Here is a 72,089-nt window from a genome sequence, read left to right on the forward strand (position 1 = left end):
ATATTGGTTGGTAAATGAGCTTAAGCTTTTAGTTTGATTGGTTCTTTACAAAAAGAATCTGAAAATTACTGATTGATGGTAAAAAATAACTCCAGTGCTTTCAAAGGAAGGAAGGGATTCTCATGTGTTCAGAAGAACTTCAATCTGGGCAGCAGCAGAGGAATGATACTTGGGGACCTCTTCAGGCTGTACAAGGAGCTCAAATTCTGCAGACACAATGGATGGTAATGGTTGAAGTACTGCAGAAGCAGAAACTGCTTGTTTGAGTAGGGAGACATGAAAACCGGATGAACCTGCCTATAATGGGTAGTCACTGTCTTATCAACACTAATAATGATGTTAGCTTCCGTAAATCTAATTTCATCATCAATAAGTAAGAGCGTGCATGGAGCGGTTTGATTTTTAAACCGAATTGGTTTTTCTTTTTAAAAAACTAGTTTTGATTTTTTTCAAACTAGTTTGGAACCGGTTTCAAAACCGGTTTATGGTTAATAACTAGTTTTGATTTAAAACTGGTTTTAAATCAAAACCGGTTTTCAAGTTAAAACTGATTTTGAATCAAATTAAATCCATATATGATTTTTTTTTTCCTTCTCAGGTCCAAATCTAATTACTGAGATACTTTTCTGCATATTGAAAGCTTTCCACAATGGCATAAACTCTGAATCACTGATGTGAAAATAGATAATCTAGGACTCATAGACGTGCACTCCATTTCACAATACAGCTCAAGAACTTCCGGAACCTCATCCTTTTTGGCATAACTGCATCATATGAGAGTATGTAACAGCTATGATTATCAGTGATTAACCCATAACACTTATTTTGAAAGAAGAAATAAAAGAAAAAGAACCATAACAAAATGAAAGAATACCAACCACTGTTTATATGCTTACCATCTTCAAAACCTGCATCAGCTTGTTCTTTTGGGTTGATTTTCATCTTAAGAGTTCTGAGAAGATGGTGATGGAGATTTTTCCCTTTTTACATCGAACGATGAACAATCGCCAAGAATTTTCAAAGAATAATTACTCACATCAATACCTTTTCACCTTTTTCATCTGAAAGGGTATTTTATTTTCAGTAGCTATTTCCTTGAACTACAGAGATCAATCTTTTTGCAGAGTTCTCCGGGCTGAACAGAAGTGATTAAAAGTGGAGCTTAATAATCCACCAATTCGATGCACTGTGCCCTAGCGATGTGGATGAATATTTGAAATTCAAAGCAAAAATAAAAACGGTTTAATATGGAATAAAATGGATATCCAAATTACTTTTATGGATCAGTAAAGACCTGTTTTAGAAAATGAAATTCAGTTTAACATAAAATCGGTTTTTAAAAAAAATTATTTTTTAAGTACAGATCAATTTGGTTATGGATCAATTTGAATCTTTTGGATATTTTAAACACCCCTAATAAGAATATGCTAGTTTTCATTCACATACTACTCTGAAAATCAGAGTCAGCATTATAGCATTTTAATTTCTCTCATCAATTGTAACTAGTGTAGACACATCCAAGTCTGACTATAAGCATTTGAAGAAACCTGCTATAAAACCTTTGAGCTACAATCTTTGTCGCTACTGTACTATGTTGTCGCTAAAAAAACGAACAAACACAAATGGATCTTATAACAGTATTGGAAACTTTTAGAACAAGTAGCTTAAAAGTAATTAAAATCATTAGTTAGAAATAAATATTTATATGCTTAACATAAACAAAGATATAAGTTGATTACAAAATAATTGGGGAACATTTAGACTGCTCTTTCACGCAGTAAGCGAGTTTTTCTTTTTTGTTTATGAGGGCCTGTTTGTTTTGTTCTCCCCGTAGTTTCTTATAAAATATAAAGCATTGACAACTTCAAGCAAAATTAGTTGCATGAAAAAAAGGTACAAGTTAAAGAAATTAGTCCGGATTCGGTAGGCAGTTTCACAACTTTAAAAGCATCACTATTAAGGAAATGATTTCCCTTCATCTCCATTTACCTACGTACTGGGAAAATTTAGGCTAAGTGCCTCAGTGAGAAGTATAGCCTCTTTTTCATTCTGACCTGTCTTCCAGACCTTTAATTCTAAGGGATAAGCGGCAGTTTCATTCCAACGTTTGAGTACAGACATTGAAAAGGGCCCTCTTCTTTCTCCAGAAGGACCCAAACAATGCCAAATAGACATATCAGGATTCTCCACTACCTTTCTTCCTGCTGAAATCTCTGCAGTATTTGCATCCTGTTCATCACTGTCACTTAATTCAATTACATCTGCAGTTGAAATGCTAATTCCATGTTCTCCCACAGGAATAGCTGAGATACTTGTATCCTGTTTATCATTGACACTCCCCCCATTAGCATCAGCAACTGAAATACTTTGCTTTTCCTTGTTTGTTTGTTCAGCATTCCGGGTAGCGTTCAGATTTCTGCCATCTATACCAGAACCAGATTCAGTATAACTCAATAGTTACATTGCATAAAACACTTGGTACAAACATGAACTAAATTAGTGGCACATAAACTGTTCCTAGCTTAAGAAACTTTCAGAAGCAAGCGAAAGTCACTTTAGAATTCAGAACCTTAAAGAGAATATATTGAATTAATATCGGAACGAAATAATACAAATATGACAAAATACACATTAAATTCTAATTGACATGGATTTGGTTCTTTAAAACACAAAATTACTCAAATTTGTAGAGGGTTTTGATGAAAAGACAAATCACAGCATGAGCAAGATTGTAAAGTTAATTCAGAAAACAAAGGCAATATCGAGAACCCAATACATAGAGAAAATTTTAAAACAAAGAACAAAAGTAAAGTTATAAGGACACTATATACATAAAACGAGGGAGTCAGACAGGAAAGGCTGACAAACCTGCAACATTTGTTCTATTATCCAGAAAACGAGTAAAACAACTGTGTTTGGAAAAACGTCCAACAGAGTTACAAGTGTCTCCAATGGCTAATTCTGGCAAGCCATTTTGCTCAAGCTTATCTTTTCTTGGGGAACCCTCCGGTGACATATTGTTATCAACTATTTCAGGAATTACTTTTGGAATGTCACTTAATAAACGTGATTGTTCCGATGGAGTCTCGAGCTTCATTTTTCGGTCCATGTACTCAGAAAGTGTATTGAAATATGGTTAAGGCCCAAATTTGCTATTCACAGCTATTATAAAACACCATGCAGAGAAGAATACAAAACAATATATCAAAAATAAAAACGATATTAACAGCTTTCAGTTTATAGTTTACAACCCCTCTTTCCTACTTGGTAGTGATTAAGAGCTTGGCATGCTTGATCAAGCATTAAATTGGTAATAATTCATAACACTTTGGCCTTTAGCTTATAATCCCAGGTAACAATCTATAATCTACATCATGAAAGGATATTCTTTCCTCCATCCCTTTACATTGGCCTGATCGATGCGAATTTGTAACAATGTTAACTCCCTTGGGATCCACTTCCACATAAAGCAGAAGAGAAAGACAAATATCAGTAAAAAAAAATGATAATTCTGAGGTACTTTTATGGTCTAAAAGAATCAGGAGCGTTCAATGATTTTTACAAGCCATTAGCAAAATGAAGCATAAGATATAAAGGATTAAAGTGCTAATTTAAGGGAAGATTTTAAAATTTTCAGTTTGACTAATAGGGGTTTAGCGCCTGCTCGTATGTGCTTAATTGAGTTTCATAATTATAAGTTCTAATTTCTATGCATGTATCACAAGTTTTTACCATTCAATTATGTTAAATAGTAAGTGGACATTTGCCCATGTTGAGTCCTATCTTAATAATAGCAAAAAGGATTTAGACAACATATAGTGTTTGTTTAGCATGTCTTATTTTTAACTTTTCTATTCCTTAGAAGCTGAAGTTTAGCCAAACATAATTTTATAAAAGCTCTTATAATAAAAAGAGTTTTTCATTTTATAATGAAGGGAAAAAAAAGAAGCTAAAAGCTCCCAGGAAGAGATTTTATTTAAGATGTATGCCAGCTTTTTGGAATCCTCATATGTGTTTCTCAATTTTTCCTTTATTCTAAACTTGTGTTTATAAATTTTATTCTTTACCCTAATGATTAACTCTAAAGACATTCATCTCCCCCCTTCAAAACCCTAAGAACAACTTTATACAATCATCAAAGAGCTTTTAGCTTTATTTTTAAGCTCTTCTTTCAACTTTAATTTAAAAGTAGCTTTTAGTTTTTTAAAAAAATGTGTCAAAGAGACTCATAATATCCATATGATACATACATGCTTTATTATATCTTCATGCAGACTTCTGGCTTTCTGTTCAAGTTCAAGCTGTGAAACACAAAAAGGTAGTTGTCATCTGTTCGCATTATTCTACTAATCCAATAAATTAAATTATTCTATAAATCAAATTCTTACTCATATAAAACATAATGCTCACACCACAAGAGAAAGCCCATACAATCAGTGTGGTCTAAAATGGCTGAAAAAATAAATGATTAAAGGCCCGGGCCCAAAAGTAGAACTGAGCACACATAGGTATATAGCAAGTAAATCTAAAGCATGCTTCTGTTTCTCGAGAAGCTATAGGTATTAAAGCCCCTACCCTGTGATCTACATCATATCCCACATAAACCCTCTCCTCCCCACTGCCCTCGGGTCCACTTGCCCCTTCCCTATGTCACTGACATATATTAGCTTCAACCACAGGACATTAAACATCAATGAATGCTAGATTGGGCGTGAAGTGAAAGGACCGGCCCTTAAACCATGCAGGAGATATAGCTTTCATTGCTTTCTACAATCGGCAAAATTAGACTTTGACTTCAGTGCTCAAGACTCAAACATGTTTTGGCTCCTAACTTTAGGTTTAAGTTTACCAAAAGAAATAATGAGTACGATATTATCTTTGTGGATAGTCAAGGATTATCTAGCAAGTGAAACTTGAGTCTAAGCCTAGAGTTTGAAGAAACACATATTTGATCACATCACTGAACATAAAACTTTTTACTGTACACACTAAATCATTCATACACAAAACTTACTACAGTAGGCTGTTTGAGCACACCATTTCTCATTCTCTTATGCAGATCTTGACATTCTTCCTGCAGATAATGCAAGATATAACCATGAATCCACATAAAATATGCCAACAAGATCCTGAAAGCTAGGCATAATTTCATAAAGAATATGGACATGCAGACCATATATTAGAGATTACAACAATAAACTCTGACGAGTATAAATGATGATCACCTCAAAAACCCATTTAATCAACATTCAACACCTTACAGAAAAATGGTTTAGAAACGTGAATTATCCAATTTTCTTTAGAAACTGTTACTTATTCTGCTCCAATGTCTCTAGAAATAGGGGGAAATTGAAGCAGAAAATCCTTTTACAAAAGCATTGTCAGAAGTATTGAAAATAGATTAATAAGAAGTCTTACATCGTTATACTAATCTTATGTAATTATTATAGTCGCTTTATATAATAGTGCCTCCATTATGCTATTGTAAGACACGGATTTAAACATTTGCCTCTCTTTTCCTTGTTATAAACATGGTATCAAAGCAGTACCACCCACCATGACATGTCCCATTGCTTTTCCACTGTCAAGTTCCGTAAAATTCGGAACTCTTCATTGATTATTTTTTCCATCATTCTCCTATTTATATTCTCCTTATAAATCGAGTGACTTGTAACGAATGGCGGTGAGGTGAATATAGTATAGACAAGCTGGACGTAGCCTACATTGAATGAACCAGGGTAAATTATTGTGTCAATTCTCTCTCTCTCTCTCTTTCTCATTTCGTTTGCGATTTGTGTGTGATTGTAGATTTCCAACATTTGGTATCAAGAGCTTTGATTTTGCGACCGGGGTTCCTGTGGTAGATTGGGGTTTCGCGATTTGGGATTTTTTCTCTGTATAGAGAAAACTGTGAAATTGATCTAGAGAGGATGTCGACTGGCCAATCACGAATCGAGGTTGAAAAGTTCAAAGGAAAAGGGTTCGAGTTAAGGAAATTGAAGGCGGAGGCTTTGCTCGTTGACAAGGGACATGTGGTATGTGATCGAAGATGATAATCAATCGGTACCAACGAAAACTGTCGATGACGGAACGTCGGAGGGAGGCAAGTTGAAGGAGTTAAAGGCGTGGACCAGAGAGGATCAAAGGCGTGAATCCTGATCTGGTTATGCCTGGGAGATAACGTTCTGGTGAACGTAACTTCTGAGAAGACCGTGAAGGATCTCTGGACAAAGCTGGGAAGCCTCTATCAAAGCAAGTCACTCGTAAACAAGTTGTTCTTGCGAAGGAAGCTGTATAATTTGCGGATGAACGAAAGTGATTCTTTCTCTGCTCATTTAAATGAATTTAACATTGTTTAAGCACAACTTTCTTATATAGATATAAATCTGGACGAGGAAGATAAAGCTTGCACCTTGCTGTGTTTACTGTCAAACTCTTGGGAGCATATCACTGTTTCAATCGGTACTAGCATCAATAAAATGTCATGCGAGATGGTTGTTGCTGCCCAATCGTCTGAGGAGATGAGAAGGGTAGGTTCTGAAGGTACCAATAATGAGGCTCTGATCGTTAGAGGGAGGAGTGGCGACAGATCGAAGTCTGGTCAGAGAGGAAGATCGAGGGACGATCAAAGTCCCGTGATAAATCTGAAATAAGGTGCTGGAGGTGCAAACAGGTTGGACACTTGAGGAGGAATTGCAGAAATAAAAGCATAGGTCCTCATGAGAAGCGGGATAATCCACCACCTTCTGGTTCTGGTACCAAGAAGGATGATGGAGATAGCGTAAGGGACCTGTACATGGCGTTTGACAGTCATAGCGACTGCAAAGACTGGTCATTGACACTGTGGAGCATTATTCCATATGACACCTCATAGGGGGTGGTTCTGCACCTATGAATCATATTCTGGTGGTACAGTTAGAATGGGAAACGACACTACTCATGCTATTGTGGGGCGTTGAAAGGTAAAGCTGAAGATGAATGACAGAACAATTAAGAATCTGCCGGACGTAATGCATATTCTGAGGCTTACCAGAAATATGATCTCTGTTGGTAAGTATGGCAGATGCAGGTATTAATTTCAGCAGTGACAAGTATTCTTGCAAGCTAACTCGGGGAGCTTTGGTGATTGCAAGAGGACACTGCTATGTTATGGCATAGGAGGCTGGGGAATATTGGAGGAAAAGGTCTGGAGACTCTAACATCAAAGAAGATGGTGGATGGAATTCTGAGCTGCTCTATGGGGTTTGAATTATGCGAGCATTGCCTGCAAGGGAAGCAAAATCGGGTATCTTTTGATTCCATAGGAGGAAGAGTTAAGGGGATTCTGAACCTGATGCACAGCGATGTGTTTGGCCCTACACCTGTAGCATCACAAGGAAAATCAAGGTATTATGTTTCTTTTACTGATGATTTTTCAAGATATCGTGGTTATATTTCTTGTGTAGCAAGGATGAAGTGTTCGATAAATTCCGCGAGTTCAAGACTTTGGTGGAAAATCAGTTTGATCGAAGAATCAAGGTGTTGAGAACTGACCATGGAAGAGAGTTCTGTTCAACAAAATTTGATCAATTTTGTGCAATCAATGGGATTGCAAGGCAGAAGACTACTCCCTACTCACCTCAACAGAATGGTGTGGCAGAGAGATTGAATCGGTCTCTCATGGAGAAAGCATGGAGTATGCTGCGCGGTGCAAGCTTGACAGCTGAGTTTTGGGCGTAAGCAGTGGCTACTGCTTGTTATCTGAAGAACAGATCTCCTACATCGACCTTGAAAGAGAAGACTCCGTACGAAGCACTGTTTGGGCGTAAGCACGGAGTATGCTGTGCGGAGAAAGCACAGACTCCTACATCGACCTTAATCGGTCTCTCATGGAGAAAGCACGGAGTATGTTGCGCGGTGCAAGCTTGACAGCTGAGTTTTGGGCGTAAGCAGTGGCTACTGCTTGTTATCTGAAGAACAGATCTCCTACATCGACCTTGAAAGAGAAGACTTCGTACGAAGCACTGTTTGGAAAGAGGCCAGGCATATCTCATGTCAGTGTTTGGCAATGAAACATATGTACATGTACCCAAGGAGAGAAGAAGCAAGCTTGACAATAAACCTGAGAAGTGTGTCTTTATTGGGTACAAGTTGTGGAATCCTGATACTCGAGGTGTAACTTGCAGTAGAGACGTGTTCAGGGAATCTAGGCCGAATGAGATTTTTCCAAAATCTCCTGAAGAGCCACAGACTGTGAAGTTAGATGTAGGTTTGAAAGAGGATGCAGTAAACTCAAATGTTGGAGTGGAAAGTTCAAATTCTAAAGCTACTGAACATAATGAGGTTGAAGATGAAGATTCTGAAACTGAGGCTGAAGTTAAAGCACCAATGATGAGAAGGTCCACAAGGTAAAGAAGACCATCTGAAAGGTATACACTTGAAAACTATATTCTCTGTGCTAGTCATAATAGTTGTGCCCTGAATATTACAGGTGATGATCCAATCACTGTAAGACAAGCTAGGAACACGGAGGATGCCAAACAAGGGAGGAAGCAATGAAAGATGAGATGAAGTCTCTGATGAAAAATCAAACTTGGAGTTTGGAGAAACTACCTGCAGACCGAAAGGCGATTGGTTGCAAGTGGGTGTTCAAGAAAAAGGTTGGTGCCAATTGGGAGATTGAGCGCTACAAGGCTCAATTGGTTGCAAAGGGATATTCACAGACAAAAGAGGTTGATTATTGTGAGGTGTTTTCACCTGTTGCAAATTAAATTCAATAAGGCTAGTTTTGTCTGTAGCAGCTGCATATGACCTAGAGGTGGAGCAGCTGGATGTGAAGACAGCTTTCCTTCATGGTGATTTGGAGGAGGTTATTTACATGAAGTGTTGGATATATAAAACCATTAATGTAGCCTCACCCATCAGCTTAAGCTTTTGGGTTGAATTGGTTCTTTACATGAAGCAACCAAAGGGGTTCATAGTAAAGAGGCAAAGAAGAGTTAGTTTGCAAGCTGAATAAATCTTTGTATGGCCTAAAGCAGTCCCCCAGGATGTGGTACATAAAGTTAGACACTTATGTGTTGAAGCTTGGGTTTGACCGTTGTGATGCTGATCATTGTGTTTATGTGAAAAGGTTAGAAGGTGACTTTGTTATTCTAACTTTATATGTTGACGACATGTTACTCGTTGGAAACAGTTTGAAGATGATCAACACTCTTATGCTAGTGCAGTCGGGAGTCTAATGTATGCCATGATTTGTACTCGGCCTGATATTGCTCAAGCAGTGAGAGTATTGAGCAGGTATATGTCCAAGCCAGGAAATGAGCATTAGACGGCAGTGAAGCGTGCGTTCCATTATCTTCGTGGTACGTCTGACCTTGGGTTATGCTATAAGGCGTGAAGGGCTCAAGGGAACAGACATTATTAGAGCTGAGATACTTTGTGGATGCTGATTAGGGAGGTGACATTGATAGTAGAAGGTCTACAAGTAGATATGTTGTTTCCTCATTCGGCAGAGCTATCAGTTGGATGAGTATGAGGCAGAGCACTGTTGCTTTATCTACTCCAGAGGCTGAGTACATAGCTTTGACACATGTTGTTGAGGAAGCTTTTTGGTTGTGGAGATTGTGCAAAAAGCTTGGCTTTGCACAAGGAGATATGATCGTTGGGTGTGACAGTCAGAGCGCCATTTTCTTCGCTAAGAACCCATGTTTCCATGCGAAGACCAAGCATATCAGCATACAGTACCATTTCATCAGAGAGAAGATTGAAGACAAGGTTGTATGGCTGGAGAAGGTTGACAAAAAGGTCAACAATGTTGATTTTTTGACCAGGGCAGTAACTTCAGAGAAGTTTGAGGTGTATAGCTGCATTGGGGTTGCAGAAACATGTGAAGCATTCACCAAGTGGGAGAATGTTGGATATAGCTCATACTTCGCATGCTGATGAGGGTCCTTGTTGTCGGGGTCAGCAGAAAGGCAATTGGGATCCCGCGCCCAGGTGAGCAGGCGGAGGTCCGGGGTAGCCGCCCTGGCGAGTGTCCGGGGGGCAGCGCCCCCGGGCCCGTAGAGCCTAGGTACTGTTGTGGGCCTCTATTTTATTGTATTTTTTTTTCTTAGTAGTTTGGACTTGGGCCCATGAATAGCTACTGTTAGGGTTTTATAATGCTATTTATAATTCTCCTTGTAAACCGAGTGACTTGTAACGAGTGGCGGTGAGGTGAATATAGTACAGACAAGCTGGACGTAACCTAGATTGAATGAATCAGGGTAAATCACTACTGTGTCAATTCTCTTTCTCTTTCTCTTTTCGTTTGCGAAGTGTGCGATTGTCGATTTCCAACATTACCAATATGCCTCACACTTTTCCGACGAGCTTTCTTGACCAAACCACCACAGACTAATATGCCTTGAACCCTTCTACCTAAATCTAGTGTTTTCGAGTCATGGGTCCACCGTTTCAAACTTTCCATAGCGAGCCCAACATATTTTCCCGTAATCGGATAATTTCTCTGGGGAGATTTTGGGGCAATGACTGACAAATCTGAATTGCAACAGAGAGACGAGTCCATCCATCAAATACCCAAGTCCAAAAGCCTTTGAATGCGCTCTCCTGAAGACTTTTTCCTTCCCTACACTATTATCCACGCACACTTTTTTCTTGTTTCATATGACCCATGGCCGATTCAGGTTCTTTTGTCCCTCTAAAGGATAATCTGATGCCTGAGGCACCCATTTTCAGAAATTATGTCAATGCTTATATACGGAGAAAGTTAGTTGTCGACTCTTCTTTCATCAAATATGGCTCTTCGTGTCATTGTTTATCTTTTTTGCAATGCTAACATAGCATTGTGGGGAGAAATTTGAAAGTTGCATTCTAGCCCTATCCGTCTTCGTCCCAGTTGTTGCCTAACCTTGTTGGACTTTATCATATATGTGCTTTGGTTGGGTCTCCTATGTTTTCATGTGATTGAAGCTTCCAAATTTTGTCCTTAATGAACTTGGAGAAGTTTTAGTTCTTGTTGTGTATACTTGTTTGCCAGGACATTTCTGCTAATGGCGATCCCAACAAAAGTCTCTTCTTCCTTGGTTATGCCAAATTTTTTAACCAGCTCTTCAGGTTGATGGTCATTCCAGCCACCTTGTTGAGTATGGAACAAGAAAAAAGTGTGCGTGGATAATAGTTGCTATGGAACAAGAATAACATAATGGACACTTTCCATTTTTCATCTCTCTAACGTATTCAATATCCCTGAGTTGACTATGCAACCATGTTTTGTGAAGCCGAAATATATTAGTTGGTTAATTTTTCATTTGTAAGGATTCATTTTTAACAAGTTTAAAGCTATAGTAAGCTTTAACTTGACAGGGAGTATAAGAAGTATTGAAAATAGGTTAATAAAAAGTCTCACATCGATATATTAGTCTCATGTAATTATTATAGTCGCTCTATAATAGAGTGTCCATTATGCTATTTTAACACATGGATTTAAACATTTGTCTCTTTCCCTGATATTCATCAAGCATTAATACCTCAGAAAAGTCATCATCTGAAATTTTGCAGATGGGTACATCTTTAGGTACATTGGAAAGCTGAAGCAGAATTTCTTTGTTGATTTCATCATTCTTCGAAGATCTGTTTATTCCTGTGATTGATGAAGAAACAGAATGTCAATGTATGCATGTCAGTAAAGTATCATAGCCAGTAAAAGAACATCACTCATGTTAACTTTCTACAGCAATGTACTATGCCACTAAAGGACAAACATTCTAATCCAAGCTTTTGATTTTATACTTCTTTTTTCTTTTTTTGATATGTGCTTAGCATACAATGCATGACTCTGTTTTATGTAATATTTTTTTCTTCCAATTGAAGCAAATTACAGTCAAAATTACATGCATAATCCACTAATTCTTTTAAAAATCCTTTAATCATATATAATCCTGAAGCTCAAGATAAAGTTGTTGTGTGCTTAATCAGATTGATGTCTTAAATCACACTAGTCTGAAAACATTAATATTACTCAATTAGATGAGAAAGTGGTAGTTTGCTTCATTAGTCAAAAATTCAAAGGCAGTTAGTATATATAATTGCACCATTTGACATAATATAGCATGGATGAGTAGTATACTTTCACCCCAGCAAAATCAACTACTATACTTCCACAAAAAATATTGTATGGTTGACTATTTATGACTGGTAACTTCCTGCCATCACAAAGACTTACCTATTACTTGTGAGAGCAGGTAGGAATTCTTCTGTAAATAGTCATACGGGTCAGATTTGATTCTTACAAAACTTCCCAACACTTTGTCATCAAAAGTTTCTGGTTGCTTCAAAAGCTCCTCCACTAAACTCCTCTTTAAGTAGACAAGCTTGAGGTTTGAACTAACTATGGCAGCAAAATAGCTTTGACGCTCTTTAGAAACTAGGTTCTGACGAGACATGGTATTTGAGATCAGGTTTCTCTGCCTTGAAAATTTGAATGGCTCATTATCATCCCTATCTTCTGAACTACTAGTGGTATCATCCATTTTCTCAACGTTATCGGCAAAATGTGGTGCTAGAAGGTTTGTTATGTTGTTTCTATTCACTGATTTCCTCCCTAGTAAAGACCTTAGTTGTGGATCACAAAGTACCTTTCTTTTTTTCTTGGGGTCAAAAAGTTTGTTCTCTCTACAGTACTCAATAATGATTGAAGCCACATCATGTTCGGAAAATTCTCTGCTAGTGTCTCTACCAATGTGTTTAAGAAATCCTATGAGACTTCTTGAACCCCAGCCAATAAACTCCTTTTTCTTATCTTTCCCCTTTCCTTTTATTGATTTTAGCTTTGCCATGCACTTCTTCTTTTTCCTCATTGATTTAACTTTTGTTGTGTCATTCAGGTCATCATAATCAGAAATTATAAAGTTACTTTCATCTTCAGATTCTTCAGTATCATCTTCCCCTTCACCAATTTCATCTAGATCCAAGTCACACTTGTTTTTACCATTCTTAAAGAAGCTATGAGCGGAATGTACATGTTCAGAATTCAGCCCTTCTTTTTGTTTGATAACTTCATAATATTCTGAAAATAAGCCTTCATATGTCTCTGGATCTTTGAAATCTATCTTTCCCTGTTAATAAAAAAGCATGTAAGAATAAAGAGATATAAAGAAAAAGAAAATTGTGCTATAAGGCACAGATAAAGAGATAAACTTTCACTACTCAATTCCAAGTTACCAACCAAGAAATAATTAAACATTTTTTAAACTCAATGAGAAAAACGTTCTCAGCTATGGACCACCATAGACGCTTTCATGTTTGTCTCCTAAAACCCTATAATTTCAACATAGTTTATGCTGTAAAATTCTACAACTAGGCTTACGCTGAAATTTTATTCAATCATGTGAAGCTTTCCATTCATCAGAATCCACCAAGCATCCAACATTAAAAAAAAGTATTTTTGCACTCATTATGATTTCTTAGTTAAAATTCAATTGAAGTCCGACTCTTTAAGAAAAATAACAGAGATAAACCTGTTAGAGAATGTTTTTCCAGGTTTCTCTTTCAAAAATAAATAGAATAAGTTTAAAAACATTAAAACAAAAATACTAACACAGAACAAGAGCCTCTGTGATATTATTATTATTGCTCTTGCATAACAATCCTGCATTGTTTTAATTGTGAATTCTTCCCACTAACATTGGTAATTCATGTAAAAAATTTCAATTTGCAAATATATATAAATAAGTAATCATATAGCAGTAAGACTGAGTATATGCACTGTAAGTTTGCTACGGCTAGAAGAGAAGATCAAAATTTCGTGCATATGCTAGGGCAAGAACTACCAAAGAAGAATGCTTTAAGATATCTGGGGTCAATATTGCAAAAGGGGAGAAAGATTGATGAGTATGCAAAAGGGGAGCAAGTTAGATGAAATGGAACAGTGGACCAAGATTTTTGTGTGATCAAAAAATCCCTCTAAATGTAAAAGGATAAATTTATAGAACAACAGTAAAGCCTGTAATGTTATTCGGTTTCAATGTTGGCCACCACATACGCAACATGAGCATAAAATAATAGTGAAATAAGAATGTTAAGATGGATGTGTGGCACCAGTGGTTCAAAAGATGACATAACATAGATTGAGATCGTTTGGGTGTCTTCTTCAAAGACCACTAGATGCTCCCGTAAGAACAAATGTTTGTAGCAGAGAACACGACACACAGAGGTAAAGTTCAGTCGAAAATTACTTTGGAGAAGGTATAAAACAAGACTTAAAGGAGTGAAAATTAGATTGACGTACAATTTGTCTTGAGACGAGAGGAAAATTAATTTAAGTTTTATTTTTTTTTATTTCATTTGTCTCTCTTATTTATTTATTTTTCTTCAATCTTTTCTTGCTTTTTATTTGAACACATTGACCATCAGCCCCAACTAATTTGGAGTAAAGATTATGTTGATGTAAGACACTAGGATTGGTCTAATGATGAAGGATTTTGGTAGTTTGCATGAGGTCATAGGTTTTTATCTCAGTATCATAATTGTAAAAAAAAAAAAGGTGATGTTGATGTTTTAAAATTTAGGATTCCAAATACTTTAACAGGTTTTTTTTCTCTTTCTCTTGCTGCATATAACACATAGAACGAAAATAATCTTACCCCATCAGAATCAACATCAGCATTTTCTTCAATTAGAAATGCAAGTTTTGAGCAGTGACTGCAAAGTCCTTTGTTCCCCTTCACAGACGCAAATTCAGCATCATAAAAGCATTTCCCACAAACAGCATTTGGGCAGCAAATGCACTTAAACTTTGAGGCTTTACGGCAAAGAGAGCAAAAATGTAAAGCTGCAAAAAGCATTTATTCAAAAGTCATTCAGTACCAAATGGATAAAAATACATTTAGGCATAATGTCTTAAACACGGACAGATGAAAGAAACAAGAAAAGAAAAATACATTTAATCATGACATCGACTTTCAGCATATGATCACTTTGCCAAGAAATTTTTGTCTTTACCATCTATGAAATCTCTTACAGATGAAGTCAGATAAAACACCAACTTTTTAAGTATTTTTGAGAAAATCAGGATATGCAGGTTCAGATTATAAAGAGAAACTGGGGCATCTGCCATCTGCGCATATTTCCCAGAAATGTATAAGATGGGCAATCACATCTCATGGAGGTATTAATTGCTTAAATATATACCATGCTAAAAAAGGAAATGTATTTTAATGCCTTACAATAATGGTAGAGAGATAGGTTGAAGCAACTTACCACAAGTCCAATGACTGCCATTCTTCAAAAAGGAATCATCTTCTCCCACACAAGCAGGATGATAGGCTTTAAGGCAATCCCTTTAAATAAAATGAGTTAATTAACTATAAAAAAGAAAGTCACTTCCAGGACAAATTATATCCTTGTAAAATGATCCAAATCCAGATCCATCATTAATTTGACAAGCATAACTGTGATAAGGATGGCCTAGCCTGATTACAACAAACTCGTGCAAATTTCTAAGTAAACCACATTCTACCAACAAAAAACAAATAACACCTAAAGTACCACCAAATTATTTGTTAAACCCAAAGTTTTCGAATTTTTTTTTTTTTTTGGCAAGGCCAAGCACATACTGTAAAATAGGAAACAAGAATGAAATGACTGCTACATAAATGCTGCAAACAAGCACAGGGAAAAATTTATCCATATACCTCACCTTTCTTTAAAAAAAAATGCTCTGACATAAATAATATTAGTGAACAGTCTGAATATTCTTTAGTAAATAAAAATACCAAAGCTCATATATTTAAACTTTAAAATATATTAAGAAATTGCATGTTCTCTTTTATTATAGATTAGCCTGTGACTACCAAGGAAGTAAGAAACTCAATTCAGCATATCAAGTCACTTCACATAAATCTCAACCGTGTCATGGGAACAAGTAGCTCCTTCTAGCCTCCGAAGCTGACTCCACTTGAATTTATATATGATATAATAAAATTGTAAGCTGGGGTATCATCCCAACAAATTGCTCATGCAACAGCAAGCAACATTATAGACGCTTGAAAACAAGTTTACAGGGCTAATAACTGGGATAAGCAATGGTGCATGGATACTACTCTAAACAGTTTCCGAACTTGCCATACCCTACTGGATATGTATCTGGTACCGGTACTTATTGGATACAGTCATACAATGGGTATGCACCCAATACTCTCTTATCACTCAAGTACAAGCCAGTCCATACCAAGTTTGATAACTAAGGGATTTGGTTTGCTACTAAATGAAACAAACTGCTACTTCACTTCATTCAAAACTTCTTCCTTCCTTAAATATTTTTACTTACTTAAGTTAGAACATTATGAAAATTATACTTATCTTATGATTTAGTTACTTCATTGTTTATGTTTTTATATTGGGACAGGACATCATACCTATCTTTTTTCATGCCTACTCTATCTATTTTTATCCGCACCGTTACATCACAATCTCAACCAACACTGGGAGGAAAGAGGAAAGAGGAAAGGTGAAGGCCAGTTGAGATTGTGATCTAACTGTGTATAGAAGTAGGTCCAGTAGGCATAATATCGTATCCCTTTTATATTTATATATAATATATCCTACTATACTTATACCCTTGTTATACTGTACCTATACCTGTACCAGTATAAGTACTCGTACATGTATCCATGCAACTTAGGGGATAAGTTGGTTGAAAATTATATCAGATATCCCCCATATTTCTTAGCCAACTTAAAAGTTCTAAACTATTTAAGCACAGAAATGACCTGTGCTAATGTTAGTGAACCTTATTGATTTAAAACCATGTGCAGAGAAAAATGAGCTAAACTCCAATTAATAATTCTCATTTTATAAAAATTAAAATAGCATGCAGTTGTGTTTCTGAGCATACCTGAAATCACACACCCTCAGTAACCCTCCATCCTTACAGTGGAAACACCAATCCTCAGCAATCTCCTCCTTCTTTCTTTTGTTCTTTCTCACCATCTCGCTTTACAAAAATAAAAAATGAAAACCACAGCTTAATGTAGTTGAAGAAAACCAAAATCAGGGAAAATATCAACGACCCATTTGCCAGAAGAAGAAAAAAAAATGCATTACACTAAAACCTTAAAAGAAAACAAAATAGAATGAAATGAAATGGATAGGTCGGACAATGCATTACGGTAAAACCTTTAAATAAAATTAAAACTGTGAGAGTAGGATTTAAGTGAAGAACAATGAGCAGGTCAGTGAAAGTTTCAAGAAACCTGCAAATGTATGCTCAGTGACGGCAAATTTAGTTCAAGTTCTTTTGGGCAGTAGAAACGGCAAAGAATAGCGAACCACCGTTAGTGAAAAAGTGCTGCACTATTAATAATAAGGGGAAAAGTCAGCAATGCCTGGTTTGCGTCGGAATCACACTTTGCAGGTGTATTGGATTGGGAGGATTTTAATGAATTATTTTGGGAAAAAAAAAATTATTGGTATTTAATTAAGATTTTAATGAACTAAAAAAAAAAGTTACGTGCTATTCAATTAGGATTTTAAGAAGATTATTTTAGAATTTGTCTAGATTCATCAGTATTCAATCAAAATTTAAAACAATGAAAAAATAATCTTGTGGTATTCAAAAATCTAATGATTTTAATGAATTTTCTATTGGCGTGGATTTCGCGAGATTTTTTAGTAAGAAATATAAATAGGATGTCCTCTCACAATCTCATCCTAATCCATAGGATTTCTTGAGATTTATCTGCAGTGTTTCCTTCTTCATTTGGCAAGTTGATCCGCTCAAAATCAGGTTCCGTCATGGAAGCTTCGTCAAAATTCAAAAATAGCATATTTTTGAGCGATTTTCGTCACAAAACAACTCAAAAACATCAACGAGATTTTAATATAATCTAACTCAAAGAAGCATACTTTTGAGCCATTTTTTAGATTTTTTTGAAAGTTTAAAAAGTGTTTTGTCAAGCTATGGGTCGCAGTTTTTCTTAGCACAAAAATGTGTGAATTTTGTATTAAAAATAAAATAAAACAGTGGAAAAATAATAGGGGAACTAAAACCCTCAAACCAATTTCAATTTACATCAATGAAACAATATCAATTTAAAAAAAGATTTAAACTTTTATAAAATGAACCTTATATTTCGTAACAATACATTCATGAATAAAATTCCTTCACTATAGAAAATGATTTCAAACAATTTATATATCAATAGATAACTTAAAACTTATTTTTCAAAAGCTCTAAAGCAATTTAAGCTTTCAATATATCGATTAAAAAAATTTGAAATTTTTTTTTAAACTTTCTTGTATTAAAACCAAAAAATTAAATATTCAATGAAAATATGCATATGATATATGGTTAGAAAACTTTCATCACGTAGAACAAAAATCCCAAGATTTTTAAGATCAATTGCAAAAAATTCCAAACAAAATCTTATCAAGAACTTTATGTTCTATACGCAAATTCATAATTATTTTAATAATTAAAAAAATTGGGTCTTATAATCATATATGCATAGCTTTATACCAAATGAAAAAGATAATTTTCAACCCATTGGTCAGACCCAAGAGTAGTAACGAGAAAATGCTAATGCATGGAGGACTAGTATAACTTTAGATATGTAAAAAGATGTTGCTTAGTAATTTTGAATGTTTGTTAAAAACTATATTGTGTTTTACTAATTGAGAAAATTATATTAGGTTTTACTTTTTTTATTAATTTTATTGCATTTATTTGTTTTTTTATTGACTCTTGTAATTTTGAATGTTTCTTAAAAATTCATATGATTTTTTAAAATCGTATAAATTCATATTGTCCTTTCAAATTTTATAAATTATATTAAAATCATTTAAAATCCAATCTTATGAAATCTTGATTATAAAGAAAATATTTTAAAAAAGTCTTTAAAGCCCCTCCAATTCTAAATAGTCTTTTAAAATATATAAGATTTTTATCTCAAAAAAGTCTTTTAAAATTCTAATCCAATACATTCCCTTTATATTCTTGTAGTTTTTTTTGTTTATCATACATGTAGTTTGTAAAAAGTAAAAAATCACAGAGGCATATATACTAAAAAGTATACTCTTTTGCAAATTATAAGGGCATATGTGATGAAAAATCACAGAGATATAAGTGATTATGGAATAAATCACAGGAACGTTGGTGAACTTTTTCCTAATAATAATTACATGTTGTATTACATTATACAATTTTTTTTTTGTTTTTCATTTTTGGTAAACAACAACTTTTTTCTAATCACTTAAAAAAAGGTGTGGAACTACTCTAATTTTCTTCTTCTTTTTCTATGCATCGCGATCCACAATATTTATGTGTCTATGATATAATACGAGAAGTGTCATAAAACAATATATTCATAAAATCCATAATTTAAGGGAAAAAGTATTTATACAATTGTGGCAAAAATATTTGTCTGTCACATACAAAAAACTCTCGGGATACAATATCAAATTCTATAAAAAAAAAATTTAAAAAAATAGTGGATTCTGTTTTTGTCTCTGTGGCAGACATTACTTTTTTGCAGCTGCTACAAAAAAGTAATGCCCTATTTTAAAATTAAGAAAAATATTTTTTATTTTAAATAAAATAACTTTGTGTCATTTTAGATGAAATCACATCATTTTAGTGCATAATTGATATTTTTTATTCTCTATCCTCTATTTTCTCTTTCTTCCTAATTTTTTTTGGAGTAGAGAAGGTAAAAAATACCAAATATACACAAAACCACTTCGTTTTATTTAAAAAAGTACAAAGTTATGTCATTTAAAATGACAAATATTTTTCTCTTTAAAATTAAAGGAAAATTTTAGAATACCAAAAAAAAAAGGAAAATTTTACTTTCTAGCAAAAAAAAAGTAAAAATTTCAATTTAAATAATAAAGTAGATAATTAATGTCGTTTTTAAATATTTTATGCAACTAGTTGTGCTTAGGGGTATTCGTGGTCTGGATTGAATCAGTTTTGAAAGAAAAAATCATATGATCCAATCCTTTCGGTTTAATCATGTAATCATCCATTCGGTTTGGAATTTTTTTCAAATTCAATCCTTTCCAATTTTATTTGGTTTGGATTGTATCGGTTTTTGATTTTTTGAAAAGCCTAAGATTTATATGTTAATTATTGTGAAAATAACATATTTTTTGTATGTATCAGCTTTGTAAAGTTTGTATAATGATTATTGTGCAATCTAGAAGCATTGTTCAACAAAAAATGGAATTACCATCTTTTACCTCCAACAAAAAATTTATAATATGGTTGTCTGAGATATGAAGTAACCCAAATTGTCATCCTATAGAGGAGCTGTTATATAACAACAACCCATGTAATAAAAATATATTATGTACCTTATAAAAAAAAAGCATAACATAGATCAAGCACAATCCACTTTCTCCAACATGATGTGTTAATGGGTCTTGGATTTAAAATTTTGCTATATGATTTTTGGGTTGTGATTGGGGAAAAGCCCAAGTAGGTAGATGGTAAGGTTGGGGAATCATTGAATCGATTTGGATTGGACCGGTTTTCACCAACAAATCCAAAAACCGATCCAATCCAATAGATTTTGCGATTTTTTTTTTCTGTTTTTGATTTTCGATTAATTCAGTTTTTGATTTTTCGGTTCGATTATCGTGGTTTGAATCGGTCGATGAACACCCCTAGTTGTGCTCAAACCTGTGTAGGCAACTGGTTGCATAATAGATGCTTGCGCAATTGCCATGTGGCAAACTCTTATGAGTTGCACTTCAATTGAGGCGCAACTAGTTGCGCACCAGTTTAGTTACAACTCATTAAACCTTGCCATGTGGCACTAAGGTGAGCGAATAAATCTTTGGTACTACTGTTGTACTTAGATTAAGTGCATTTCATCAATGAGAGCATTACACATCAGAGGAGAGAGAAAAAATTTGACAGAAAAAAATAAAATTAACTGATATGTAATATTTTTATTGGTGGGATCCACTGAATCTTTAGTACAACAGTAGTACCAAAGATTTAACCTGAACTGATTTTTTTGCTTAACTAAACAGGTTCAAACCGGTTTCGGTTTCAAGAATTAAACAATTTTGTTTTATCTGAACTGATTTATTTTTCTCAGACCTATTCATGATTCAGAACCAATTTATGATTTATAGTTGGTTCTGAATCAATTCATGTATACTTTTTTTTTGGTAGATGAATCAATTCATGTATACTAATCATAATGGTCATGATAAAACCAACCAGGATTCAAAATAGTCGCAACTCTCAATAATTTTCCTTATTTTAATAAAAAATAATCAAATAAACTAAGATTCACGACGCCCTTAAATAGGTAACAAAAAAATTAATGAAAATTCTGAAACTATTTGTACAAAAATAAAAAGATAAAAAAATTGAAAAAAATTAAAAACTCAATGAAAACGACTCCGAAAGCCCAAATTAAGAATACCAAAAAAAAAATGCAGGTGCTTATTGCATACAATGAACCTTGATCAGAAGATCAATTCTAAAGGTCTAGTCAAATTAGAGTCCATTATGAAATGGTCATCCCGTGTCATTACCTATTCGGTCTCTAGCTCTCAATAGTAAATTGTATATGGGTTTTATAAGAGTTATGTTGTAGGAATAATGATTGTGTAATGTTATAGAGATTCGTTTTGCGTGCTGTAATTTCTTTATTTTTTCTTTTTTCTTCAAAAAATATGAATCCCACAAAAAATTGTGTGTGTATGAAAATTTGTTGTGTCATGTTAAATGATAAATACAAATCCATTGTATATTACATGCATGGCAAATCATCTGAGTTGCACTCAAACTTTGCTTAAATAGTTGAACCTCAGTTGATGCGCAACTCATGAAAGCTTGTCACGTAGTGCAGTTGCCCACACAACTGATGTTCAACCAATTGCGCATAGGTTTGGCAGCAACTAATTGCATTAGTTTTGTAAAAAATTTGAAAAAGACGTTAATTCTGTAATTTGTTATTTAAATTACAATTTTTAATTTTTTTTACCTGTTATGATTTGTTTTTTGTTTTGTTTTGTTTACTATTTGTATCACTTAATTTGCTTCAGCACTAAAAATATTCTTATTGTATAAAATATACAAAATATTTTAATAGATAAAATATTAAGTTATTAATAAAATATAAAAGATATCCCTAATTAAAAATAAAACTCTAAAAATAAAAAGGTGATTCATGTTTTTTATCGTTTAAATTTTGAAAGAAGAAGATGAATCATTTGTCACAACCTCTTTCATTCTGCTAGAAGAAAAAAAATTAGAGAAACACAAATATGCATATAGTAAATTAGAATGTATTTATTATATAAATATATAGAGGCCGGTTGATGATTTTGTCCTTGTTTTAAATTACTTTAAAATTTTATTTATTTCTTAAACTATATATCAATCTGTACTATTTGATTAAAGTTGACCGACACTTACTCAAATAAATTGGTTAGTTACTCCAATAAGTGATTTAATTGAATACATGATCTCTTTTCTAGAATAAATGGGGCACTTACCAAGGCTCATTTACTCGGTAAATGTTCGGTAGAGATTACGTTTTAAAACTCTTATTTATTCCAGCAAGGGATTATATCCTTCGGTCAAACTTTTTTCGCTCTTCCAGGTGCTAAAAATCATTTCACAACCATCAAAAAGTCCAAATTGATTGTGAAGCTTGATTTCCATCCCTAGTCTTTTTTTTTTATGTCACTTTTTGCATATTTTTGGGTGGGTACATGTGTGAAATTGGAACAGTGACCATTGTGCCACTGTTCTCACACAAATTTACCTAAATGCCACGCTCCTGAACTAATTTTCCAAACTGTCACGCAGGCAAGGTCGCTTGCAGCCGTAGCGAACTATGCATGATGATGTGTCAGGAAGCTGGTGGTGTTAGAGTTCGCTTCTGACACAGGCGACCTCTGTTTTTAACTAAGTTCGCCTACCACGTAGGCGACCTTCGTTTTTTTTTTTTTTTTTTTTTAAATTTGATACTTGTTATCCACTAAAAATGTGACACGTCAGCAAACCGAGTTCGCCTGTGTCAGAAGCGAACTTGTCCCCGTGGTAGATTGAGAAATAACATTGTTCGCATAGCATTTAGGTAAAAAAGTTGGTGAACAGTGACATCTTGGTCAGTTATCCTGTGAAATTTCCCTATTCCATTTGATTTTGACTCAAATTTGGTTTGGCTTTTTATCTTTCTATGATGATTGCAGACATCTAGTGACTAATTGAAGAGTACTATTCTTCCTCATGGCTGATATACATTCACATAAGCGACCAGACCGTGGAGAGAGACGTACTTATTAGAATCAATTTGATTGCCCCACTGGTTTATCCTCTAAATCAGTTGATCCCGGCAATACAGACATATCATACATTTATTTATTTTAGAACAATTAGTCCAAGACAAGTCAATTCGTCTCTAATTATCTTTCCCCGGTTATAAAAAAGAAATTACGTAGGACGTAAATGAACAGGACTAAATCATATAAATCTTGTAGCAAGTCTGGCTACAAGTATTGAAAAAACCTGTTTAAAGCTTTTGACCTACACTGTTTGTGTGTGTCGTCCTAATGTCCTATCTAGTCACTATAAAATGAAAACAATGCAAATGGATCTTATAACAATACTGAAACCTTTTTTTATATGTAACTTAAAGTTAATAAATAATTAATTCGAAATATCTATATTTATGTTTGATATAAACAGTGATATAAGTTGACAACAAAAAATGATTGAAGAACATTCAATTAAAGTTAGATTGTTCTTTCAATTAAAGTTGACAACAAAACAAGATCACTCATGAACTGCCAATAGATGAAGTACTTTTTTAAACATGCAGCACTCCACACTGGCACTTAGAATAAAACTCAAGTATTTAACTCCATTACTTAAATCAAGGAAATGATTTCCCTTCATCTCCATTTACCTACGTACTGGGAAAATTTCGGCTAAGTGCCTCAGTGAGAAGTATAGCCTCTTTTTCACTCTGACCTGTCTTCCAGACCTTGAATTCTAAGGGATAAGAGGCAGTTTCATTCCAACGTTTGAGTACAGACATTGAAAAGGGCCCTCTTATTTCTCCATAAGGACCCAAAAGGTGCCAAATAGACATCTCAGTATTCTCCACTACCTTTATTCCTTCTGAAATGTCTGCAATATTTGCATCCTGTTCATCACTGTCACTTAATTCAATAACATCTGCAGCTGAAATGCTAACTTCACGTTGTATCACTGGAATAGCTGAGATACTTGTATTCTGTTTGTCATTGACACTCGCCTCATTAGGATCAGTAACTGAAATGCTTTGCTTTTCCTTGATTGTCTGTACAGCATTCCTGGTAGCATTCAGATTTCTGCCATCTACATCAGAACCAGAATCAGTGTTCCTTGGTTGAGGCGGGCCACAATTTGCTGGATTGAAGGTCGGAGAATCCGAGTTAAATTCTTCAAAGAGTGTAGGCTTGGGATTATCATGTCTGGCTTTTGAAGTAGATTGAAGAAGATTTCTCTCAAAAGTGCCTTCATCTTGGGAAGCAGCATAGACAAACACTTGTTCAACAGAGGCAGGAATGGCAGTACCATCTTGGTTTTCCTTTACCGTAATTTTTGGACCTACGCCAGGAAAATTAACATAACGGATATTGTGAGTTACATTTCATAAACCCTCGGTACAAACATTGACTAAATTAGTGGTACATAAATTGTTCCTGGCTTAAGAAACTTTCATAAACAAAATAGAAGCAAGCAAAAGTAACTTTGACGGTGAAAGGGATACCCATCTAAAGGTAGCCTAACCTTGAAGAGAATATATTGGATTAAATAGTCTTGAGTAAAACATGAGTTTGGTCGTTAACACGCAAAATTATTGGAATTTGTAGAGGATCTCGATGAAAAGATGAGCAAGAATGTAATGTTAATTCAGAACGCACAGACAAAATCAAGAACACTACATACAGAGAAAGTTTTAAACAAAAGATAAAAGCAGAAGTTATAAGGACACAATAGATATAAAAAGAGGGAGTCAGACAGGAAAGGCTTACAAACCTGGAACATTTGTTCTACTATCCATAAAAAGAGAAAAATCACTGTGTTTAAAAACCTTCAACAGATGTACAAGTTTCTCCAATGGCTAATTCTGGCAAGCCATTTTGCTCAAGCTTACCTTTTCTTGTGGAACCCTCTGGTGACATATTGGAATCAACCATTTCAGGAATTACTTTTGGGATGTCACTTAATAAACGTGCTTGTTCCAATGGAGTCTCAAGCTTCATTTTGCAGTTCATGTACTCATAAAGTGTATGGAAATATGGTTAAGGCACAAATTGCCTGTTCACAGCTATTATAAACACCTTGAAGAGAAGAATACAAAACAAGATATAAAAAATCAAAACAATAATAACAGCTTTCAGTTCATAGTCTACAACTCCTCTTTCCTACTTGGAAGTGATTAAGTGATTGATATCCTTATCAAGCATTTTATTGGTAAAAATATATAACACTTTGACCTTTAGCTACTAATCTCAGGTAACAATTTAAGATCTATATCTTTGAAAGGATATTCTCTCCTCCGTCCATTTAGATTGGCCTGATTGATACGAATTTGTAACAATGCCAACTCCCTCGGTATCCACTTTCACAAATATCAGTAAAAAAATATGACAGGTCTGAGGTACTTTAATAGTCTAAAAGAATCAGAGTGTTCAATAATGTTAACAAGCCATTAGCAAATTGAAGTATCAGACATAACAAATTGAAGTATCAGACATAAAGGATAACAGTGGAAATTTAAGGGCAGATGTCAAAAGTTTCAGTTTGACTAATAGGTTTAGTGCCTGTTGGCATGTGCTTAAGCGAGTTTCAAAATTATAAGATTCTAAATTCTATGCATGTATCATAAATTTTGACCATTCAATTAAGGAAAATAGTAAGTGAACTTTTGTATTTGTTGAGTTCTATCTTTATAATAGCAAAAAGGATTTAGACAACACATAATATTATTATGATACATACATGCTTCATTATATCTTCATGCAAACTTCTGGCTTTCTGCTCAAGCTCCAGCTGTGAAACACAAAGAGGTGGTTGTCATCTGTTTACATTATTCTACTAATCCAATTAATTAAATTATTCAACAAATCAAACTCTTACTCATAAGAAAAACAACGCTCACATTACAAGAGAAAGCCCATACAATCAGTGTGGTCTAAAATGGCTGAAAATATATATGTTTGAAGGTCTGGACCAAAAAGTAGAACTGAAACACACACAGATATATGCCCATAAATCTATAGCAGGAGGAAGCTATTGGTATTAACGCCTCTTCCCTATGATTTACATCATATTCCATGTGACCCCTTTCCTCCCCACCACCCCCAGGTCCACTTGCCCCTTCCCTATGTCACTGACATATATTAGCTTTAATCACAAGACATTAAACATTGAGTACTAGATTGGGTGTGAAGCGAAACAACGGGCCCAAAAACCAAGCGGGAGATAGCTTCCATTGCTTTCTACAATGGGAGAAATTCGACTCTGACTTCAGAGCTCAAGAGTCAAAACATGTTTTGGCTTCTAAGTTTAGATTTAAGTTTAAAAGAAATAATGGATAGGAGATTATCTAGCTTGTGGATAGGCAGGGATTATCTAGCAAGTGAATAACATGAGTCTAAAGCTAGATTGTGAAGAAATTGATTTAATAGTATTAACTACATATTTTAATAAACTGTAGCTTCTCAAACTTGGTTCTACAGATATCTGATTTACAGCAAAGAAGCTTCATAGATGCAATACTACTACTATTCACCTTTTTATTTTTTATTTTTTATCTTTTTATCTTTTTGCTGACATTTTCCCGTTAAGCTAGCTTAATTTTGCACTACATAACAATAATTTTCTATTATGAAACTCAGAAAAGATTCACAAGGCCCTTACTCATAATTGGATCAGATCACTGAACATAAAGCTTTTTATGGTAACCACTAAATCAATCGTACACAAAAAAACTTACTACAGTAGGCTGTTTGAGCAGACCATTTCTCATCCTCTGATGCAGATCCTGACATTCTTCCTACAGATAATGCCAAATATAATTATAATTAAATCTGAATATTATTGTATATTCAAGTGTGTATAACTGTACAAGAAGGCTCTCTATTTATAGAGACTAAAAGACCTAATGGGAAGACCTAATGGGCCAAGCCCACAATCTAGACTATTCTAATAATAATAGATTAATATTATTTCTAACACTCCCCCTCAAACTGGTGTGTATATATCAAAAGCTCCCAGCTTGTTACAAATATGATCTATTCGGGAACCTCTAAGAGTTTTAGTGAATACATCCGCAAGTTGATCATTGGAATTGACAAATGCTGTCTCGATCTCCCCTGACTGGATCTTTTCTCTAACAAAATGACAGTCAATTTCTATATGCTTGGTCCTCTCATGAAAGACTGGGTTAGAGGATATATGCAAAGCGGCTTGATTGTCACAAATGAGCTTCATAGGCCGTTGTTCACAGAGATGGAGATCCTTAAGCAATTGTCTCAGCCAGATGAGCTTACAGGTTGCATTTGCCATTGCCCGATATTCTGCCTCCGCACTGGATCTGGCGACCACAGTTTGCTTCTTACTCTTCCAAGAGATCAAATTTCCTCCGAAGAGAACACAATACCCTGAGGTAGATCGTCTATCTGAAGGAGAACCTGCCCAGTCAGCATCTGAATAACTAGAGATCTCTGAACTCCCTTTATTTGTGTATAATAAACCTCTTCCTGGCGCCTTTTTAATATATCGGAGAATTCTAATAACTGCATCCCAATGGGAGTCACAGGGAGAATCAAGAAATTGACTTGCAACACTCACTGCGAAGGAGATATCTAGCCTTGTCACAGTAAGATAATTCAATTTTCCAACTAGTCGGCGGTAGCGACTAGGATCTGGCAGTGGCTCCCCCTGTCCTGGTAATAACTTAACATTGGGGTCCATAGGTGTATCAATGGGTTTACAGCCTAACATGCCAGTCTCATCTAGGATATCCAGTGCATACTTCCACTGACAGATGGAAATGCCCCGCCTAGACTGTGCAACTTCGATCCCCAAGAAATATCGAAGTCTGCCAAGATCTTTGGTCTGGAATTGATTGAATAAATGCTCTTTCAACTGATCAATCCCGGTCTGATCGCTGCCTGTAATGATAATGTCATCAACATAGACCAGGAGATAAACGCACTGGCCAGAAGAGCTATGCCGGTAAAAGACAGAATGATCGACTTTGCTTCTGATTAAGCCAAAGGATTCAACAACTGAACTAAAGCGGCTAAACCAGGCCCGAGGAGATTGCTTCAGGCCATATAAAGATTTCCGAAGTTTACATGCCATTCCAGAACTCTCCCCCTGAGCAACAAAACCTGGTGGTTGCTCCATATAAACTTCCTCCTGCAAGTCACCATGTAGAAAAGCATTCTTAATATCAAGTTAGAGAAGGGGCCAGTGATGAATGGCGGCAAGGGCAAGAAACAGGCGAACAGAAGACATCTTAGCAACAGGAGAAAAGGTATCCCCATAATCAAGACCAAAGATCTGTGTGTATCCCTTGGCCACTAAGCGAGCTTTAAGGCGATCAACAGTGCCATCAGGACCAACTTTAACTGTGAACACCCATCGACAACCAACAATAGACTTCCCGGGAGGAGCACGAACAAGACCCCAAGTGCCATTGGAGTGAAGTGCCTGCATTTCATCAAGCATCGCCTGGCGCCACCCTGGATGAGATAGTGCTTCACCTGTGGTTTTAGGGATGGAAACAGAAGAGAGACTAGAAACAAAAGTAAAATGTTGTGAAGAAAGTCTGTCATAACTCAAGAAAGAATAAAGGGGATGAGGATTTCGAGTGGATCGAATACCTTTCCGAAGGGCAATGGGAGGAGTCTATGATGGAGGATCCGGAGGAGAAGAGCCGACGGAAAAGGGCGATGAGTCATCAAGAGGCAATTTGGTATCAGAGCTCTCGATCCGAGGGCTCTGCTTCCGCATATATATCTTTTCCTTTCTTATTTACTGCCGTGCATCATACTGGCAAACCCTTTTACCGCCGTGCATCATACCGGCAACCTTTTTCAACCCTCCGAACATTGTTAGACCCTTTTTCGATCTCAGATCGTCATCCTCCTTCATTATTTGACCGGAAAACACTGTTCACATCGCCAGAAACACTGTTCTGTCACTGTTCATCACTGTTCCGGCCACTTTTCCGGCGAGAAACCACGCGATCACGCCGGCGACCGTTTCTGTCCAAGACTCGTCCCAAACGGCCGCAGCACGCGCCTCCACGCACCACCATAGCCGTCTGCGCGTAGGCCTCATACGCCACCTCTCTCCGGCGCGTGTGCACTGTTCCGGCCATCTTTTCCGGCCAAACCAAGGCAGACAGGCTCGCCTCTGCCTCCTCCTTCCAGATCCAGTGCCCGTTCGTTGTGGGTCTCTTTCGTTCGGGGGTTTCCAGTGCAAAAGTTGCTACTTTGTTCCTTTTTAGCGTGACTTTTACCGTTTTTTGGTCGTCTGATCGCTGTTTCTGAAGGAAGGAACCAGTAAACATCCTTCCGGCATCATTTCAAGTGTTATTCCATCTATCACAACTCTGAAATTGACCGGATCTGCTACTTACAAGACCTGGTCTACCTCCGTTAAGATCTGGTTTACTGGTCAAGGCCATGACAAACATCTCACCACTAAGAAGACTGATATTTCCAAAGATCAGACGTCTGAATCGGAGAAAGTTGATGCTCAGCTCCTCAGTATTCTTTGTCAATCCATTGATTCATCTCTTCTCAATATTTTCATTCCCTTTGAGACCTGCTATGATGTGTGGACGGAAGCCAAAAACCTCTACACCAATGATATTCAGCAACTTTATTCCATTGTCTCCCAGATGATGTGTAACAGCCCCAAACCCTGTAGCATGATATTGTCCGCTTTGCCCTGCGCACAAGCACCGTCGAGCTCACGATTTTGTTTCTTGGGACACCCCACAAAAGGCCTCACACTAGAAGAGGTATCCACATTCTTATAAGGCATGCTTCGTTCCCCTCTCCAACCGATGTGCGACATTACATCCTCCCCCACTGGGAATACAACGTCCCCGCTGTACACACCGGTCCAGGGCCAGGCTCTGATACCAAATGTAACAGCCCCAAACCCTGTAGCATGATATTGTCCGCTTTGCCCCGCGCACAAGCACCGTCGAGCTCACGGTTTTGTTTCTTGGGACACCCCACAAAAGGCCTCACACTAGAAGAGGTATCCACACCCTTATAAGGCATGCTTCGTTCCCCTCTCCAACCGATGTGCGATATTACATGATGGATTTACGCAAATCATTCGAAGCTCGTATAGAAGTTTATGTTGGTAAGATTCGTTCTTTGATGCAGGAATTTTTGGCTATGTTACCTCATGCTGCGGATGCTACAGTGTACAGGACACAAGTGGAGCGTCTCTTTACGGTTATGAATCTCTCTGGTCTCCCTGACGGATTAGAAAGTGTTCGTGAGAACATTCTAACCAGTACTGAGATTCCCAGCATATCCCAGACCTTTCAGCGCCTTCGGAATCTTCAAGATAAGATGGCCCCCGCACACGTGCCAGCTACTGACTCTACTGCCCTCTTGTCTGATTCTGCTGCTTTAATCTCTCGTGGTAATTGGAACAATGGTGGACGCGGTCGTGGTCGTGGCCGCGGACAAGGCGGTCGCGGGCCCATGACATCATATGGCCCAGGCGGGCGCGGACAGACAACGTACTATGGACAGGGTGGCCGAGGACAAAGGCCTCGGTGTAATTATTGCCAAAATCTGGGCCACAATGAAGAACGTTGCTAAAGAAAGTACCCTCACTTGAAGCCACCACATATGAACTTTGCTCAAACAGATGTTGTGCCGCCCTCTACCGGATCAGTGACTATTTCCGCTGCAGACTATGAGGCCCTTCTCCAGAAGAGTTCTTCTCAGCCACCTGCTCCAGATACTGGTAATCATGTTGCTTGTTTTTTCTCAATCGTTTCTTGGACCCTGGATAATAGACTCAGGTGCTACTGATCATCTTTGTGGTAATAAGGATCTCTTTACTTCCCTTACCTTTTCTAATAATCTTCCCTCTGTTACTCTTGTTGATGGCACCAAGGCTCCTGCTCGTGGCATTGGGCAAGCCAAACCAACTCCCTTCTTGACTTTAACCTCTGTTTATTACATCCCTGGCATTCCTTTTAATTTAATTTCTGTTAGTCAATTGACCCTGTAAAGAACCTTGTGATACACCACCCCAAAAGCTAGCTCAAAGGGTGGGAGTGCCCAAGGCCTTATAAAGGCCACATTGGTTGCACATACAACCAATGTGGGACTATATATCTCAACACGCCCCCTCACACAAGAGCCTATTGGGCTTGAAGAGTGGACAATGCAACAGGCCCACCTACCTGAGCTAAGAAACGCCACAAGAGAAAGTGGGGGGCGGCGAGGCTCTGATACCATGTAAAGAACCAATTCAACCCAAAAGCTTAAGCTATTGGGTGAGGCCACATTAATGGTTTTATATATCTCAACACGCCCCCTCACACGAAAGCCCATTGGGCTTGAAGGGTGAACAATGCAACAGGCCCAACCTACCTGTGCTAAGAAACTCCACAAGAGAAAGTGGGGGACGGCGAGGCTTTGATACCATGTTAAGAACCTTGAGGTCACCACCCCAAAAGCTAGCTCAAAGGGTGGGAGTGCCCAAGGCCTTATAAAGGCCACATTGGTTGCACATACAACCAATGTGGGACTATATATCTCAACACGCCCCCTCACACGAGAGCCCATTGGGCTTGAAGAGTGGACAATGCAATAGGCCCAGCTTACCTGTGCTAAGAAACTCCACAAGAGAAAGTGGGGGGCGGCGAGGCTCTGATACCATGTAAAGAACTTTGTGATAGACTCATTCTCTTTCTTGCTCTGATACCAAATTAAATCTGAATATTATTGTATATTCAAGTGTGTATAACTGTACAAGAACGCTCTCTATTTATAGAGACTAAAAGACCTAATGGGAAGACCTAATGGGCCAAGCCCACAATCTAGACTATTCTAATAATAATAGATTAATATTATTTCTAACAATTATGAATCCATAGAAAATATACATTAACAACTAGGATCAGTGTAGACTCTGCAGCTGGATCCTGAAAGCTAGGCATAATTTCCTTAAAGAATAAAATGGATACACAGACCATATATTAGAGATAAGTATAAACTCTGACAAGTATAAACCATGGTCACCTCAAAAACCCATATAATCAACTTTCAACAACTTACAGAAAAGATGATGTAGAAACATGAATTTTTCAATTTTACTTAGAAACCGTTACTTATTTGGCTCCAGTGTCTCTAGAAATGTGGAAAAATTGCAGCCGAAAATCCTGTTACAACACTATGAATACCTCAGAAAAGTCATCTTCTGAAATTTTGCAGATAGGTACATCTTTCGGCACATTAGAAAGCTGAAGCAGAATTTCTTTGTTGATTTCATCAATCTTTGAAGATCTGTTTATTCCTGTGATTGATGCGGATACAGAATGCCAATGCATGCATATCAGAAATGTTAGCTAGTAAAAGAACATCACTCCTGTTGACCTTCAACAGCAATGTACTATGCCACTAAAGAACAAACATTCTACTCAAAGCTTTTGATTTTATACTTCATTTTTCTTTTTCAGATATGTGCCTTGCATACAATGTATGACTTATTTTTGTATAATATTCTTTTTCTTCCAACTGACGTTAAGTACTGCCAAAATTACATGCATGATCCACTAATTCTTTTAAAAATTCTTTAATGGTATAAAATCCTGAAGCCCAAGATAAAATTACCATGTGCTTAGCCAAATTGAGGTCTTAAATCACACAAATATGAAAGCATTGATATTTTTCAAAGGAAGAAAAGTGGTTTGAGGGCAAGCCTGGAACAATGGTAGTATTGCTCCAACGGATCAAAATTTTAAAAGCAGTTAGTATATATAATTAAACCATTTGACACAATATGCATTCTTTACAATATCTTCAAAATTTTATTTTATTACAAATTATTTGTTTTAAATTTAATAGCTACTGTTCTTTAATAACTACCTCAATGCTGATGAGGTAAAACAAGGATATCATGTTACTAAAAGATGCAACAGACTTAGTACAGAATAAGACTTAAATGCTTGCATAGAACCTATGACAGCATTTTAGAAATAAGATCATCAAACAATGACACTATCAGTACTTGGTAGTGTACTTGAATATCTTTTGTTGAAGTCATAGAGGTTTAGGTAGGGAAGGAGGAAATGAGAGGAAAGAGATACAAATAAAATTATATTGATAATGATGTGAAGGATATTTTACAAAAGACAAGCACTAACCCCTATTTATACTAATACTAGACTTCTGACCTTAATTAATTAAAAAATTAAATCATGAAATCTAAGGAAATATAAACCAGTGGCAGTATACAGCCTGACAGTATCTGGGATTAGAGATAGGGCCATACTACATTTAGAACTGGGGACAGGGCCACTGAATGCAAGACCAGAGACAGAGGCTAGACTGCATATAGGACCGGGGGCAGATGCCAAACTGTATCGATTACTGGAGGCGGTGTGAATGAAGCCTGTGGCAATAGAGGATGAAACTGATCTAATCTACGAAAAGACAGGCTAAAACGAAGCCAATCTAGAGAGAGACATTGAAAAGACAGCAACAACGAAAGAAAAATGATGGACCCCCAATTCGGGTATATTCACGCAGGAGAAGGAGAAATGGAGTCAGGAAAGCCCAACTTCAACCTAATCAGCCCAAGAGCAATGGAGAGATAAATCAGCAAGGGCCCAAAGGGGAAGTTAATCATCAACAGGCCCATGGAAAGAGTAACCCGCAATTGGAAGACCACGTGGAGAGTGTTAGAATGAACAACAAAGGAAAGGAGGCAAGGAAAAAAGAAAAAGAGGAGTTTGTTAGACGGATGGACACGTGGATGGCTCTGAATGGCGAGGAGAGTGTGGGTGGAATGCAAGAAAATAATCAGTTATAAAGGAGTGGGAAGGAACGTGAAAGGCATCAGAAAACGTATTATCAAAGGAGAAAGGTGTAGCTCGATAAGGTGGTGGATTGCCTTGTTGACGGGGTTTTTCATTATTGTTAGCATTTCAATAGTGTCAGTAGTATGGGAGTCGTAACTTGTATGTCTGTAATGCATTCTGCAGTAGTTGGTTGCTGCATATGGAGTCTGTATTAGGAAGAAGAAGTAATGTGTCTTGAGTTGATTTCCTTGTTAGCATTGAGTCTGTAATGGAGTATTTCCGATTATGCATTTCAATTAACAGAAGTAATTTCATGTTATTTCGCTGTGATTCTTTACTGTTGTCTTGTGGGGTGCCATCAAAACACAAGAGCAAGAGACTAAAAACTCAATACGGAAAAAGTCACAAGGGACAGATTGGGAGCAAATAAAAGCACAAATATGGGTTTAGGGGTTATCGAGTCCATGAGCTCAACACAAAGGAAAAGGAAGGGAGAAATTATTCTCAAGGTGGATACATGGCTCTAATACCATGTTGAAATTATAGGAATTTGGTAGGGTAGAAGGAATAGAATGGAAAGAGAAACTCAGACTAATAAAATTATATTGATATTGGTGTGAAGGATATGTTACAAAAAAACAAACTCAAATCCCTGTTTATACTGTAAAGAACCAATTCAACCCAAAAGCTTTGGATAAGGGCCTTTCTAATGATTTATATTATACTCTAACACGCCCCCTCACACGAAATTTCACTGGGCTTGAAGGGTAGACAATGCACAGGTCCACCTACTTTTGCTAAGAAAATTCCACAAGAGAAAGTGGGGGCAGTGAAGATCGAACTCGGGACACGAGGCTCTGATATCATGTAAACAAACAATTCAACCCAAAAGCTTAAGCTATTGTATGAGGACTTTTTTAATGATTTATATTATACTCTAACATATATACTAATACTAGATTCCTGAGCCTAAATGAATAAGGAAACAAAACATTAAATCTAAGGAAATTCGAAAACCAATCCTAAAAGATCATCCAAGATACTCTAAGATATTGTATGATAGAATAGTGATATTATGAGATAATAGCTCTTACACAGCAAAATCAGCTAATATACTTACGTAAAAAAAAATTGTATGGTTGACTTTTTATGACTGGTAACTTCTAGCCATCACAAAGACTTACCTATTACTTGTGAGAGCAGGTAGGAATTCTTCTGTAAATAGTCATACGGGTCAGATTTTATTCTTACAAAACTTCCCAACACTTTGTCATCAAAAGTTTCTGGTTGCTTCAAAAGCTCCTCCACTAAACTCCTCTTTAAGTAGACAAGCTTGATGTTTGAACTAACTATGGCTGCAAAACAGTTTTGACACTCTTCAGAAAATAGGTTCTGATGAGATGTTGTATTTGAGATCAGGTTTCTCTGCCTTGAAAATTTGAATGGCTCATTATCATCCCTATATTCCGAACTACTATTGATATCATCCATTTTCTCAAAATTCTCGGCAAAATGTGGTGCCAGAAATTTTTGCATGTTGTTTCTATTCACTGATTTCCTCCCTAGTAAAGACCTTAGTAGTGGATCACAAAGTATCTTTCTTTTTTTCTTGGGGTCAAAAAGTTTGTTTTCTTTGCAGTACTCAATAATGATTGAAGCAACATCAAGTTCAGAAAATTCTGTGCTAGTGTCTCTACCAACATGTTTAAGAAATTCTATGAGACTTCTTGAACCCCATCCAATAAACTCCTTTTTCTTATCTTTCACCTTTCCTTTCAGTGATTTTAGCTTTGCCATGCACTTCTTCTTTTTCCTCATTGATTTAACTTCTGTTGTGTCATTCAGGTCATCATAATCAGAAATTATAAAGTTACTTTCATCTTCAGATTCTTCAGGATCATCTTCCCTTTCATCTAGATCCAAGTCACACTTGTTTTTACCATTCTTAAAGAAGCTATGAGCGCAATATACATGTTCAAAATTCAGCCCTTCTTTTCGTTTGATAACTTCATAATATTCTGAAAATAAGCCTTCATATGTATCTCGATCTTTGAAATCAATCTTTACCTGTTAATAAAAAAACATGTAAGAATAAAGATGTATAAAGAAAAAGAAAATTGTTCTACGGGGCACAAATAAAGAGGTAAACTTTCCCTACTCAATTCCATGTTTCCAACCAAGAAATAATAAATTAAAAAAAAAAAAAATTAAGCTCAATGAGAAAAATATTGCATTTGCTTATAGTTTATGTCGAAAAATTATACAACTCGACTTACACTGAAACTTTATTCAGTCATGTGAAGCTATCCATTCATCAGAATCCATTAAGCATTCAAAATTTAAAAACTATATTTTTGCAATCATTATGATTTCTTAGTTAAAATAGAATAGAAGTCTAACTCTTTTCTACAAAATGTAAGATTTTAAAAATGTAAGATTTTATTTGCTAAATCTCATTTCATATAAGTGAGAGGAATGCAAAATTTATAGTGCCAATTTCGTACGGTCAGTGTTTCGAAAAACAATTTTGACCTTTAAGAAAAATAATAGATACAAATCTGTTTGAGAATGTGTTTCCAGGTTTCTCTTTCAAAAAATAAATAGAATAAGTTTAAAAAACATTTAAACAGAAACACTTTTAAGATGTTTCCAAAACAGGTAAAAACACAGAAAGAGCGTCTCTGTGTTATTATTATTGCCCTAACATAACAATCCTGCATAGTTTTAATTGGCAATTCTTCCCACTAACGTTGGTAATTATGTCAAAAAAATTGAATTTGTCAATATACATAAATATTCCCTTTTATTGATTTATTTATATTTTCTCTATTTATTTTTCTTTTCTTTCCTTTTATTTTATTTTATTTTCTCTCTTATCTATCTTTATTTTCACTATATTTTTATTCTTTTTTTATATTTATATTTTTAAATTTAAATTTAATTTCTAATTTTAAAATTTTAATTAATTTATTTATTTTTCCCCTTCTTTTGCTTTGCTTCTATCTTTTCATTTGGGTTCATTGACAACCGCCCCAACTACATCAACATCAACATCAACAACACCTTTATCCCAAATTAATTGGGCAACCGCCCCAACTAATTTGGAATAAAAGTGTTGTTGATGTTGTAAATATACATAAATAGTAAACATATAGCAATTAGTTATTTTGTTTTTAAATTTAGGATTCCAAATACTGTTTCTCTTGCTGCATGTAACACATGATTGAAAAGAATCTTACCCCATCAGAATCAACATCAGCATTTTCTTCAATTAGAAATGCAAGTTTTGAGCAGTGTCTGCAAAGACCTTTGTTCCCCTTGACAAAAACAACTTCAGCATCATAATAGCAACTCCCACAAACAGCAGTTGGGCAGCAAAAGCACTTAAACTTTGGGGCTTTACGGCAAAGGAAGCAAAAATGTAAAGCTGCAAAAGAACTTATTCAAAATTCATTCAATATCAAATGGATTAAAAGACATTCAGGCATAACCTCTTAAACACGAACAGACATAGGAAACTGAAAAAAGCAAAAGAAAAAAAATACACTTAAACATGACAACCAACACACGTTCTAAATTTTCTACAAGGCTGCCAATTTCAGCATGGAGTTATACCACTTTGCCAAGAAAATATAAATTGGCCACATAAAATCTCTTAGAGCTGAAGAGAAATAAAACACCAACTTTTTAAGTATTTTTGAGATAATTAAGATATGCAGGCTAAAGATTATGAAGAGTGTTTGAGACAGAAACTTAGGCATCTATGCATATTTCCCAAAAAAATATAAGATGGGAATCACATGTCATGGTGGTATTAGCTGCATAAATATATAGCATGCCAAGAAAAGAAAAAGAAATGTATTTGAATGCCTTGCAATAATGGTAGAGAGATAGGTTGAAGCAGCTTACGACAAATCCAACGACTGCCATTCTCCAAAAGGGAATCATCTTCTCTCACACATGAAGGATGATACGCTTTAAGGCAATCCCTGTGAGCAACATGAGTTAATTAACTACCAAAAAGAAAGTCACTTCCAGGACTAATTATATCTTTGTAGAATGATCCAAATCCAGATCCATCATTACTTTGACAAGCATACACCGTGATACCGAATGGCCAAAATTCTACCAACAAAAAATATATAAAACCTAAAGTACCACTAACTTCTTTGTTAAAGCTACCTCACAATTTTCCATTGAATTTGTAAGGCCAAACACATACTATAAATTAGGAAACAAGTATGGAATGACTGCTACATTTGTAAAAGCTGCAAACAAGCACAGGTCAAAATTTATGCACATACCTCACCTTTTTCAAAAAGAAATATATGTTCAGACTTAAAATATGTATATATATATATATATATATATATATATATATATATAAGTAAAAAGTCAGAATGTTATCTAGTAAATAAAAATACCAAAGCTTATATATTTGAGGATTTTGAGCCTAAAAATATATTAAGAAAGTGCATGTTTTCTTTTAATATAGATTAGCCTGTGACTAACAAGGAAGAAAGAAACTCAGTTTAGCATATCAAAATTTTATTTTAGGAATTCACTTCACATTAATCTCAACTGCATCATGGGAGCAAGCACCTCCTTCTGGCCCTTGAAGCTGACTCCACTTGAATTTATATATGATATAATAAACATGAAACCTGGGGCATCATCCCCACAAATTTCTAATGGAAGAGCAAAAAACAAAGTGGAAACTTGAAAGCAAGTTTACAGGGCAAATAACTAGGACAAGCTATGATACATGGATACTAACCCTAAACAGATACCAAACTTGCCATACCCTACCAGACATGTATCCAGTACCGGTACTTATTGGATACATGGGTATGAACCCAATACTCACTTATCGCTCAAGTACAAGCCAGTCCATACCAAGTTTAATAACTAAGTAGTTCGATTTGCTACCAAATGAAACAAACTGCTACTTCACTCCATTCAAAACTTCTGCCTTCTTTAAATATTTTTGCTTACTTACATTAGAACATTATGAAAATTATAATTATCTTATGATTTAATTACTTTATTGTTTATGCTTTTATATTTCTATATAATATATCGGTATCCTGCTGTACATTTACCCTAGTTGTAGGGTATCCTGTACCTGTACCGGTATAGGTACCCGTACCTGTATCCATGCAACTTGGGGATAAGTTGGTTGATAATGATATCAGATGACCCATATATTTTTAGCCAACTTAATGTTCCCTATTCTTTAAGCACGGAAATGACCATTGCTGTTGGTGAACCTTTGCGATTGAAACCATGCACAGAGGAAATGTGCTCAATTACGATTATTAATTCTCATTTTATAAAATTAAAATAGCATGTACTTATGTTTCAGAACATACCTGAAATCGCATAACCTCATCAACCCTCCATCCTTGCACACACAACACCAATCCTCAGCAATCTCTTCCTTCCTTCTTCTTTTTTTCTTTCTCACCATCTTGCTTTAGAAAAAATAATTAACCACACCTTTACAGAGCCTCCTACAGTCCAACCCTACTCTGTTGAAGGTTCTCTTAAACAACTCTGCCCAATGTAGTTGAAGAAAACCAAAATCAGGAAAAATATCAAGGACCTATTTGCCAGAACAAAAATGCATTACACTAAAACCTTAAAAAAAATAAATGAAATGGATAGCTGGGAAAATGCACTACACTAAGACCTTAAAAAATAAAATAAAATTAAAACTAGGAGAGGAGAATTTAACAGAAGAACAATCACCAGGTCAGTTGAAGTTTCAATCTTTAAGAGACCTGTAAATGTATATAGATGCCCTTAATAATGGGCATAGGTTATCAAAATGACAAGAGAGCACAACATAGGATACCCTTTGAGAGGAGAAGATTTTGTTTGGTGTGTTACCAAACGCAGAAGGGAGATGGGAAATTGAGTTCAAGTTCTTTGGGCACCAGAAAAGGCAAGGGAATTGGTGGAGGGAATAAATATCTTTTTCACTTTTATATTTTTAGAAAAAAGACCACCCGCTATTAATTTTCAATTTAAGAGGTAATATTTTCCTATTAAGGTCTATCTATATTATAGGGGCATCCTTTCCCTATATTGTAAACCCTATTGGTATAGTCCTAATAATTATAGTTGATGTACAACCTACGATTATAGTTTATAATAAAAAATTAATGAAGGTTTACACAGAAGATTTAAATTCAAGGCTACACTGAGTGTTGTATCCTTGAGCTACTAACCTTGCCTTGTTTCTCACAACTTTTCCACCTTCAATTAGTTTGCTTTAAACACCTCATCTTGTATCAATCACATACAGATTGATTCTTAGGTGCAGGGACAAGGGTCCAAACTAGGTGCTTATCAAACTGACTCAACTCTTCTTGGATATGCATCTTCTTCAAGTGCTTCCTCAATTTATTTTAGTACTACTTAAGAAATGAGAGTTGGCATGTTATAGTCTTTTCAAAAGGACGATATGGTTCTAACCTCAGCTGAAGATGAGAAAAATGTAGTCTCCAGTCCTTCAGTAGTTGAGAAGGATGATGAGAAGAATCTTAAGAAGGCTCACTCTTCTCACTTTTTAAGTTGGTCTTCTGTCTTTGTCAACCTCAAAAGCGAGGCAAGATGATTCCAAGGCTACACTAAGTGTAACCTGGAGATCATCTTGTCTCACTTTTGAGGTAGATTGAAGCAGCTTTCTTTGAGAAGTTTCTTCATCTTCGGAAGCAGTATAGACAAACCGTTGTTCAAAAAAAGGCAGGAAAGGATGTACCATCTTGGTTTTCCTTTGCAGTTGCTTTTGGACCTAAGCCCTGAAAATTAACACAACGGATGTTGTGAGTTACATTTCATAAACACTTGGTACAAACAATAACTAAATTAAAAAAAAAAAAAACCACTCTCCATTAAATTCGACTAATGAGTGTGGGGTGAAGGTAACGTAGTCTTACCCTTGCATAATTGTAAAGAGATTGTTTCCTAGATTTTAACTCATGACTTTTTAATCATGAAAAAAACAGTTTTACTACTGCTCTGGTTCGTCGTCTTTAAACAATAACTAAATTAGTGGCACATAAATTGTTCCTGGATTAAGAAACTTTCAGAAACAAAATAGAAGCAACCAAAAGTCACTTTGAAGAGAAAATATTGGATTAAATACAGCAAAGAAATAAAAAAAAATGTGACAAAACACACATTAAATTATAATTAATCTAAGTGACCCTAGTTTGAGTAAAACATGGATTTCGTTGTTTGAAACAGAAAATTACTCGAATTTGTAGAGTATCATGATGAAATGACAAATCACAGCATGAACAAAAATAGAAAGTCAATACAGAAGAGAGAGGCAACATCAAGTACCCTTTATACAGATAAAATTGAAAACCAAAAAAAAAAAAAAAAAAGGTGGAAATTATAAGGACACAATAGATTAAAAAAAACAGAGAGTGTAATAAGAGTGGAATGGGTGGCAAACCTGCAACGCGTGCTGTATTAATCAGGAAACCACTAATGTGTTTGAAAAAAGGTCCAAGAGAGTAACAGCGGTGTCTCGAATGGCTAATTGTGGCAACAAGCCAGTGTGGTCAAGTTTATCTTTTCTTGGGGAACCCTTCGGTGACATATTTTGTTAGGTGAGTGTTACCGAATGCAGAAGAGTAAGAAATATTTGAGTTCAGATTTTCAGGGCACTAAATATAGCAAGGGAATTGATGGAGGGAATAAATATTATTTTCAATTTTTACTTTTACTTTTTACTTTTTTTCTTTTTTCTTTTTTCTTTTTTTCTTTTTTTCTTTTTTAGAAAAAAGGAACCACCCAGTGTTAAAGGGATGATTTTCCTTTTAAGGTCATATATTTAAACCCGATTGATAAACTGCCAATAATTTGAGGGTCGGCTTTGTTGTACATGAATAATATGATAACACAGTTGGGTAAAAGTAGAAAACGATATGGATTTGATACATGTGTACTAGATGAACAATATGATAGGATGATATTATTTTATTGGGTGTTTGAGATAAATCATGATATAATATAAGATAAAAATACTTTTTATATATATATGGAGGGCAAAAGCCCAAAATCAAAAATTACATGGACAATTTGATATCAACGTTCGGTCTTCAGCGAGTAAAACACCAAGACTGAAGGGAATATTATGAAAAACATGTAATCCTAAAGAAGATTGAAGTCCATATTTAGCTATTCAATGTGCACTAACATTTTTAAAAACGATAGAACTTCATTTCATTTTTAATTTTTTTTACTTATTTACACATTGGTTCTTATTTTAAATTATTAAAAAAAATTAAAAATAAAATTTTTAAATAAAATATATAAATAACTTATAAAACATTTTAAAATAAAAATATATATCGTTACCAAATAAATTTTTAAAAATTAAGTTTTAAATTATTTATCAATATTGGAAGCCAATGACTAATGATAATATAGTAATGAGTTGTGGTGACGATATCAGATATGACTGGTGATAAATGTGGTGGCTGATTGAAGGCAATGCTGGTAGTGGCGATAATGGTTGGTGATTGGGGCAACGAAAGCCCTAAATAGTGGCTAGTTGGTGGTGGTGGCACCACCAGCGATGACCAATGACAATTATGATGGCTGATTGTATGGTGGTGGTGGTGGTAGCCAATGACACAATAATGGTGGTGGTTAGTGCAGTGGTAGCCAGTGAGAGTGGTGGTGGTGACCGGTTGCAATGGTGGAGTTGATAGATAATGGTGGTGGTTGGTGTCTTATAGTTGGGGTGGGGGTGGCTAATAGTTCATAGTGATATCTAGTGCCTAGGTGATGGCTAATGGTGGTGGTAGTGGGTAGTGGAGGTGGTCGATGGCCAACAGCGACGGTTGACCAGTGACAAGGGATGACTATCAACTATCTAGCAAAGTTCAAATGAGAAGAGTATAAGGCTACATTTGGATGAGAATGATCTCTCATTTGCAACCCTATCATATATATTCCTAACATAAGTCCACTCTTATGATAACTTATCATGTCGCGGACAAGATAAAATAGAGGAACATAATAAGTATATCATATCATATTGGTTTGCCAAATAATTGATAAGAGTTGGATATGATGATTTATACTATCATGTCCTCTCTTTTGTGACCACCAAATATATGCAAGGGTATAAATTTAATGGACTAGACTAGACTTTGGCCTAAATTAGCTAACATACTTATGTAAAATATTTTAAATCCCACATGCCCAATTAGCATGATGTAAGCTAAATTATAAGTCTGATTTCACCTATATTTAAAATCAAAATGTTTGGCTTAAGTCTATTAGTTTATCTAAGTCTACCAGGCATTCAACATCTATCAAGAATTATAAAATATAATAAAATTATTTTACTATTTAAAATTATTTAAATAATAATTTATTTAAAATAAACAATATAATATAAATCGACATGTATGCGTATAGGTCAGATCTTGTGAAAGTAGGCATATAACCTATTCTCTAAATAGGCTTTTTTAGGTCTAAACAATATTTACTCTACTAAATATACTAAGGCCGGATCAAGCCCGACACAGGTCAAGTCGTAAACCTTTGATTATTATCTAACTTATTTACATCCCTAGTGGGCACATCTCATTGAACCTTATCCTTATGCTAGTCGTGTGTATGGTTTGATTCTCTCATTTTTCTCTTGGGTAGATAATATGTAATCATACCATGAATCTTCGTTGAAGTTAGTGACCTTCCCTGGCCTTGCAAGATACGTGCCTTCCCCTTATTGAGATTTGAGATAGGTGGTTGTCCTTAACTTTGCAAGAAGGTAATGAATTTTATTTTTGAGAGTCACAAGTTTTTTTTGGATAACAAAGGAAAATTACAAAGCAACAAACTACACAGCAGCAGTCCTGGGCAACGTAGAGCCCCTACAATCCTCTAAACAAAGATCCCTACAGCCTTCCGGAGGAGAGCTGAACCAGTGAATATCCCAGTCAGTATCAACCCTGAGTTTAGCCATCCAATCAGCCACTCGGTTGCCTTCTCTGTATGTATGTAAAATATTTACCTGCCAATGACGGTTAAGAAGTTCCTTAATTCTATTCACAAGAGAATAACAGGGATGGGTATTAATACACCCTTCCACAATCAACTGATTAGCCACCAAAGAGTCTCCATCCAAGATAATACATTTGTACTGCTGATGCCAAGCCCACTCCAGACCAATAACACAGCCCCACAATTCCGCCATAAGCACAGTACCATGACCCAGATTTTTGTTGAAACCCTGCATCCAATTCCCATAGGTATCTCTCATAACTCCACCACAAGCCAAATTCGAACCATTATTTCTACAAGGTCCGTCAATATTAATTTTGGTCCAACCCTCCATGGGAGCCTTCCAGTGAATCCAAACCTCCTCCATAGGATCCACAGTTAAACCAGAGGAAATCAGAATTTCATTAGAACTTTCAATATTTAAAATGCTAATAGAAACCTGATTGAAGAATTCCTGGGGACTAAGCCCTTTGCCTTCAAAAATGAGATTGTTTCTGTCTTTCCAACACTGCCAACAGATCACTCCAAATCTCAGCTGCCATCTTTTATTGTACTCCCTAAAATTGAGGTTCCAATTCAGCCAATTGTCTACATCATTTCTGTAGAAATTTACCTGCCTTCTACTATCAATCCAGTGGTTCCAAACTTCCCTCGTCCATCTACACTTCCTGAAGATATGATCTCTATCTTCAATACGATCATGACATCTAGGACATCTGGCATTATCAGACATGTGCCTTCTATTTCTCTCAGCATTGGTGAGGAGTTTGTTACTAAAAAGGAGCCATAGGAAGAGTTTAATCCTCTGGGTACCCTCCCATCTCCACACTAAGTTCCAATCTTTAGACTGAGGATCATTATGAGGGGGAATCAAGGAGGCATAAGCTGAACTAACAGAGAACAAACCCGATGGAGAATGTCTCCAAATAACTTTGTCATTACCACCATCTTCAGTGGGGGGAGGGATACCTGCTATAACATGCAAAATCTCTTCAAACAAGTATTGACCCAATATGCTCCAGTTCCAATTTCCCTCAACTGAGATGCAATCTGTAACCTTCCAATTTATAGCCTCTTCAAGAATTTCTAACACAGCCTTATCAATTAGCTTGCCAACCCTTGGGTCCTTACAGAACTCTGTGCTCCTACCATCGCCAAGAAGGATTAAGGATCCAGCTTGGACATGCTCCCACACCTGTTGGATACCTCTCCAAGTATTAGAAACATTTTTGGCAGCAGAGATGTTAGGAATCATGTCATCCCCAACCTTATACTTAGATTTAAGTACTTTCACCCAAAGATTATCAGCATTGTTAAGAATATCAAAGCCTAACTTCATAGAAATAGCTTTGTTAATCAGAACTTGGTCTCTAAGACCCAGACCCCCATTCATCTTAGGTTTGCAGACTTTAGACCAACTAACAAAGTGAGTTTTCTTCTGGTGTTGGCATGAGCCCCAAATAAAGCTTCTAGTAAGCTTCTCCACTTCCCTGCAAACTCCAACAGGAACGATAGCAGATTGCATTGTGTAGGCAGGTAAGGCTTCAAGGACAGCTTTGGCTAGAGTAGTTCTACCAGCCAAAGAGAAAGAGTTTAGATTCCAAGAGGAAAGTCTCTTCTACATTCTATCTATAACATGACCAAAAGAGCTTTTGGAAACTCTTCTATGGTGTAGTGGAACTCCCAAGTACTTACCCAGATCAGCTGTGACAGTGAATCCCAAGCAGTCACTAATTTCTTTAGCTTTGCCAAAGCTGACATTCTTAGAGAAAAAGACTCTAGTTTTCTCATTACCCACCTTCTGACTCGAAGCATCAGAGAAGATTTTCAAGACTTGATTGATCATATAAGCTTGCTCCATACTAGCCTCAGCACACAGAATTATGTCATTTGCAAAAAATAAATGAGATAAAGGGGGAGCCTTCTTATTTAACAAAACTGGCTTCCAAGCTTTCACATCCACTGTCATTTGAATGAGATGAGCCAGTCTCTCCATACAAAGAACAAACAGATAGGGGGAGATGGGATCCCCCTGTCTAATTCATCTTTCAGGTATAATCTCTTTAGTAGCAACCCCATTCCATAAAAGCTTGAAAGAGGCTGTAGATATGCAACTGGAAATAAGGCTGCATAGGGAATTAGGGAAGCCAATGTCTCTGATTTTTTCCCTCACAAAAATCCAGCTCAACCTATCATAGGCTTTTTGCAAGTTAACTTTAATCATCATCCAACCCTTCCTAACTTTTCTTCTCCTCATTGAGTGGAGGACTTCCTGAGCTATTATTATATTGTCAGTACTCTGTCTACCCTTAATAAAACTACTCTGATTAGGAGAAACCAACCGAGGCAGCAGCTCCCTCAATCTTTCTGAAACAATTTTGGTAATGACTTTGTAAATTACATTACAAAGGCTAATAGGACGAAAGTCCTTCATACTCTCAGGGCATTCCTTCTTGGGGACCAGACAAATGTGATTTTTATTTATTTCCCTCACTTTAGTAGGGTCAAGGAAGGCTTCCTGAACCAACTTGCAAACTGATTCCTCAATAGTAATCCATTGACTTTGAAAGAAGATTGCATGCAAACCATTAGGACCATCGGCTTTAAACTTCCCCGTTTTGAAAATTGTCCTCCTAATCTTCTCCTTGCTAGGTCTTTGAGCCAGCATAGACATCTCATAGTTAGACAGACTAGGGAAAGCACCTTGGATTGGAAAGAAACCATCATCCAAATCCTCAGCTCTAAACAGATTCTGGTAATAATCAACAGCCATAACCACCAACTCTTCAGGATCAGCTATCCAGCACCCATTGGCATCTTTTAGAGTAATGATTCTATTGTGTCTTCTTCTAGCCACTGTAGAAGAATGGAAAATTTTTGTGTTCTCTTCTCCAAACTTTAGCCAGTGACATCGAGCTCTTTGATACTAGGACAATTCTTATTTAATAAGAATGGACTGAAGATCTCTCCAAAGATCCTCCTGGAGCAGCTCCATGTTATGGTCATATCTCCCATGTATATAGCTATCAAGCCCTCTCAATCTGGCATAGATCTTATTTTTCTGCTGAATACTCTTCTTAAAAACATGCTGATGTCAGTCTGTAACCTCTACTTCAAATTTATTTCTGGCCTAGACCCAATCGAAATTATTTTGCCAACTGTTCTTAACCAGGTCCCCAAAACCTTGAACAGTAAGCCAAGCTGCCAAGAATTTGAAAGTTCTGGAATGCTCACCTGGTCTAGGAGTAGCACTATGGGCTAGCAGTAAAGGCCTATGATCCGAATTAAAGAAGGGAAGATGGGAGATGAAACAATCAGGCCAAGATAGGTTCCAGGAATCATTCGAGCAAGCCCTGTCAATCCTTTCATGGAGTTTCCCTCTCTTCCAAGTGAACTCAGGGCCATTGTAACCCATGTCACTAACCTTGCAATTCAATAAACCCTGTTGCATATCTGACATACTTTCCCAACAAACCTCACCACCTCCAATCTTCTCAGATGTATGAAGAATAGGGTTGAAGTCCCCCATCAGGATCCAGAGATCAAGAATGGATTGGCTAAGAAGATCCAACTCCGACCAAAGAACTTTCCTCTCCATCCTCCGAGGACTACCATAGACAAAAGTAATGAGCTCAACCTTTGAAGGATTCAGGTGATGTACCTTAGTGTGCACAAATTGGTGATGGACTAAGAGAACCTCCAGTTTAATCAAATTGGAATCCCAAAGGATCCATATACCCCCTGAGTAACCTATAGACTCCTGTTTGAAGTAATTAGGATACCCAAATTGCTTGATAATGTCATCACCCTTAGGACCAGTTATTCTAGTCTCTAACAGGACCAAAATGTCAATTCTAAATCTGAACTTTAAATCTCTGATAAGGGTAGCAAAACCTTTTTTGCCTACCCCTCTACAATTCCATACACAAATAGACATAAAAACAACTATAATAAAAAGGACCAGGGTAAAAATCCCAGCAAGAACTTACTCAAAGTTGAGTTGGATTAGTGCCCCCTGAGTGAGGACTAGAACTGCTGACACCTTGTTATTCTGGATCTGAGGAGAAACATTAGAAGGGTCACAATCCATTACTCATTTCCCTCTTTTACCCTCCTGGTTAGGCACCCCATCATATTTCTCTCTAGGATCAAAGTTAGGTTTCCCTTTCTCTCTCAGTTTGCTAGCTGCTTTGTAGGGACCCTCCAAAACAGTATTTGGGGACTTGTTTTCAACACCTCCTTTCTTTTTCAAAGGACTAGTGGGACCCCTTCTTTTCTCCTTTCCTTCCTTATTAGGTACTCTTCTGGTCTTGCTCTCAACCACCTTAGATTTCCTCAAGTTCCCAAGATTTCTGGGATTAGACCTATCCCCCAATGGGCTTTGATTTTTACTATTCACCTTAGGTGGGTCCCCTATCTCCATAGCTTCTGGTTCCTGGCCCTGGTTGCTAACCTGCTCAGCCTCTAAACAACTGACAATATTCTCAGCACCAGTTGCAACCTTTTTAACCTCAGTTAGAGCCACCTTATTCACACCTGATGTGCCTTCTCCCACATCCTCATTCTTTACCCTCGTTGGAACAGCCTTTAGCTTCCTACCTTTGGATTGTCGTTGCATTACCATCCAGTCACCAAAAGCCTCCGTCTGCTTCACTTTTACTTTGGTGTGTTCCTGATTATGGTGCCTTGTATTATCAAGACACTGTCATGCCTGAGCCTTTTGTTCCTCCTTAAGAGCAATATCAGAACAAAGGTCTTTTTTGTGTCCATAAACTCCACATTTGAAGCAAATTAAGTGAAGGCCTTCGTATCCCACCTGTAAGTTTTGTCTCCGATTTTAAATTTCGATAGAAAACTCTTTCTTAGGTCCACTTCCACACATATATGGGAAAAACGAGCTCTCTCAGTGATGACTTCCAAACCATAATCACTCTTACGCAGAGAGTTCCTATCCACCTTTAAAGTTCTCCCAAAAAAGTTACCAATCTTCCAGAGGTGGTGGGCTGTGTAAAGCTCAATGGGTAGCCCAGGAATTCTTGTCCACACCGCCAACTTCTTGAATTGATCATCATATGGATCGAAAAATGGCCTCCATCTCTGAACCACAACATAGTGGTCATTCACGATCCAAGGTCCTTCCTCTAGAACATGACGGTAATCATTGTCATCTAAAAACCTCAGCAACAGATATCCATTGTCTAGATCTATTAACTCAAAAGATCTAGTCAGGTTCCATAGCCTCTGGAGTCTAGCCATCAGGAATCTAGTAGCAATCCATCTTCCTAGCAGCTTGATAATCAGAGCCTTTCGCCATGGTTTGCAGTCTTCTTTGTGCTGGGCCTTCGATATGTGATAGGCCGGACAGAGAGGTTCATCCGAAGGATCTTGAGGGCACTCATCCATGAGGTCATCCTCTTCTTCCTCTCGCTTTTGTCTAGACAACCAGTCTTTCTCTTCACTATCCGAGAATCCTCCTCCATTCAGCTTCAGTAGTTTATCTCTGTAAGACACCATCCTACTTCGTGAGCTACTGTTAGCTCCCCCAACTTCCTTCTCAGCATGCATGGTGTGAATAAGGGTTAGATCATCCCCCCCTCACCTTTCTCCATCATCGGATCATCCGTAACCAGAGCCTCCAACAACTCTCCCTTCGGTTTCTTGCCACTTCGAAGGTCTACCTCTTCCTCTAATGGTAGTCTCTCTACTCCCCTTCCCTACATCGACCTCTTGGGAAGCTTGATTCAACATCACTTCATCCTCCATAAGTATCAATCCCTCAGAATTAAAAGAAAATCAGAGAAAATTTCCAGAACGAGTACCAGAACCCTAGCAAAGAAGAAAAATTGCGTGCGTAGATCTACGCGCCTAACCCATCCCGTTTTGGTAGCACATTGAGAGTCATAAGTTATGAAACGGGTGGAAAGACTTAAATCCTAAATTGAAATAATCGATTACATTAGGAATTCAAATGCCATGACAGTGGGTTTCTTAAAAAAAATAAAATCTTTTTTATTTAAAAAAGTACTTATAATTTTAAAACATTTTAGTAAAGACATTTTTAGTATCACCTTCCAATAACACTTTTTTCATTTCCACGGGGGAGGCTTCCATTGGCAGCTAGAAGTTCACCATCGCATCTCCATTGCCCTTAACTTCAACGGATCTTCCAGCAAGAAAGTTTTCTTCAGAGTCTCCAAGACCACTCCGATGCATCGATGCTGATTTTCACACAATTTGGGGTGTGCTGAAATTATCCAATTTAATTATGGTATAAAAAAAAGACAATAAAGACTAAATTAATTTGATTTATTATAATATGATACAAACTGTACAGCATTAATCGTTATTTTTTGGTAATTCGTGTTAATACTTATTTATATTAAATATTACTCTTCAATTTTTAATTAAATAAATATATTATAAATTATAAGAAAATAAAGAAATTATATAAGATATTCTAAATTATTATAAAATACAATGAATATATTATAATATTTTTTTATTAAAATACAATGAATATATTATAATTTTTTTTTATATATTTTAACACTTCATCTCAAAATAAAACTTACTAAGCTTTCATCACAGTAAATTGAAATAAAAAAATTTAAACAAATATCGATAGCATTGGTGCTAGTGGTAATCGGATCAAAACAATAAAAAAATATTACTACAAAAAGAAAAGGAGAAAAAATAATTTTGAATAATTTTGAATAATTTTTAAAAATTGAAAATAAAATTAAAAAATTCCAGAAGCTCTAACTAGTGAAGGACATCCTACATGCAATGGCGGAGCCAGGCTCTAATTTGAGACTCGGTCAAAAAATTATGTGTATTTTTTTAATTTTAGTTAATTCATATCATAATATATTTAAATTATATTAAATACAGAGCACCTCAGCAGGTAACACCAAGAAGAGTTATAATTTTATTAAATATTTTTTAATTTTACTAAAAATATTTTATTTTTTTATACAAGTAAAAATTGAACACATAACCTAATACAACTTATCCAAATCTTTCACCAAAAATATTTTAAGTTTTATTTACAAATTGTAGGCCGGGTCAAATTATAATTTTAACCCGAGCCAAATTATAATTAATTAAATAATTATATATAATAAATATAATTTGTTAAAATTTAGCTCAGATTGAAGCTACACCTAAGTTACATGTGGCTCCGCCACTGCCTACATACTAATGGATTTTGACGTTGACAAGAAGAAGAATGAAGATCTCAAATGGAAGCCATGAAGATCCAAGACATGTTAAATAGGTTAGATTTTTGTAACACTTTTTATATCACAAATGTTATATCCTAAGCTCCATTACATGCATTTCATATTAAAAAAAATAAAGTTTTTTAAAGATAAAAACTGTTTCATATTAAAAATCAGTTTTACCATACCAAAAAAAAAATCAGTTTTAAAAATTAAAATCTAAATCATTTAAATAAACAGGTTTTAAAAAATAAAAACTAAATAAAAAATGAAATGTAATCAGTTTTAATAAATATAAAAAAAAAAACTGACCACCTACTTTTTTTTTTTTTTTGTTGAATGACCACCTAGTTTTTAAAAAGAGCCTTTTCTCCATCGGGTAATCAATTAGAAATACAATATATATATATATATATATATATATATATATATATATATATATTCGAATGCTGATAAATTATCTATATTGAGCCCAAAATGATATTATTTTGAGACGAAAATTAAAGTGTTTTTGTAATTATAATTTATTCCAAGGTTATAACAATCTTTATCATTCTAATTTTTTAATCTTTCAATCCGAAACAACGTCGTTTTGGGAGTGAATGTAGATAACTTATCTCAAGTCACTTAAGATAACCTTATCTCCAGTCATCCCAAAACTACGTCGTTTTGGGTGTTGGGAGAATTAATGAAGGATGTTTTGATAAAATTCACATAATAAATAGGGATTGGATATTGTAACCACCAAATAATGTTACTACCATATCTTAACCGTTGATTTCCGTTATTAATCGAATAAATGATAATCGTTGATTAGCGGAAATCAACGGTTAAGATATGGTAGTAACATTATTTGGTTGTTACAATATCCTATCTCAAATAGATAAACAAATAAAAATACCAAAACATCCTTTATTAATTCTCCTAACACCCAAAACGATGTAGTTTTGGGTTGGCCGAAATAAGATTACTTCAAGTGACTTGAGAAATATTTATCTCTCTATATATATATATATAAGTAAAAGTAAAAAGGGTATGAAAAAAAAAAGATGGAGAAAGGTAAAAAAGATAAAGGAAAAGAAGGGGGAAATAAGGGAAGGGGGAGATGATGAGAAAAAATGACTCAAAAGGGACCATCTGGAATATAGAAATAAAAACTGTCTAATCATCCACCATTCTTATAGCCTTTTTCCATTTCGTCCTAAGACACACCGCCCGCTAATATATATCTCCTTCCATCAAGTCTGGTTTTACTACTTTTCTCAAGTAAGTTTCGATTTACTTCTACCTCTTTTTGTGTCGAGCTCTTGGTAACAAACTTTTGTTCTTACGAGAACACCCATTGGCCTTCTCATTATTTGTCCAAACTATTTATGTTCTCTCATCCTTTCAGCCACCCGATACTACTTTTATCTTTAGTCAAATTTCTTTGTTTCCTATTTTATCCATATATGTATAATTCACCTTAATATCCTTAATTTTGCTATTACTTCCATGCTCACGTTGACTATGTGCTCACCAACATTGAACTTCGTAATGGGTCAATCTTTAGTAAATAATAAAAAAGCAAAAGGCATTGGGCCCAATTTGATAATACGAGGCAGCACTGTTCGCTCACATCAAAACTTATCGTCATATTTACTTTGATTCGGCTCTTCTTGTGTTCCCACGCATCATTGACGAAACTATTCACAAATCCATCTTCTTCGACATGCACAAATAAAAAACATAGACCTCATTTTTCAATTCTCTTTTGATAACCGTTTGAAACGTGATACAAGAAAATGTTGGTTCTCAAGTTTTCTTCAAAATACGCTGGTTCTTTATTTTTCTTCAAGAAACGCCGGTTCTCATTTTCTTCAAGATACACCGGTTCTTCATTTGAGATCAAATCCATGAATGGGTGAAAAAAAATCAGGTTCAGAAAACTTACTCTTTGCCTCTTCAAATCTGAATTTTAGGTATTTTACGGTATATTCTAAAACTTGAATTTCTTGCATTGACTTATTGATTTAGATATTTATTGTGAGATATCCAATTTTTTTAATATTATAATTTTAAGGATTTTGTTACATTTTGTGTTTTCTTGAATCATTGCATATGACATAAATCTTGGAGCTTAGTTTGTGCTTTATTGTGATATTAGTGTGATATGACACTATAACTGTTGATATTATGTTATGTAAAATTTTGGATATTGTATTGTGTGTTAAAGTGAAGTGTTTGACTATGTGAAAAATCTGTCCTAAGTGTGTGTTGGGTGCAATCGAGTAGGTTGGCGACCCTTGCTTGGCTTGAGATTGTTTCTCAATGCTTGGAGCCTAAAGAATCCACTCAGGAGTGTGGAGTGCTCGTGAAAGAGGAGTTTGTGAGCTCCTATGTTCGACTTGAAATAATATGGAGCAGTGTAGGTATTAGAATTTTTTTTGATATTTTGATTGATTGTTTGTGTTGAGTGTTTGTAAAACTCTACTTTTGTGATCAATAAAATATCTGCGGCTACTTCAGTCTAGATGTAGCATCCCATTGCACTAAGAGATGTGAACCAGGATATATCGTGTGTCTTTCTCTCTAATTGATTTAAATTCTGAATTTCTTCGTAGAGATTGAAAATAATATTATCTGGTTGAAAGTATTGTACCAATTTTTCTGTGGATATAATAGTGTTATAGCAGTTATCTGTTGTATTAAAAATTGTTGTAGCAGGTTACCTATTCTATTTAGTTGGATTTAAGTGCGGCTGAAAATTATCTCCGTTTTTCTAATTTCTGGATGTTAATTGATTTCTATTTTGTTAACAAAGTTAAGTTGCGTTTGTACTCTATATTAAAAATGTCAGGTACATTTTTGTTGATATATATCATACAGAAATTAATAGGGCAGACCTAAAGTAAAACAGTAAAATTATTATAACTGTGTGACTGTTATCTTAATTGAATTTGCAAAATTATTTGAGAACAGTCAATCTAATTGTGTTAATGTGTTGTTTGAACTAATAAGTTCAACTTTGTCTATATATATCAATTTTAAAGATGTACTTGTAAAAAAAGAATTTAAAAAAATTTGGAAACACATATCCCCCTCCTCTCTAGGTATTCTACTCATCCTAAGTAAAGATGCCACTTGTCCAACAACTAGATCGTCCAAGAAACAAAAATAAAAATATATTATGATATCTTCATTATACTTAAAATAAAAATGTTACAAAGCAAGGATAATTAGAACTTTAACTAACAATCAAGTCATACAACTAACCAATACACTTATCTTTTTGAGATGAGTTATGCGCGGTAGGGGTGTTCAAAATATCCAAAAGAATCCAACCGATCTATAACCAAACTGCTCCACATTTTAAAAATCGGTTATTTTTAAAAATCGATTTCATATGAAACTGTATTTTATTTTATAAACTGGTTATTTACCAAACCATAAAAATAATTAGTTATCCATGGTTATCCATAACCAAAATGCTCTACAATTAAAGAACAAATAAGTATTATTTTTTATCATGCCTATTATATTAGTCAATTGACTCAAACTTCCAAACAATAAACTAGCAAAAAAAAGTTAAGTAGCTCAAGTAGAAAATATTTATTTTAAAAAAAGATTACGCATAAATCGAAAGGTCGCATCTTATGAAAGCACTTCTTATGTAACGTAACAACTTTTTTTTCCCAAAAAAAAAACCACATATAGGCCTCCAGGCAAACTCATAACTTGACAAGGCAAATGCTTTGAAATGACAAAGATGAAGTTAAAAAATTATAACAAAAAGGACAACGACATTAATCAATTGGCTTAACGTCTCTGATAACGGTGTTAAAAGCGCAACTCACAATGGATTTACTTATTTGTTCTTTAATTATTGAGCAATTTGGTTATGGATAACCAATTATTTTTATGATTAGGTAAATAACTAGTTTATAAAAATAAAATACAGTTTTATATGAAACTGATTTTTAAAAATAACCGATTTTTAAAACGTGAAACAGTTTGGTTATGGATTGATTTAGTTTTTTTGGATATTTTGAACACCCCTACCCATACCTTCCTCCATCAGTTCAAATGAAACTCTTAGTAACATAAATCTTAAGAGAACGAAGAGCAATTTTTTTTTATAATTTTAAAATAATTCAACTGTTCTTCTATCAATCTCTCTCATAACAACGTGAAACAATTTCTATAAGAATCATTTCGTCCGAAGAATTCCAAAACAATGAAGATTCTTGCAAGAAATAGTTGGTCAACTACCTATAACCGAGAGAAACAAACGACTACTTATAAAATAGCACAATCCATCAAAAATCGATTTTGAATTTGTTAAAAACCTGGTTTTGAACATGATAACCAGTTTATGATTCATAACCGATTTGGATTTAAAATCGGTTTTGAAAACCGGTTATAAACCATAAACCGATTTTGGAACCGGTTTCAAACTGGTTTAGAAAATTAAAAACTTATTTTAAAAGAAGAAAACGGGTTCGGTTTGAAAATCAAACCGTTTAAAATCGGCTTCGTTCAGTTTTTGTTAAAACCGGTTATGAATCGCTTTATACACACCCCTAATGGGCGGGGTAAAGATGTAATCTTTTGGGGTTAATCATTTACAAGAACGTGACGTTACTTTTAAAGTGGTAAATAATTATTTTATTTTATTTTGTTTTGGTACAAATTCATAATTACGTTTTACAATAGGCATGCTTATACATTTACCAAAAACATTCATGTGAGTTACATTTCATAAACACTAGGTACAAAATTAACTAAATTAATGGCGCATAAATTGTTCCTGGCTTAAGAAACTTTCAGAAACAAAATAGAAGCAAGCAAAAGTCACTTTTGACAATGAAATGGATACACATATGAATGTAGCTTAACCTTGAAGAGAATATATTGGATCAAATATAGGTACAAAATAATAAAAATGTGACAAAATACACATTAAATTCTAATTAATCTATCTGACCCTAGTTTGAGTAAAACATGGATTTGGTTGTTTAAAACAGAAAATTAAACGAATTTGTTGAGGATCTTGATGAAAAGACAAATCACAGCATTAGCAAGAATGTTAAGTTAATTCAAAACACAAAGGCAACATCAAGAACCCAATATACAGAGAAAATTTTAAACAGAAAACAAAACTAGAAGTTATAAGGACATAATAGATATAAAAAGAGCAAATATGTAACATTTGTTCTATTATCCAGAAAAAGAGCAAAACCACTTTGTTTGGAAAAACGTTCAACAGAGTTACAAGTTTCTCCAACTACTAGAAAAATCTTGTATAGCGAGGGAATTACTATGCAAATTCCGTCGCTAATTTCATCCATTCCCTCGCTAATTTCATCCTCGCTACTACTTTTCCTCGTAATTTCCCTCGCAAAATCGTTTGCGAGAGAAAGTAGTAGCAGCGAGGATGAAATTAGCGACGAAATTTTCATAGCAATTCCTTCACTATACAGGATTTTAATGGCTAATTCTGGCAAGCCATTTTGCTCAAGCTTATCTTTTCTTATGGAACCCTCTGGTGACATATTGGTATCAACTATTTCAGTAATCACTTTTGGGATGTCACTTAATAAACGTGATTGCTCTGATGGAGTCTCAAGCTTCATTTTGCAGTCTATGTACTCATGAAGTGTACGGAAATATGGTTAAGGCCCAAATTGCCTATTCACAGCTATTATAAACCACCATGCAGAGAAGAATACAAAACAATATATCAAAAATCAAAACAATATTAACAGCGTTCAGTGTTTGTAGTTTACAACTCCTCTTTCCTACTAGGAAGTGATTTAAGAGAATAATATCCTTGATCTAGCATTAAATTGGTAAAATTCATGTAACACTTTGACCTTTAGCTACTAATCTCAGGTAATTCTCAGCAAAATGTGGTGCCAGAAACTTTTTGTATGTTGTTTCTATTCACTGATTTCCTCCCCTAGTGAAGACCTTAGTAGTGGATCACAAAGTATCTTTGTTTTTTTTTTCTAGGGGTCAAAAAGTTTGTTTTCTTTGCAGTACTCAATAATGATTGAAGCAACATCAAGTTTGGAAAATTCTCTGCTGGTGTCTCTACCAATATGTTTAAGAGATTCTATATATGAGACTTCTTGAACCCCATCCAATAATGATTGAAGCAACATCAACTTTTAATTTCTTGTTGATGTCAAAGTTGAATATTTTATTCAAATAATACAATTTCATAAATTATTGTGTTAAAATTCAAAAAAAAATTCTTATGCTATATCATTCCGTGAGCGAAATCAATTTAAAGTGAATTTGTGCTCTCACAATCCACCATATACTTGTTAAGTTATATAAAACGTTTTGGTTTCGGACGAAAAATTCAGTCCTAAAAATATATGAAATAAAGTTTTACACGATTTTGATAAAAGCTCATAAAATTTGTTTTATTTGAGTAGTTGGAAGATTTTCCATTTGGGGAAACAATAGGGTTATACATAACATGAGTTGAAGATAAAGTTTTTTTTATACGTAACATGAAACATACATAAGAGTTAACTTAGTTATGAAAATAAACAATCAGAAGAGCCTAAAGTCACAAGGCTATCCCTTTAGTAATTAAAGAGACTATTAATGTCACTAATTAATTCACTTCTCATGCAATGCAATTAAAGAGGCTATTTATGTCACAGTATTCCATCACAGTATTCCACTTATTTTTAATTTTAGTAAGAGAATGTATACTAGCTAATAGTGGGAGACAAATTTTGGATTTGATTCAAAAGCAATTTAAGTTTGTGCATCACAGTTCACAGAGCAAGCAAAGGTGAATATCTTTTTTTTTTTTTTTTTGAGAATCAGTAGTTAAAGCCATGAGATTATATTTTCACTTACATTCATTGTGGTTGTAAAGTATATCATTTAGACTCCTTGTGGTCTTATAAATATAAAAATATTTACTTTTTCTAGACTTTATTTTATATAATTACTATATTATCAAATAAAATTAATAATTAAACACTAAATTAAAAAATATTTCAAGTTATTTATATTGAAATTAATTTATAAATTATCTTAATTTTTTATTTTAAAAAATTATTATTTAAGATAAATTAAATATGTATTATCAAAATAAGATATTTACTTTCTTTAGATAATTTTATAACGATATCGAGTAAAAGTTAGATAAAATAAAATAATATTTGATTTGAATTTATTTTCATGATAAAAATAAATAAATTTTTTAAAAATTTATTTTTATTTATTTGTATTAAATATATTAGATGAGGATATAAAATAAAAAAGAGGGAAAATAAATTTATATATATATATATATATAAAATTATAAGGATATAATTGTGATTATTATTAATTAATATTATTTTAAATCTAAATAAAAAATTATATTTTTTGGTACATAATTTTAATTTAAAATATGATAATCATATAAGATAAAAGTTGAGAAAAAAAATTATGTATGTATAAGACCACAAGGGGTCTAAACGATATATTTTAATTTGTAACCACAATGAGTGTAAGTGAAAATTTGAAACCACATGGGGTTAAATGATAAATTATTTAATCACAATGAGTCTAAGTGAAAAATTCAAAATCACAGGGGATCGAATGATAAACCATGAAATCAAAGTGGGTGAAAATGAAATTTTCCCTATTTATTTACACGTTAGTTGTTATTTTAAATTATTAAAAAAAATTAAAAATCAATGACTTTAAATAAAATACATAAATAGCTTACACAATTTATAAAATAAAAAATATATATATTCACCAAATTAATTTTAAAAAATTAAGTTTTAAATTGACTATCAATATTGGTGCCTGATGACTAATGACAGTGGCTGGCAGGTGGTGGAGGTGACTAGTTCAATCGTGGGGGCTGATGGTGATGTGTGTGACAGATGTGATGGCTAACTGAAGGAAGTGACTTTAAGTAATGGCTAGGTGGTGATGGTGGTGACAACGTTAGAGATGACCAGTGGCAATTATGGTGGTTGATCATTGGCTATGGTGAGGGTGGTGGCTGGTTGGAGGTGGTGGCCAACAATGGCAATGTTGATGGTGAGTGTAGTGGTAGCCGGTGGAAGTAGTGGCAGTGGTTGGTGCTTTGTAATTAGGGCGACGATTAGTAGTAGCTCATGATCGACGATGTCTGGTGGCTGGCTAATAATGGCAATTGCTGGTGGTAGAAGTGGTCAATGGCCGACGAAAATAGCTGGCCAGTGACAAGGGTTGACCATCGAGTTCCCAACAAAGTTTGAAGGAAAAGAGTATAATGTTATGAATATGACTTCCATACTCAAGAGGGAAGTGAATTGAGCATGACAAATTTTTTACAAAAGCACCCTTTTTGTTTCTAAATTAATATTGTAGATACAAGGTATATTTTTTATGATCACAAAGTGACAACAATAAAAAGAGAAAAACATTGATCAAGAGCAAAAAGCATCAACCACATGTGGATATTGAAGACATATGATGTAACCACACAAGAAGAGTAATGTCATATCAAAGTTGCAAGATTATTGAACCAAGAGCAACAAGGAATAATTAGAAGAGCAACACCAAGATCAAAGACAACAAACCATGGACAATATCTAAGAGAAGCTCAATATCATAAGCATGGTGAAAAATGATCAAAACCAACAAGTGTCAAGCATTGTCATATCCAACAAGTCAAAGCATCAAGCTCAAGTAAAGATCTAAGACACAAGACATAAAGCTAAGTCTAAAATTATATATAGAATATATCTTTAGGACTTAGAATATATATGAGGGTATATGGTAGATTGCATTGCATGAGCTCAAAGTTTTTCTCAAAGTAAACGTGTTTTTCGAATTGCATAATCATAACCTTTATATACTTGAAAGCAATTTGAAAACCCATTGAAAAGATCCTTGACATATTTTATAACTTCAAAACATATTTATCAAGTCAAGATCTTTCACAAAAAGTGGTTGGAAGCAAGCTATAACACATTTGAACTTAAAATTTGTTGCATAATTTCACTACTGCCTTCCATACAATTTTTCATATCCAAGATGATGGATTATATCTTGTGTTCTTCATAGAAGTTGTATATATTTCTTTTATCTTTCCGACAAGACCAAGATCACATCAATCCGACAAGAATAGCTCAAGTTATGCCCAAAATACGAAACAATATTATTATTGTCGAATTTCCAGCCTTCCAACAGTGGGAATCGATTCCCAAACTAGGAAATTGATTACCACCATGTGGAAATCAATTCCCCCTGCGACAAAAAGCCTATAACGACTAGTTTTGCAAAAAATCACTATAAATACATTCCTTATGACCCTAAAACGTAAAGATCACTATTCCTAAACATCTTAAGGATGATTTGAGAGCTTCTACACTATCATTTTCATATTCTTTCATATCTTTCAAAGATCAAACATATTTGAGCTCATATCTTGAAAATCCATATACCCATAGTGCTTCAAGTTGTATATCCACACTTTGAGAGTGTATCATTTCCAAATATTTTCCTCCTTGTATTCTTGAGTTGAAAGGGTTGTGAGACCCATTGTTTGAGAGGTAGCCAAATACCTAAGTAAATTTGGAGTGAATTGTAAGGTTGCCAAGTACCCATAAACTTGGAGATTGTAAGGTATCCAAGAACCCAAAGTCTTGGAAGATTGTAAAGGTTTGTCAAGCACCCGTGAAGCTTGGCTATTAGTGAAAGAGTTGATTGAGCGTTTTCAGTCTGGACGTAGGTCACAAGTGGTGGTGACCGAACCAAGATACATTGCGTTTGCAATTCTCTAAACTCTAAACTCTTTTTTCTAGTACTTTAATTGCTTCTTTGATATCTTGTATGTGCTAGAATAAGTTCTATAATTGTGATATATTATATATTATGGATTGTTTGAATGTACTGATTAGCTTTCCACATATCAAATATTGCTTGAAATGATTATTTAGAAACTAGAAGAGGGATTTTGCGAAAATCTTGTAATACTCAATTCACCCCCCTCTTGAGTATGAAAGCCACATTCCTAACAAATATTTCAAGTAAGATTTGATATATTAAATGGGGATATATTATTCTGCATACCCTTAATTTGCCTACCTTTGTCTTCCCCTTTCGACAAAGTTAGATTATAATCTCATCTAACGGTGGAGATTTATGGAAAAGAATAAACTTTTTTACCTCTTTCTTTCTCCTCACTATCTCCCTCACTTTCTCTCTCATCCCTTTCTCTCTATCCACGAAGATAGAGACAGAGAAACACATAGGATCAAAATCCCTTGTGAGTTTGAATTGATTTTTTGTTTAACAGATACTAGTTTACGAATTGGTGGATTCTTTTGCGATTATCTAAATTAAACAAAACAAGGTTTTGTCATTTATACTGACCCAACAAGCAGTATTAATTAATGATTTATCTCCGACTAGCTGAATGATTATTGGAGGTTAACTCAAATTAGTTGTTTATAACAACCAAGGAATGAGTTTGTGGTGATAAATTCAAGTTGTATGTATACAAAAAAAATTCAGTAAATTACATATATTTTATTTCATTATCAGGTTTTCTCTAGCAAGAATATGATTTGGCTTAAATTCGAATTTGCTGCCAATGATGACTCTTTTGAAATTTGAATGCTATATCTTTTCTTCCGCTGGTGTGATTTTTGAGGGGCATTGCATTAAGTATTGACACAAATATATGTTCTTTCGTCGATAGAGAAGAAAGGGGAGGAGAGAGAAAAGGAATGAGGCAGTGAGGAGAAAAAAGGGATAAAAAGATTTATTTTATCCCGCAAATCTCCACCGTTGGATGAGATTATAATCTAACGATGTTGAGAAGAATAGGCAAATTAAGGGTAGGCAGAATAACCTATCCCTATTAAATGATCATCAATATATTTAAACAATCTATACTAAACATACAAGGCACCAAAGAATAAGCAAAGTATTAGAAAATAAATAGTTAACAGTTATGAAGAATGCAAACACAATTTATCCTAGTTCAGTCACCATCACTTGTGACGTACGTTCAGACTACAATCACTCAATAGTTCTTCACAATTTCATCAAGCTTCAATATGTGCTTGATAAACAGCTACAACCACCAAATTTTTGAATACTAGGTAAACTTACAACTTCCACCAAATTTACAAGTATTTGGCAACCTTCACAAAGCTTCCCAAATTCCCATATGTCCTTATCGATAATTTTATATATAAAAAGTGTTTATTATTTTTAACATTCAAATAAATTTTTTATTTAAAAGTACTTTTTAATATTCCATCCAAACATAAAATAGCTTTAGTTTTTTTTTAAAAAAAATATTCTAAAAAATATAAGCTATAAAAAGCTCTTTTTGCAGTCTATGTACTCATGAAGTGTATGCAAATATGGTTAAGGCCCAAATTGCCAATTCACAGCTATTATAAAACACCATGGATAGAAAAAAAGAAAACAATATATAAAAAATAATAACAATAATAACCGCTTTCACTTCATAGTCTACAACTCATCTTTCCTACTTGGAAGTGACTAAGAGATTGATATCCTTGATCAAGCATTAAATTGGTAACAATTCATATAACACTTTGGCCTTTAGCTACTAATCTCAGGTAATTATTGGCAAAATGTGGTGCCAGAAACTTTTTGTATGTTGTTTCTATTCACCGATTTCCTCCCTAGTAAAGACCTTAGTAGTGGATCACAAAGTATCTTTGTATTTTTTTCTAGGGGTCAAAAAGTTTGTTTTCTTTACCTGATTGATTCAATTTCTGTTGTGTCATTCAGGTCATCATAATCAGAAATTATAGAGTCACTCTCATCTTAAGATGCTTCAGTATCATCTTCCCCTTCACTTATTTCATCCAGATTCATGTCACACTTGTTTTTTGACATTCTTAAAGATGTTATGGGCGGAATGTACATGTTGAGAATTCAGCCCTTCTTTTCTTTTGATAATTGCATAATATTCTGAAAATAAGCATTCATATGTATCTCCTCGTTGCGTATCACCTTATTATATGTGACTTGTGCAAAGCTAATAAAACTTATTTTGATTGTAGTACCAAAACTTCTACTAACAAACCTTACTCACCTTCTACTCATTTTCAGTTATTTTTTGATTGTAGTAGCAAGAACAGCAAATCAGGATCGTAAGTTCGGTTTTAATGTCAGGCTCTATGTGTTAAATATTTTTCTCATCATCCAAATGGCAATTTTGGTGTGCACATTATTATTGTTCCATTAAGAGCTTATATATAATCTACAGAACTCAGCCTTTAACATCTTGGAATAAGAAATATTCGACCTGTTTTTCAGTCAATAAAAAATCTGTATACTTGATAAGCATCAAATTTTGGATAGAGTTCTTCAGCATTCACTCTTATCTCCACGTATTTCCCCTTTTAAATTCTTACGTGAAGTTGCTACCTTCTTCTGAATTGTTTTTTGTGAGTTTAACTTGGTTGCTAGTGTTTCAGATCATTAGTAAGCTAAGCAGGAATTTTCTTGTAGTATATTATATATCCACACTTTGAGAGTGTATATTCAGTAAAAGGAGTGGGAACGAAGAGCTTCCCAGAGATTTGGTGTTCTCTGTTTGTGGTTATTTTGTTATACACATCTTTGGATCCTTTATACCTTTCATTTTGTAATGGTGAATATAAGTTACCATGAAATACTATATCAGACTATGAAGCTCACCTTGAAAACAAAATTGAAGCTCTTGTTGCCGACAAATGATTGCCGGTGGTGCATCTTAGATAAAGTTTTTTATACGCAACATGCAACATATATAAGGGTCACCGTAGTAATGAAAATAAACAATCAGAAGAGCCTAGTTCAGAAAATCACAAGGTGTATCCCTATAGCAATTTAATTAAGAGACTATTAATGTCACCAATTCACTTCTCATGCAATGCAATTAAAAAAAGAGGTTATTTATATGTATACTACGTACTAGTGGGAGACAAAGTTTGGATTTGATTCAAAAACATTTTAAGTTTGGGCATCACACAGAAAACAAGGGTGAATGTCTTCTATTGTTTTTTTTAGAATCAGTAGGACAAGCAGTTAAAGCCATGAGATCAAGTTACACATACTTATACTTAATGGGGCATGTCTGTTCTGAGTCCTAACTACTAACCATAGTGACTTCATATAAACATAGAATTACGTTATTAAATTGTAGCACATCAGGCACACACATTAAGCATAGAGTATTTTGTGTCAGCCATGGAAAGCAGCAACATCAATGGTAGTAGTGGGGGTGCTTGCTGGTGCATCATATTTGCTGAATAGCTTGTAAGAGGAAATGAGGGAAAGCACCACATAGCAAACAACTGCTACAAATGTAATAGCTATTGATGTTGTGACCTTATGACAAAATCTACCAAAAGAACCACAAGCTGAGCTCCATGTTGTTGCAGTGTCTCCATTCTCAGCCAGGTACAGCACCTCTGTTGACACAGCTCCAGCGGCTAGAACTATGTAGGTTAGCACCTAGGAATGCAAATAGAACAATGTTTCATTTTTATTTTTATTTTTTGAAAAAAATGTCATATAATATCATACTATTGGTATCTATAGAAGATTTCAGGCATATGACTATAGAAGACTTAGTTATATTTTGATGTTAAAGAGTTTGCCATTTAGTCTTAGCTGTTCAAGTTCAGATAAATCTTAGGTATAAGCATCCTAATATGAGCCATGAAAAGAGTGTTCTTATCTGGTTTTTATTTTCACTTTTCATATATGCATTTTTAACTATCTGATTATAATTGTTCTTATCTGGTTTCCTATACATTTATTTTCCGATTCTGTCATTTCATAATAATGTAAGGGAATCTAAAAGATTTAGATAAGTAAGATATTTTTTATATGTATAACAAGCTAGCATTGTTAATCACTTACTTACCAATGGACCAAACACATTTAACAATTAACTGGAGCTACAAGTAAGAGGTCCAAATTACAAAAAACAACTAGCCATCCAAAAAGGAAAGAATTGAAACTGGAAAACAAGAGTTTAAGTAATACAATGTAAAAGTTTTACACTATTTTCAATCATTATAGCAAAAACTACACTACAAATATAGCAAAATTAAACCAACAAAACAATTAGCAGGGCTCTTGCAAAAAAGGAAACATTGGGTAAAATGAAAATTCATAAGTAAATACTAAATATATTTAGATGATACATCACATTAGTGTTTATTTAACACTTTTATAAAAGTCCAAATTTAGATATGAATTAAATATAGCAAGATAAAAAAAATAGTGGAGATAATGGACCTGGTCAAGCAAAAAGAAAGTCCAAGCACGAGGCATAGTGGAAGGACGTGGCAAAGCAACAATGACAGCTGAAAGTAGTGAGTAACCTGCACAAATACCATTTGCATGCACCAAATACCTGCAAGATCCAAAACCAATAAACTAAAACAAAATTTTACTTTGTCATTTATAATATGGATGATAATCATTTTACAGCAGTGTAAGATCATATCTCAACCGTTGATTTCCGTGCATCCAACGATTATAATTAAGAAGTCATATGAATTAATTAATCATTAATTACACTACAAATACCACCAGATGATTTTCGTCTATCGACGGTTGAGATGCACTGTAAGACTAACTAGAAAGAACCTGCCCCTTATAATATATATATTTGGATAATTCAGATCTCAAGAATTAATCATTAACAAAATGCCCAAAATTATGTTTCAATTTGCCACAGCCAATATTAATCAATGCATAATTATAATGGTTCTAAGCCCAAAAGTTCAACCAAACAAAGATTCAGCTTTCAGCCTTTCACAATTCCAAAAGCTCTAACATCTATTTGTACAAAGAATGTATCAGTGTGTGTACTTGAGATATATATATATATATATATATATATATATATACCTGAAAGCTCCAAAGTCGGTGTAGGAAACAGAGCCATATTCGTTGTCTTGAGAGTTCTTAAGCATGAGGGTAAGTGCTGAAACACAAAGACCAATGGAAACAAGACGCAAAAAGGTTTCAGCTGCACGAAGGGTGCTTGTGTTCTCTTCTGATTCCACAACAGATTCAGTTCCCATCATCAACTGCATGGGAGATCTTGCAGCTGCAACTGTAGTTCCTTTATCCATAATCACTTGTATGGTCTGTATATATAAACTGTTACCTTTTTCTTTTTCTTTTTTGAGTTTTAACAATGCAAGAGATCCATATACTATACCAACTACTACTACTACTAATGCTGGAGCTTTGGGTTAGGCATGTGGGAATTTAATGGGGTGAAAGAAGAGAGTGGGAGAGGTAGGTATGGGGATTCAACTAGCATTCAATGTGATTATGGCAGGCCACATATGTTCCCAAGGAAATTTATGGAGCATTTAGCAGTGCTTTTACTCTTTCACATGACACCACTTAAAGTCACAAGTTGAAGTAAATATATGTGTTACGGATGATGTTATAAAATATATCATAAAATGATGTAGCTCAGTTAGTTGGTGCCACGAGAGTGAATTATTAAATGATACTAGCTCAATTGGCGTTAGAGAATTGAACAGGTGGAGGTGAAAGCATATGTTCGATCCTTCCCATTATTATTTTTTGGAAAGGCTCAAAATCTTAATTTCGGGACTTGCTCTGAATCAGACTAGTCGTGAATTGATCAACCTATTGAAATATCTTAAAAAAAAATCATTAATGAAGATTTACTAACAAAATACAATGATTAAATCAAATGGTTGGTGTTAGTATTCAAGTCATTTTGAACATTATCAATATCTTACAATTATGATCTAAGTTCCAATTCCAATTACTACATGCTTTGTAGAACAATTTTGAATATTAGTAATAGTAAATTCTTCCTTAGACCCCAAGATTCAAACTGCCAAAAAGTAATGGAGTTGATTTTTGGGAGTCACAATCTTGGAAATGACGAAGAGACTTAAACCCAAAAGCACATTAGTTGAATCCATTAGAATTTCGAATATCTGTTAGTATCTAAAAAAAGTTCTCCTCAAAAGGGAGTGAATACTTTCATGTTAAAAATTAATGAATTGATCATGTGTAATTTTTATGTATATTTCTCTCTGGATCTCGATCTTCTCATGTAAAAGAAACATGGCATGGTTATGTTGGAAATCATAATCATACAAAGATGAATCAATGATAATAAAAGAAGAGACAAAAAATATATTTAAATATGTAGTTACAAAATCATAATTGTTGATTCACTTTTGTATGATTGTGATCTTCTCACATGACCATATCATATATTTTTTTCACATGAGAGGATCCAAATTCATTTCTCTCCATATACGTTAAATGAGGTCCAAGTATAATTTATCAACATTCATAAAAAAAAAATATAGACACAAATATTTCACATGAACCTCTCTTGTAAAACTTTAACATGATAATCTTTAAAATCCAAATTTCTAACATTCCAGGTGACAATATAATACCACGTGCAGTTGGGTTGGGATTGTAAAAGACAAGTGTAAAATTATACCTAGAAAAGCGCAAAAACAAAGCCAAAATCTAAATAGTTTGAGATCCTAATTAGCTCACTAATCAAGATAAAGCTAGGTGGTTTTCTTATTTTCCAATGTTTAGTACACTGATACACAGTTAACCCAACCGCAAAACCTATGGCTAAACCGGTGAGAAGAAAATTCATTAATCAATCACAAAAATAAAATAAAAGCAAAAGAAAAATGCATGATTCTTGAATAAACATATCAAAGAATAAAGCCCTTGTTTGTGTTACACAACGAGGATAATTAGAAGTTTAACATGATAGTTAACTCATTAAGCTGATGGATACACTAATACTAATCTTTTTAGATGAGTTATGAACTAGCTAAATATGTTATCTTTTGGGGTTGATTATTTACACGTACAGGACCTTACTTTCAACATGGGTACATAAATAATAATGTTTCATATTAGGTATGCAGTATGCTCGTACATTTACAAAAGATTTATCAAAAGAAAATTAAAAATTCTCTGCTCCCAATCTCCAACGCTTGTTTACGATGGAAGAAATTCAAATTAAACAGGGCTGATAATTTAAAAAAAAATTCAAGATATTCCTTGAATCCTTAAATTTTAACCATGAAAATTGGTTTCAGGTCACGTCATATTTCCATGAAAGTGACGAATCTTGATTAATTATCCTACGTAGTATATGTGAACAATATGCTAAAAAAAAAACCATACATTCATTATATATCCATGTTGGTCCACACTTTGCTCCCACCTTACCTCAACCTATAGACATTAATGTCCTTGATAGTTATTTGTGTGGATGAGTGATATTTGTTTGCTAACGTGTGTGGACGAGAATCATTACCTAAACCAAATGGATGCTCAATGCTGCTGATTTGTTCCACGATGCATATATAATGCACTTGAGATCATAGTAAGATGTTCAACAACATTAGTTCTGAGAGTTTCTTTCATGATTTGATTTGACATTGAATATAAATACTATATCTTATATTTTAGTGACCTTTGTTTTTTCTTGTAAACTATTTTAGTCACTTTTAATTTTACCTATCCTACGTAACCTTCAAAATATATGAAAGGTCATATTATTGTACAGAGTAAAAATTTAAAAAAATAAAAAAATAAAATCAATTTCGTTTTTAATAGGTTCCCAACATTAGAATCTAATTAATTTATTTCCAATTTTTAATAATTTCGAACACATGTATTTATATTTTATTTATTTATCTTTAATAATGTAAAAGATTAATTAATAGTGATATATAGTTTAATTCTTAATAAAAATATTTAGTAGAGGTATTTTTTTTTACATAACAAAAATAGTATAATAAAATGGAAATTTTCCTTTATAATAGTAATAAGTATAGAATTTATAAATGCAATTAATGTGCACTAAATATAAGGATAATGTTCAATAAGCTCGAGGCTTTCGACAAGCTTAATATTTAATCTAACGAGCACTAATGTCGGGGTTAACTAAATCAAGCAGGTAATAATTGAAAATTATATATATTTTTAGGGAGATGATTTTCTGCTATTGTTGGAGAAAAATCATCTTATGTTGTCTCACATTATTTTTTTTAATTTTTTTTTTTAAAAAAATGGTAGGACTCAATATAGGATTGGGTGTGTGACATAAGCAAGGAAGCACAGACACTTGTAAAAACAGGAAGAGTCGAGTCCGACACGGCGACACGTTCTGACACGTTCCGACACGCTCCGACACGGTGTCGGACACGCGGTTGACTTTTTCCGACACGTTGACCATTCCGATACGCGAATTTGACCGTGTCGGACACGGTCAAATGACATTTTCGTAATTTTTTTAAATTTTTTTTAAAAGAAAATATATTAATAAAGCTTCCACCTGATCATATCAATTTTATCTTTTTGTCTTTTTTCCCCTTAAGTAGATAAGAGATCATCTCAGCATTATTGTTGTCGATTCCTATCACGCTCTTGTTGTATCTTCTTCTCTCTGATCTCTCTCTAATATGATTTGATCTCTCTATCTAATATTATATCTCTCTCTCATCCCAGTTTTTATTTTTTTTATTAAAGCTTCCATCTTTATAACGTGTTGATGAGTATTATTAATTTAGTTTCTTTTTTTGTTAAATTATTAAATATTAAATGAAATATACACTATATAAATTAAAAATATTATTTAATATTAAAACGTGTCCCAACGTGTCAAAATCCATAATTTTTTAGGATTGACGTGTCGAAGTGTCGTGTCGTGTCGTGTCACGTGTCGTATCGGTGCTACATAGGACATAAGAGAAAAAATTTCCAGCAACATAAGAAAAGATTTCTCCATTTTTTTAAATGAATCAAAAGAATTATATTTTTTCGAATCAATTTAAAAATTATATATATTTTTAAACCGGTTCAAGAATAAATCATTTTTTTTGAAATCATTTTGGTTTTTAAGCCCAACTTTTTTTCCCATTCAATTCGTTTTGAGCTAAAAACCATACCAAATCAAACCATACTCATTATTGGGAGTACAAAAAAATCAAACGAACCTAATCGAGTTGTGCCACATTTTTCTAAACTAGTTTTATAACCAAACTATTTTCTTCGAATTGGTTCAAGAATTGAATCAATTTTTGAAATCAATTTAGTTTGTCCGAACCGAACCACTTTTCTAATTTGTATAGAAAACCGAATTGGACCGTGCACAACCTTACCCACTCATATGTGATAGCATTGATTGAAAAATGTGAACCAAGTCTTGCTAGATATCGCATAGCATTTCAACAAGATATTTAAATTGTTGAAAATGTACATTATCTTTTGATTAAAACATCTAATTAATAAAAATAAACTTATTGTTATAAAAAATAATGTTAAAATCATTGAGAGGGAATAATCTGTGTTAAAAAAATTATTTTGACAATATTCACAATTTCATGAAATGCATACAAGAAATTGAAACATGCAATAATACATAGTTAAAGCATGTCATACGAAAATATATGAATGCAACAAAGGAAAATCAAAGTCTAGTGTTAGACATTGTGTCCTTAAGATAATTTTGCTCTCTCTATGGTGCCCAAAATTTGTGAACAAATGTCTCACAGAATATAATGAATCAACTTTATTCTTTTGGTGACACTTCCACATTGAATAGCACCATCGAACTCAACTTATGTCTAACCATCACACTAGAGTAATGGAATGCAAATGCAATGAAGAAAAAACTCTCTTAAAGTTCTGATTATCTATTTATTTATAGAAAACGTAAGGTCGTGATTCAAAAGACACCTATTCGACGATTAAATAACACATTCGTTTAACACGAAAAGACACATCCGTTTGACGATGAACAAACACATCTCTTCCATATCAAATTTCTTATTCATAAACATAATTAATTCAAAATTAATTCCAACAATCCCCATATGAATAAGAAGTTCAACAATCGGGAACATATGCATATGAGTCTCAAATGCAATGTGTGATTGATCCTTGAGGAACAACTGCATCTGGTTCGGTGGACGTGATGCCTTGTAACTGGCCCTAAAGAGGCCTATCGAATCTCGGTCAATATATGGATGCGATGTCTTGTAACTGTCGACCTTGTGGGTAAACCAAGACAATAGAAAACACACAATTATTCCTCGGACATGGTTGGTTTTCTACTTGTGTCCATTTTGGGCTTGTGGTTGGTTTTCTACTTGTGTCCATTTTGGGCTTGGACACCTCCTAGTTCTGCAAGTGTGTTAGATAATACAGCCTTGCAATATTCTTATAGAAGTGGCTCTCACTTCACACCCACATAGGTGATTTTTGACAGTGCATCCTAACATACACAGTCTAAACACATCTGAATTAGAAATCATTAAAAGTCTACTTGCTTACCCTTTACTTATGCAATGCCTTGTCTAGAATGAGTATGAAGAAGAGCAGCTAGTTGTTGGGGAACCTCTTGATAAACAAGGCAACCCTTATCCTAAGAGAGAGCTTGCTTCGTGAGACAGTAAGCGCAGATATTTGAGGACCGGGGAATGTAGCTGAAATTAATAGTTTTTTCCAGCCATGCTCGAATGCGATTGACCAAGTGGGAGTCTCAAGCGTCATTGCCAGGATTGGCAAGAAGAAATCTACAGGAAAAGACTCCCTGAACCATCCCTTCCAAATTGGAATAGCCTGGGAGCAATCTTGACAAACATTCAGCAATGATTCAACATTAGAGTAGCATCTATGACAATTAACAAGACCTCCTCCTACGAATTGGAAGACAATCATGCAAACATAACCA

The 72,089-nt window shown here is 34.6% G+C and overlaps 3 protein-coding genes and 1 pseudogene across 3 annotated transcripts; all 4 read right to left on the bottom strand.

Annotated features, from left to right (window-relative positions):
- Nucleotides 1-1,754: 1,754 nt before the first annotated feature.
- LOC133304481 (uncharacterized protein At5g08430-like) lies at nucleotides 1,755-17,286 on the bottom strand (annotated as a pseudogene).
- Nucleotides 17,287-23,770: 6,484 nt separating this feature from the next.
- On the bottom strand, nucleotides 23,771-41,709 carry LOC133304487 (uncharacterized protein At5g08430-like). The gene is made up of 12 exons (XM_061504529.1): nucleotides 41,548-41,709; nucleotides 40,560-40,885; nucleotides 39,452-39,635; nucleotides 37,989-38,068; nucleotides 37,319-37,506; nucleotides 35,264-36,146; nucleotides 32,460-32,572; nucleotides 26,997-27,056; nucleotides 26,000-26,050; nucleotides 25,548-25,619; nucleotides 25,152-25,284; nucleotides 23,771-24,601 (listed from the first exon to the last, which is right to left on the bottom strand). Exons 3-12 carry the CDS (start codon nucleotides 39,547-39,549, stop codon nucleotides 23,916-23,918), a joined length of 2,364 nt encoding a protein of 787 aa, XP_061360513.1. The 5' UTR covers nucleotides 39,550-39,635; nucleotides 40,560-40,885; nucleotides 41,548-41,709; the 3' UTR covers nucleotides 23,771-23,915.
- A 7,196-nt stretch (nucleotides 41,710-48,905) lies between these two features.
- Nucleotides 48,906-49,679, bottom strand: LOC133304482 (uncharacterized). The gene has a single exon (XM_061504522.1). It carries the CDS (start codon nucleotides 49,677-49,679, stop codon nucleotides 48,906-48,908), a length of 774 nt encoding a protein of 257 aa, XP_061360506.1.
- Nucleotides 49,680-64,324: 14,645 nt separating this feature from the next.
- On the bottom strand, nucleotides 64,325-66,583 carry LOC133304494 (CASP-like protein 2A2). Its single transcript, XM_061504537.1, has 3 exons — nucleotides 66,224-66,583; nucleotides 65,606-65,723; nucleotides 64,325-64,813 (listed from the first exon to the last, which is right to left on the bottom strand). Exons 1-3 carry the CDS (start codon nucleotides 66,448-66,450, stop codon nucleotides 64,541-64,543), a joined length of 618 nt encoding a protein of 205 aa, XP_061360521.1. The 5' UTR covers nucleotides 66,451-66,583; the 3' UTR covers nucleotides 64,325-64,540.
- Between the last annotated feature and the right edge of the window lie 5,506 nt (nucleotides 66,584-72,089).

The sequence above is a fragment of the Gastrolobium bilobum genome, unplaced genomic scaffold (assembly GCF_033153095.1).
Source record: "Gastrolobium bilobum isolate Gb01-03AN ecotype WA unplaced genomic scaffold, APGP_CSIRO_Gbil_v1 utg31211, whole genome shotgun sequence".
NCBI lineage: Eukaryota > Viridiplantae > Streptophyta > Magnoliopsida > Fabales > Fabaceae > Gastrolobium > Gastrolobium bilobum.

What these genes read in the sequence shown, in the direction of transcription:
- LOC133304487 (XM_061504529.1), bottom strand. Translation starts at nt 39,549, where the DNA reads ATGGTGAGAAAGAAAAAAAGAAGAAGGAAGGAAGAGATTGCTGAGGAT. An exon ending in CTGATGTTGATTCTGATGGG is followed by an intron (nt 36,147 to 37,318) that starts GTAAGATTCTTT and finishes TTTTATTAACAG; the next exon opens with GTAAAGATTGATTTCAAAGA. An exon ending in TGCTCAAACAGCCTACTGTA is followed by an intron (nt 26,051 to 26,996) that starts GTAAGTTTTTTT and finishes TGTGTTTCACAG; the next exon opens with CTGGAGCTTGAGCAGAAAGC.
- LOC133304482 (XM_061504522.1), bottom strand. Translation starts at nt 49,679, where the DNA reads ATGCATGCTGAGAAGGAAGTTGGGGGAGCTAACAGTAGCTCACGAAGT.
- LOC133304494 (XM_061504537.1), bottom strand. Translation starts at nt 66,450, where the DNA reads ATGGATAAAGGAACTACAGTTGCAGCTGCAAGATCTCCCATGCAGTTG. An exon ending in ACCGACTTTGGAGCTTTCAG is followed by an intron (nt 65,724 to 66,223) that starts GTATATATATAT and finishes TGGATCTTGCAG; the next exon opens with GTATTTGGTGCATGCAAATG. An exon ending in CTTTCTTTTTGCTTGACCAG is followed by an intron (nt 64,814 to 65,605) that starts GTCCATTATCTC and finishes TTGCATTCCTAG; the next exon opens with GTGCTAACCTACATAGTTCT.